Below are 67,526 nucleotides of genomic sequence, written 5' to 3'. Positions count from 1 at the left end.
TGGCTTATTTCCATTTTACAAAAAAATCTGTATGTTTTGATAGCAGGTTCTTTCTCCTATAAATAACTAAGGTTATTTGCATAGCAAAAGCATCACTCTATAGTGTGTTTTAAACAAGACAAGACAAGACAAGACTTTATTTACACTCGGGCCGTTACACAACGGCATAGGAGGAATATATACATAAACATTTTGTTATATACACGTGACAAGATGGTTGACAGTAAATACATTAATAACAATACATACACAAACACATATACAAACATATACAATCACGCACATCAATATATTATGTAATAATACAGATATTTAATACAAATATACGGGTATCCAAGTACTTATAAACGAATAGATTGTTAAACTTATATATGGTGCAGTGGATAATGATAGTATTTTGTTAATTATGTTTGGTTTTGATGGTGTTTGTAGTCATGGGCGTTTGAATTCATTAGTTATTATATTTATGAAATATGATAATTTCTTTAGGGTACTAATTCGTTTATTCTCCATTAGTTCTCTAAATTTATAAGTACTTGGTCGCGTATAATAATATGGGTGTAGCAACTGGACTCTTGAATTATGGAAAAAATGGCAAATAAAAAGATAATGGAACTCGTCGCCAATGTCTAGCACATTACATAATGTGCAAATTCTATCTTCTATGAGTATATTATTCCAACGTCCAATTTCATCGGGTAGGTAATGATTAGACTTTCTAAATTTTAAGAGTGTTGTCCACAGTTTTTCTGGTATTTTATTGATATAGCTTTCGAAAAATAGTTGTTCTTTGTATAATCGGTAAGTGTTGCCTCTCGATGACAGTGATATGTTATTTTTCCATGTTTGTAAATACTGATCGCATTGTCTTTGTTTAATTTGTTGTGAGAGACACTTTACTGATGTGAAAGATTGTCTTATCCAGATATCACCCATTCCCAAGTTATTCAGTGTGTTTTTAACAGTATTAATCCAGTTATAGTTAGTTCCGTTAGTAAGGTGGTCATTTAACATAATTTTGTATATAAGAGTAGACAATTTTGATTGTTTTCCTGATATCAGTCGCGCCCAGTAACAGTAACTTCATGGGCTACTCTTTTCGATTAGCAGCAAGGGATCTTTTATATGCACCATCCCACAGATAGGCCTTTGTTACACCAGCTGTGGAGCACTGGCTGGAACCAGAAATAGCCCAATGGGGATCGATGGTAGATCGACCGCGCATCAAGCGAACGCTTTACCACTAGGCTACGTTCCCCAACCCCCTCCTCCGGCTCTGAATGGAGTTTGAATCAAAGTTAGCATTGAGAAAAAGTTTGTTTTGGCCTATAATTCATACTGTAAAGATTTCAATAATTTCTTTTTACATGGTATTTGACTTGCCATATACAACTGCTCTTAAATATATTATACATAGGCAACCTGAACTAAGATTTTAATAGGAATTTATTTTTATATTAAAAATAGCATGTGCCAATAGTGGGTTAATGTCTTTAGTTTCCATTAACATAGTTAATTGTTCATGTATGAAATTCTGAAAACTCAAATTTGTAAAGAACTTGATTTTTATTGTCATTTTGACATAATTATAAGGTGCTAAGTTATATTTTAGACAAATTTGTAGTTTTATGCAAAATTTTAAGTAAGTTTGAAGAAAAACTTTACCAAAGACATAATTAAATTTGTTGTCAAATATGTAAGTATCTCTGAAACAAATAAAGTCAACAACTTTAATTACCTTTAATTAGCTTTGGCTTTTTAGCTTGTGGTGTTGGTGTTTGCACGATCTTAATAATAGAGGCAATTACAAAGTTAGTTTGTTTTTTGTTTAACGACACCACTAGAGCTCATTGATGTATTCATTAATCAGCTATTGGATGTCAATTGTGATGCACAATCTTCAGAGTAAATCTGCTACATTTGTTTATTAGCAGAAAGGGATCTTTTTTATGCATCTTTTCACTTACAGGACAACACATACCTCGGCCTTTGATATAAATAGAAAAAACACAACCAGTCGTGGGGAACTGGTTGGAACGGGAGGAACAAAACAATTACAGAAGCGATTACATATAGCATGGGTGTTTTTGTAAACTGTTTTGTGTTAAATATGGTAAAGAATGGTACTAAAGCAATTAACTGACAATAGGGACTCTATATCTATTGAAAGCAAAAACATACTAATTTGATTTTTGTTTTTTAAATCTTTTTTAAAAAAATATTTTGTGTTGGGTTAAGATTTGTTTTGTTTTTAACAACAAAACTATAGCACACTGGGATAGGATGAAGAAGGTATACTGCAGCTTTGATTAAATATGGGACAATATTACAGGTGGAGCAGGGGTCGGGGGGGGGGGGCTCTAGCCCCCTCAATTATTATGAATTAAAAATATTATTGGTAGTAAATCTTAAGGCAGAGATGAATTTTACTTGTAGAGACCGGCCTCGGTGGCGTCGTGGTTAGGCAATCGGTCTACAGGCTGGTAGGTACCGGGTTCGGATCCCAGTCGAGGCATGGGATTTTTAATCCACATACCGGCTCCAAACCCTGAGTGAGTGCTCCGCAAGGCTCAATGGGTAGGTATAAACCACTTGCACCGACCAGTGATCCATAACTGATTCAACAAAAAATCAATGTGCTCTAGTGACCTCGTTAAATAAAACAATCTACTTGCAGAATGTAGGAAATTGCATTTCAGACATCAAGTTATCAACATCTTACGGGGGAGCATGCCACTGAACTTCCTATAAACTTTGCTTTGCGCCCTCGATCTTAGTCAGCCGCCCCCCCCCCCTCCCCCCACACACACACACAATGTCTATTTGTTTCCTCCGTGCCTGTATTAAATCATTCCATACAGTTATCTAAATACTTTGATACTTTTATTTTTAATAACATTGGGCAATATTAAAATAATCAATTAATTATTTCATATATTATGTACTTAAATACTTTAACAATATTAATATATATATAAATTTATTAAACTTTACACCTGCATAGATACTTTGCCACCACGGCTGGTGTATCAAAGGCCGTGATATGTGCTGTCCTGTCTGTGGGATAGTGCATATAAAAGATCCCTCGCTGTTAATGATATATATATATATATATATATATATATATATATATATATATATATATATATATATATATATATATATATATATATATATATACACACACACATATATATCGCTTCAGATCGAGAGATCGAAGTTTTCGAGAGATAGAAGGTGGGGTGATCGAAGTTTGACTGTATATATATATATACATATATATGTATATATATATATATATATATATATATATATATATATATATATATATATATATATATATATATATATACATACATACATACATACATACATACATACATACATACATACATACATACATACATACATACATAGTTTAATATGTATATAGCGGGCGTCCTCTAAGACTATATGTCAGAATTATCAAATGTTTTACACCCAATAAACATTTCCCAATGGTAACGTTAAACAAAACCAAACCCTTTTAAATACATTGCTACAATAAGTACTCGTCTGTATTACTTATTTATCAAGAACCGAAGCACGTATTGTATCTAAAAACAAACAATGACAACAGTGTATACATAGAACGCCATGTGTGATATTGTTGAAATAAATTATGCAGAGAAAATTGCTATTGATCTATGTGTTGTCGTGGTTTCGATTATTCTACTTGGTGGTCGCCTATCTTTATTTCAGTTAGGATTCAGCAAAACATCAACTGTGGTACTGTAATATAGAATGCCAGGTTCACCAAGTGCTACTAGTTAGTGTTTAGTCCATGATGCACTCCATTTTATAATCAGGCTGTCAGATCTTGATCGGTAATATATTGCCGAAATTAACACAAAATGTTCATTCATTCATTCATTCATTCATTCATTCATTCATTCATTTTCATTTTTATTTATTTGTTGCACATATCCATTTCAGGTTCAAGCACGCCGTCATGTACAAACACAGCACTATCGGTTGTCTTGTCTAGGGTACATATAGTTAAAATCTGTTTTATTTAACGATTCTACTAGAGCACATTGATTTATTAATAATCGACTTTTGAATGTTAAACATTCGGTACTTCCGACAAATAGTCTTAGCGAGGAAACCCGCTACATTTTTCTATTAGTAGCAAGGTATTTTTATATGCACCATATCATAGACAGGATAGCACATACCACGGCCTTTGATATACCAGTTGTGGTGCACTGGCTGGAACGAGAAATAGCCAAATGGGTCCACCGACGAGGATCGATCCCAGACCGACCGCGCATCAGGCGGGCGCTTTACCACTGGGCTACGTTCCGTCCCCTTGTATGATGAATGAAAATTTAAAGTTTGTTTTGTTTAACGACTCCGCTAGAGTACATTGATTTATTTACCATCGGCTATTGGATGTCAAATATATGGTAAATTCGACATATAGTCTTAGAAGAAAGCAAACCCGCTACATATTTTCATTAGCAGCAAGGGATCTTTTATATGCACCACCACACAGACAGGATAGCACATACCACGGCCTTTGATATACCAGTTGTGGTGCACTGGCTGGAACGAGATATAGCCCAATTGTTTATGCTGAATGAAGGCAGTTAACAATAAGTAATATAGTAATAAAACACAAGTTTATTAAAATTGTAGTTGTGTTTTTGGTGTTTTTGTTTGTGGTCTTTGTTTGTTTGGGGGGGATTTTGTTGTTGTTGTTGTTGCTTTTATGGGTGGGGTGTTGGGTTTTTGTTTGTTGTTGGGGTTTTGGGGGACGAGAGATAATAAATGATGTTATAATATGGTGATATTATGAATCTAATTAAAATTAGCTCCACTATTACATGTGGATCTAACAGTAGCCCGTTGGAGCTCATGTCCAGTTGACCTTTCATTCGACCAATCAAAACCTTACTTGCAAAATCATGCCAGTGATTTGAAAAGAATTTGAAAACATTAGGGATTATGCCGAGGGTATACGAAATGATTCGGGTGAATTTCGAAGTATGCCAGAAACTATATTCAATATAGAATTTTATATAAAATTCGTTTCAAGATAAAAAAAAAAACGTGATGGTATAGCCATAAAATCTGTTTATACTAGTATACAATCCATAGTTTATTACTGCACTCCCCACCCACCCCTGGGTTTTTTCAATGTTGAAATAGACCAACAAGTTCGCCCATTGCATAAATAGTCTCGCCCGATATTTTTAGAATTTGTATGCTTCCGAATAACGCTATAAAAGGCGAAATGTAATTGGTCGATATTTAAATTGTTATTTATAGATGAAATGTCTTCTGGACATGGGAGTCCACGCAATGCTGTTAGATATACTGGTAGACCAGTAGAGCTAATTTTAATCAGATTGTGATGTTATAAGACCATAAAAATTGTGTTTCCGGGAACCCGACCCTTCCTAGAATATTTTATTTTTCAATTTATTTTTATTAATATGTACGTGAAAGGATGACATACAATACATTTTGTCTAGACTCGTAGGGGTGTATGTAGCAAAATAAATTAATTTAAAAGCCGACCTACTATATCTTCTTCTGTTTTTTCAAATATGGTGAAGAGAGAATGCAGCTTTAATTTGCACCAGACTGTGTATTTGCAAATCGTGATATTGTCCAATGAGCCGCGAGTCTGTAATCTTCATAAAATTAATAGCCAATCCGAAATCCCTAAGAATTCCGAACGATTCACCGAATGTTTAACAGAAACCTTTATGTAGAACAAATCATTGCCGCTTGCATAATGAGTTGTTTTCAATTAAAACAAAATTACAATAAAGTCTTTGTTTCGGAAAGCCGTGTGAGCTGGGGGTATTTAGTGACGCTAAATTCACGACTAACATTTAATGGCGGATTTAGATTTTAATCGCACACACGGTATGAACTTTTCAGTTTTTAGATTAAAAATTTCATATAATTTTTATTTTTTTAGTATTATAAAATGAAAAATGTAAGTGGGATTATGAATTGACAGCATCAGCGTTATTTTCCCGGGGTTCAAAATTGCAAGGTCAAGGTTAATTATTTATCGTATTAAGCAGTTGATCTGACTGCTGTTAAAAGAAAATGTCCCTCTGTTATTTTATTATATTTAAAAAATATTGTTATTAGGCTGTATACTTAGTAACTTGCCATCAAATATAGATGTGTTTTAATCATATTAAATATAATGCCATGGTTGGTTCACTCACACAGATACACACACACACACACGCGCGCGCGCGCGCGCACACACATACACACACACACACAAACACACTCACACGCGCGCACACACACACATACAAACACACACACACAGAGAGACACAAACAAACACACACACACGCACGCACACAGTCTCTCACGCACGCACGCATACACACATACATATACACACATACACATACACACACACAAACATACACACACATACACATACACACACACAAACATACACACACATACACACACATATATACACACACATATACACACATATACACACATACATATACACACACACACACACACACACACACACACACATACACACACACACACACACACACATACATACACACACACACATACACACACACACACACATACACACACACACACACACACACACACACACACACACACACCTAGTAAGTTGGCAAACTTGTGCCCAGCATTTTGTTGTTTATAGAATAAAAAGTGTTTTCAATCAGTCATAATTTCCCCTATAATCTTGCGTTGAACGAATGTATAAATTAGATGTTGTACTGATTGTTGTTGCTGCTGCTGTTGTTTTTTGTTGTTGTTTTGCTGTTGTTTTGTTGTTGTTTTGTTGTTGTTTTGCTGTTGTTTTGTTGTTGTTGTTTTTGGGGGATGTTGGTGGGGTTGGGTTTTTTGTGACAGGTTAGTACGGTGGATACCTGCCCCGGTGGTGTGGTGGTTAAGCCGTCGAACGTAAGTCTGATAGGTACTGGGTAGCATCTCGGTACCGGCTCCCACCAAAAGTTAGTATAATGATTCAGTGGGTAGGTGTAAGGCCATTACACCATCTTCTCTCTAACTAACCACTAACATCTAACAACTGTCCTGCACAGATTGTCCAGATTGCTGAGTGTGTGTGTGTGTGTGTGTGTGTGTGTGTGTGTGTGTTTGCCCAGGACAGCGTGCTTCAACCTCAATTGGATATTAGCACGAAAATAAGTATAAACAAACAAACAACAGTACGAAGGATGTAATATCTTCAAGGGGTCCAACCTAAACCGTATGACATGTACTTGAACTTCGTATACCACTACCAAAATGGCGGATAAAGCTCGCTTCGATATACGACGGTGAGTACATTTTGTCTTACAGCTGCATGCTATATGTCTTTCTGGTTAAAATAATATTGCGATACGGCTCTAGAATGAATGCTCTATCCATCTGTTTACGTAATTCTCGATTTTGTTCAACCAAAAAAAAAGCTATTGAAGAAAAAACTCGTTGTTTTGACGGTCAAAACAAACATGATCAAAATATTTGGTGTTATTTTAATGAAATAAGTTATATTTATATACTTTGAACTAAATTATGCAAATATATTTTGGAAAGTCATTTTATAATTGTTCATCCCAAACATTTCTTATAGTTTAGGCACATCTTCGTCTGCTCCCCCTGGTTTAAGCCAAGATTTCGTTTACTTCAAAAAATTATATTTGAATATGTACCCCAAAAATATCGTGATTATATTTCAATGTTTTGTTTCTCAGTAATGGGGAGATACAAAAAGAGGCCAGTTAAGTCTTTATCAATAACGAAAGAGGAAAGTTGTTTCCCGTCTTGACACCTAGAAGACCCAGTTCTGGCAAAAGGCTGTGTAATCGTCGTACCTCAGACTTTACAAATTGCACAAATAAATGTTTCCTCAATCCATTTAAGAAAGCATCTTCCATATCAACACCTATAGATGTAAATCCTACATCCAACAAGGTATTTCCAACACCACCACAGCAGAAAGGAGAAAAGCGATTTAGGAAGAGGTTGTCATTCGCATCTCAGAGTGTAAATGACAGTGATGATAATCATACATTTCAAGTGTTAGATGAACTGTCCCTTGATGCAGACATGTATACTGATGATATAACAGAAACATTGTCACTCTTCAGAAGCAGTGTTCAAAATGGCTTTTTTTTTCAAAAGAAAACCCCAAACAAAACATTTCCTATGTATTATTTAAAGATACGCTAAAATGGCACTATCACGGTAATTCATCCTGCATGAGGTATTCTGACGCCAACAAGGACTTGTTTTGGACAGGAATCTTTTTTTGGAGGTCAGTTTATCAGATTCATGAGAGGGTTTTCTCACCGGGATATATCCTGGACCACCTCAAGGAGTTCAAACTGCACGTGCCAACTACAAGGTGGATGAAGGAAAGATACTTCCTTCATTATAACTTGGAATCAAGGACAAATGCTCATGTGTTCAGATGTTACATGCAATTAAATTATACACATAAACTAAATTTCAACTATTCAAATGCGTTCTTATTTCTAAAAAAAAACACCTAAAAAAACACCTAAAAAAAACACCCAAGTATTGTTCGAGACCTGTGAATGCATATATATAATTGGTTTATGATTTGATTACATGTACATTTATATTCAAAGGCAGCCTGAATAGTCCATTTATCCTGAAACTGCTCGTGTTACATCACTGACACTATGTGATACCACTGGCAGCAGTAATGAAACATTTAGGTTATCACACTCCAGATGACAAACATCTCAGAGGCTTTAGATTGGATAAAAACGAATTGTGATGCAGTATTTTTAATGTGACGTCACAATTGTAATTCCTAATTTTTCTCTGTTCAGCTTGAAAAAAATAAAAACAAAATTTAGTAGATATGGCAACAGAAATGTAATGCAAATCCCCTCATTTATGAAATAAGTTTCTCAATTCGTGAAGGTTGACCATCTTACATATGTCACTCACGTTAGTTAATTTTCAAAACGTCACCTAAGACTAAAGCCCATGTCTTAACTAACGTGAGTGAAATAAATACAATAATCAACTGTCACTCGTTGTGGCACTTTCAATTACACAATATAACTTACGTCATATTATCATTAAATTTTGTCTAAACACATCTGAAAACCCCCATATGTAGGTCAAGGGTCAGTCAAAGTCACAGTAACCTATTTGAGATACACGGCATGCATCCATATACTAGGATTGCTGTTTTAGGTGTCCAGTGGGGGACTAACAACAAACTAATACTACATTGCATTATAATGTCGATCTATTAAACAATATATAAAAATTAGATCATTCATTCCAATGAATCTGGAAACGCGGTGTCCTTGGAGATGACTCTGTAGTTAACAACACTGGTGCCCGCCGGGTCCTTCCAGAATATAGTTGGCCGCAGTCTTTACAAACTGTTCTGAAAACCAAAATTTGGAACATAAGATTAGATGTCCTAAACCCGGGGGAGCAGACGAAGATATGCCTAAACTATAAGAAAATTCTTGGATGGATAATTATATAATGACTTTCCAAAACGTATTTGCATAATTTAGCTTCCAGGGTATACAAACTTTCATCAAGACACTTTTTAAGTGTATAAATATACTCGTTTCCTTAAAATAACACCTAAAACGTTGATCAGGTTTGTTTTGGCCGTCAAAACAACGAGGTTTTTCTTCAATAGCTTTTTTGTGGTTGAACAAAATCGGGAATTAAGTAAACAAATGAATAGAATATTCATTCTAGAGCCGTATTGCAATATTATTTTAATCAGAAAGGCATCCAGCATGTAGCTGTAAGACAGAATGTACTCACCGTCGTGTAGCGAAGCGAGCTTTATCCGCCATTTTGGTAGTGGTATACGAAGTTCAAGCATGTGTCATATGGTTTAGGTTGGACCCCTTGATCTTGGTCTGCTAGGTGTTTCAGGCGAACACTGCCATGTATAATTAATTAATATTACTGTTAGTGCATATCTACTCTAGACAAAAGAAAATACTAATAAAAGTTAAGAGAGAAAAAACACACACAAAGCACCACTCAATAGTCGCCACTGTACATATTAGAGCGGTTTCGCATGTGCGCGAATTCTGGCGCTGTGCGGGCGCGGAAAACATAAAAATTTGATTTTTTGGTTGTCAAAAGCAGTGTTTCCAGACAGTGCTCGCCACGTCAAAAACCGTGCACATAGCCCTTATATAAACTATGTATCTCGAAAACTAGATCTAGAGTCAGTAAGTTTAGGCAGAAGTGTGTTTTGTTTAACGACACCACTATAACACATTGATTAATTAATCATCGGCTATTGCTTGTGAAACATTTGATAATTCTGACAAGTATTCAGAGGAAACCCGCTACAATTTCTTTAACGCAGCAAGGGATCTTTTCCCAATGCAGCAAGGGATCTTTTCCCAATGCAGCAATGGATCTTTTCCCAATGCAGCAAGGGATCTTTTCCCAGTGCAGCAAGGGATCTTTTCCCAGTGCAGCAAGGGATATTTTCCCAATGCAGCAAGGGATCTTTTCCCAATGCAGCAAGGGATCTTTTCCAATGCAGCAAGGGATCTTTTCCCAGTGCAGCAAGGGATCTTTTCCCAGTGCAGCAAGGGATCTTTTTCCAATGCAGCAAGGGATCTTTTCCCACAGACAGGAAAGGATATACCAAGGCCTTTGACCAGTTGTGGTGCACTGGTTGGAACGAGAAAAAAACAATCAGCTGAATGGGTCCACCATGGTGGTTCGATCCTGCGACGATATTTAATAATAAGGGGCGGGATTTAGGTGCAGTCGGTAGAACACTTGCCTGAAGTGTTTTGGTCGCAGGATCGAACCTCCTCGGTGGACCCTTTCTCTGTTTTTTCCCGTCCCAGCTAGTGACCCACAATTGGTAAATCAAGGGTCGTGGTATGTGCTGCTTTGTCTGTGGCAAACTGCATATAAAAGATCCCTTGCTGCTAATAAAAAAACTTGTAGCGGGTTTCTTCTGATGATTACGAGTCAAAATTACCTAATGGCCGATCGTTGATTCAATACAAATACGCGTGCGCACGCACACGCACACACACCGTACACGTACACACACACCGCAGAGACATACACACTCACACACACACACACACACACATATATATATATATGTACACAGACACACGTATACAGACACACAAACACAAACGCACACACACACACACACACACACACACATACACACACACACACTTTAGTGGTTTAGAGTTGTCGTTAAACCAAACAAACTATTTTAATTTAATAATAGATCTCTAACAATTAAAAGGATTTTTGTATTTTAGAATTGGGGAAAGGTATGATCAACTTCAACGTACTGACATCTAAGCACTGGATTTACAAGTCTTTTTCACGGCCATATTGGAATAAGTCTCATGTAATCTCAATTAAATCATCTAATCACCGACGATAAAAACACATAAAGGTATTTTGCCGTCGCCATTATCTTAATGTTTTTATTTACCGTAATGTCTCCATACAAAAAGACCCGAATTTCCTTCCAATAACACTGATCAAATGTAATTTCCACTTCCATTATTGCCGTGGCATTCATTCTGGGATCCAGACGTCCACCAAAATGTCGAAGGGTAATTTGCATTTCAATTAACTGCCGCTACATTGCCCAATGTCAATTTTCAAAATTCTATGATAAATTTGTATAAATGGAGCGATGTTTATCTTTCTGCCTGCGAAAAGACACCCAAGGAGGCATATTAGTGTTGGACCTTTATTAAGAATCAATGGCCCTTGGTCTCAAGTCATTAAGGTTGTTAGACCCTCGCTCCGCTAATGTGTTCTGCGATATTGGTCTGACGGGGAAGTCAAAAAGGTGATTCAAAACGCAAATATTTGTATAATCCCCGATTTCTATAAAATCAATGAAATTAATAGGACGTTAGAAACAAATTCTTCCTCCTCGCGGCCCGACAGAAAAGAGCAGGAAAACTTTAATATTGGCAACATGTACTTATCAATCTAAATGCGATTATCGTTCTTTGATCGGACACATTTTAAAGCGTCTGGCTGGTCTTCTGCGTGGCATTAATTGCAACTGTTTTTTAAAGGCGGAATTGTTCGGGTCCGCTGCAAATTTTAAAGTAGCGAATCCAAGCCAACTACGATCTTTACCCTTGCAAGACCGGAGACCAGTGAATTAGTGCCTTGGAAAATAACAAACAACCAATCAATGATTCCTTTCACCTTTGGTGATTATAACTGTTAATATTCCTACAACTGATGGATAGCACTAATGGAACTCTCTGGTATTTCCGCCAGGCAACTTCCGGTTCTGGCCTTTCAGGCGCGAGTTCTCGCGTGACCCAGAATTCCGTTTGTCAATGGCGGGCAAAGGCACAATGAGTAACGATCGCGTGCCGATGTTAGTTTCTTCCTGTCTGCTAATATTTGCCTTGCATGACAGCAATAATATGTAATTGAGACCAAGAATACTTCCCAAAGTGATTATTCCTTAGGTTTTCCTTCTTAATCTGGTTTGTATGTTTCGATTTGCAAGTAAAATCGCCAGTATTGCGTACACCGGGTGAAAAGACTCTATCAAAGGATTTCCAGTAATCTGTGATATAGGATTCACGCATTCATAGATTGTTTCAGATCTTTCAGCTTTCTGAGTTCCTCGGAACATTGGATAAATCCATGAACACAAAGGTAACAGTGGGAATAGTCTCCAGCCATTGTGCTCTCGACATTAAACATATTGTTTTATAAGCAAATATGTCGTGTTACGTTATCGGCAAATTGACAAAGCAAACAAAGAGAGATTATGTAGTTAAAGGATAATGATGTATCCGAATGTGACTCTATACTATATCCCATCTATATTTGGTATTTGAATCCATCAGTCGGAAGTATTGATAATGTATTACGTTCTTTATAATCTGCATAAATTAACTAACAATCAATGATATAATCATTGTACGTCATTACTGTCCTAGTGAGAGTGGACCCATTGTGGGTTTTTTATATAATCTAACTAGTGTTGGGGGGTTTTAAATATCAAATGTGGTAGCATATATTTTCTTATCTGTGGAAAAGTACATATAAAAGGTATTTTGCTGCTAAGCAAATGTCTTTCACTACTTGGTAGAAGACCACAATTATTTGTGAGATTTATGCAGAGATTTATGCATGCCAGCCCTTGGCATCAGTGCCGGATTTATAGTGGGGCAATTGCCCCGAACCCCCACCTGAAGGGGGCAATTGCCCCGAACCCCACAACCTGAAGTGACCTGGGCCCCTGCCCCGGGCCTACAAAGGTCTAAATCCGGCCCTGCTTGGCATCCTAAATACTCACCTGTGGTTTCAAAATAAAGAAAGATACAGGTATTTGTAGGAAATTACTAATAGGGTCATAATTATAAACAGGACACATTTTAAATAGTTTTACTTAAATCGTGTTACGTTCCAAAATGCATGATTTTGGGTGCATTTTTGACAATGTTCACACCCATGCAAACCCTCCCAAGCGAGAGATATGTATGGAAACTTTGCTCATCAAACCTTACAAACATATCATTTGAATAAAGATTTAGCTGTTCAATTTATTCACAAAATCAGCTTGTTTGAAATTACCCAAACTGGTCGCGCCCTACTTTTATCAAAAGTGAAACCCGGTGCAAGAATACCGAGCCTCATTACAGCAAAATAGTTGCACTCCTGGTGAAAAAAAACAACGTGTTTTTGTTTTAAATAACTCCTTCGCTATCATCTAGTTTAAGAATGTACTTCATATTAGCCTACAAATAATTAGCCTTCAAACACGGATCTATGCAAAAATAACAAGCGAACTATTCTTGCATACTGTAGTAGTTAAGTGTGGTAGTTCCGATTTATTGGGTACCCAGTAGTAACATTCCTTTCTTTGATTAGTGCTATGTACATGCAACCAGCTATTAGTATACATTTATTATTATACACAATCATGTACCAAACGGTGAGATGCAATCAAACAAGACGAAAATTCAATTGGTCCGTAAGTCGCGTACGTATACGTAGTCCGTAAAGCGTCATCTGTAACAACTACTTTCATTTCTCAACACACCCGTTGGTCAGAATACCATGTGTTACTTTTGGTAACACATGAGTTGTTAACACATGGTGTTCTGACCAACGGGTGTGTTGAGAAATGAAAGTAATTGTTACAGATGACGCTTTACGGACTACGTAAATAACTGTTATTTTAAAAATATGTTAAAATTAGCTTAAAACCTGGTTTTTGAGGATATGTAAGAAATAGAATAATACATTCGTGTCCGTTAGATACGATTTATCTTACAACTCGTTGTTTAAAAACGTATCAAACTCGCTTTCGCTCGTCAGATTCATTTTGGTAAATGGTATCTAACGGCCACTCATGTATTATTCTCTATATACGTAGTCCGTTATGCGTAATCTGTAACAATTACTCCCATATATATGTGTCTTCGTACGCATGTGCGTATGTGTCTGTGTATCCTGCCATACTATGCCTTATGGACTACGCATACGCATAACATATGGATACGGGCAAATGGAATTTGCGCCTTATTTCTTACAACGAATAGAGGTATGATAAAATCAATTCAATTCAATTCAATTCGTTTATTGTTTTAAGCTACAAGCTTATCAGCACAACATACTTACACAGCATATATAAACACACAGGATAGTTAAATTATTATATACAATGAATCAAATGCTTTTGATCTAACATATTAAGTAGCAATACGTTAAAATATATAAACCAAAAGATATTAAGTAAGTACAAGCATGGAAGTAATACATTCAAAGTTATAACATATGCGTCTCAAAAGTAATAACTTTTATAATATTAGACAACAGATGAGTGCCGTAACTTGTATGCCAAGCAAATATATTTACCAATATTAATTAAATCTTTAGTGTTTTGTATTTGCATCAGCTGTATATATTTAAAGACAGAAGGATTTCGTCTGTAGTATAACTTGATATATCGTTCTTTTAAGTTTTGGAATAATGGGCAAACAAGCAATCAAATAATTCGTTACAGTTTCAGTCGACAGTATTATGAATATTAATGACAACAAGCATTTCATTTTGATGTGGGAATCGGTTAGTAAGAGTAATCGATTTATTCCAAATCATTCCGTATGAAACGACATAGGTTATGAGAGGTAGACCGGCCTCGGTGGCGTTGTGGTTAGGCCATCGGTCTACAGGCTGGTAGGTACTGGGTTCGGATCCCAGTCGAGGCATGGGATTTTTAATCCAGATACCGACCCCAAAACCTGAGTGAGTGCTCCGCAAGGCTCAATGGGTAGGTGTAAACCACTTGCACCGACCAGTGATCCATAACTGGTTCAACAAAGGCCATGTTTTGTTCTATCCTGCCTGTGGGAGGCGCAAAAAAAAAAATCCCTTGCTGCCTGTCGTAAAAGAGTAGCCTATGTGGCGACAGTGGGTTTCCTCTAAAAAACAGTGTCAGAATGACCATATGTTTGACGTCCAATAGCTGATAATAAGATAAAAAAATCAATGTGCTCTAGTGGCGTCGTTAAATAAAACAAACTTTACTTTTTCTTCTAAGACTATATGTCGAATTTTTCATATATTTGACATCCAATAGCCTGTGGGAAGCGCAAATAAAAGATCCCTTGCTGCCTGTCGTAGAAGAGTAGCCTATTTGGCGACAGCAGGTTTCCTCTAAAAACAGTGTCAGAATGACCATATATTTGACGTCCAATAGCCGATGATAAGATACAAAAATCAATGTGCTATAGCGGCGTCGTTAAATAAAACAAACTTTACTTTATAAGAGGTATGTTGAGGACGGCGAGCGATCGAGATCGAGATCGTTTGCTAGACTGGTTTTTGCTTCTAATGTTGGATGAATATGCTATGATAGTAGACGACAGTACCAATCAAATTGTCAGCAAGCGCTCGGCTTCCTGAACATGCCTGAAAATGTTTAATATACACAATTGTTTGATGATGAATGCCTGGTGTACCAGTCTATGGAACATCATTCTAGTAAGTAATGACGCTCTTCGCCAAAGGCTTTGTGTTCGAATCCACGGGGCGGGACGTAGCCCAGTGGTAAAGCGCTTGCTCGATGCGCGGTTGGTCTGGGATCGATCCCCGTCGGTGGACCCATTGGGCTATTTCTCGTTCCAGCCAGTGCATCACGACTGGTATATCAAAGGCCGTGGTATGTACTACCCTCTCTGTGGGATGGTGCATATAAAAGATCCCTTGCTGCTAATCGAAAAAAGTAGTCCATGAAGTGGCGACAGCGGGTTTCCTCTCTCAATATCTGTGTTGTCCTTAACCATATGTTTGACGCCATATAACCGTAAATAAAATGTGTTGAGTGCGTCGTTAAATAAAACATTTCTTTCTTCTTCTTTTTTTTGTGTTCGAATCCCGACTTAGACGTTATTTCGTGGTGTTTTAAAATGAATTTGTGTTTTTAAATATTATATTCACTAGGTCGACGTTTCTGCTGGTGGACTATTAGTCCCCGAGTACGTTGTTACTGCAGATCGCTGTCGCTCTACTCCCTTGGCAATTTAAACATTGCTGTGTATTAATACAAACGGTTACATCGGTTTTGAACCGACCGTCTGCCGGCACGCTTTTTTAATTACGGTTAATTGGGCTTTCATTTTTGTGATTAATCATCGGCTATTGGATGTCAAACATTTAGTAATTCTGAATCGTAGTCATCAGAGAAAACCCACTACATTTTTCCATTAGTAGCAAGGGATTTTTTATAAGCACTTCCTCACAGACAGGACAGCACATACCATGCTCTTTGACCAGTTGTGGTGCACATGGTAACGGGCTGTCAAGAAAGAAAGAAAGAATTGTTTTATTTAACGACGCACTCAACACATTTTATTTACGGTTATATGGCGTCAGACATATGGTTAAGGACCATACAGATATTAAGAGAGGGAACCCGCTGTCGCCACTTCAAGGAAATCTGCTGTCGCCACTTCATGGGCTGCTCTTTTCGATTAGCAGCAAGGGATCTTTTATATGCACCATCCCAGAGACAGGGTAGTACATACCACGGTCTTTGGTATACCAGTCGTGGTGCACTGACTGGAACGAGAAATAGCGCAATGGGGCCACCGACAGGAATCGATCTCACACCGACTGCGCATCGAGCAAGCGCTGTACCACTGAGGTACGTCCCGCTCTCCTTCACGGGCTGTCAAATGCCATGCGAACCGGTGCAGTAGGATCGAATCCTGCCAGTCGACAATAGTGTATGTGGACCACATTCATCTTCAAGTTCAAGTTCAAGTTCTTTATTGCGTTAAGTTTCCCAACTTATCAGCATTATAACAATGAAGGACCGGCCTCGGTGGCGTCGTGGCAGGCCATCGGTCTACAGGCTGGTAGGTACTGGGTTCGGATCCCAGTCGAGTCATGGGATTTTTAATCCAGATACCGACTCCAAACCCTGAGTGAGTGCTCCGCAAGGCTTAATGGGTAGGTGTAAACCACTTGCACCGACCAGTGATCCATAACTGGTTCAACAAAGGCCATGGTTTGTGCTATCCTGCCTGTGGGAAGCGCAAATAAAAGACCCCTTGCTGCCTGTCGTAAAAAGAGTAGCCTATGTGGCGACAGCGGGTTTCCTCTAAAAACAGTGTTAGAATGACCATATGTTTGACGTCCAATAGCCGATGATAAGATAAAAAATCAATGTGCTCTAGCGGCGTCGTTAAATAAAACAAACTTTACTTTATAACAATGAAATACAATATTATGTACAATAGTGCGGAACAATGGTGGAGAATGACTTACATAAATACATACACATATACCGATAAAACAATCCATCTATATCTATATATAAACAATCGGCAATATGGGTTACACAAATATAGATATATTAAGTTGTTTGTAGTAATAGCATATCCCTCATTTTGTTCGCCTGTATTAAGTACTTGCCAAGGTTATTTATCTCCTTATTGTTTGTAGTTGACAATAGCTGTATTAGTTTAAAAACACTGGGGTTCTTGGAGTAGTATTTCTTAATAAATCTATTTCTTAAAGTTTCGTATCGTGGACACTGAAGAATAAAATGAAACTCATCCTCAATCTCATTAATGTTACATAACGTACATACTCTTTGTGTTCTCTCGATATTTTTGTACCTACCAGCTTCAATATTTAGCCTGTGTGCACAAATTCTCATTTTCGTTATTTCTTTTATATTACGTGAATCAATTGGCTGCGTCAGATATGTTTGTAATTGATATTCCTTTATTAAGTGTTTATATAGTGATCCTTTTTGGCGACGCTGTTATTAAACTGTAGGATTTTTGTTTAAATAGATCAAATATTCCATCTTTAATTATGTAATAAAACCTGATATGGGTATGGGTCGGTTTCTACATATAACTTAGCCCAAGCGTATCTAATTCCTGCTTAATATTCGTTAGCCAAATATCTCCATACTCATACATTTCCTCGTACACAGCTTTTAGAATGCAATTACTGGCACTACCAAGGTTTATCCAATATTTAAAAATTCTCAGCTTTCTTATAATAGCTAGTGGAAATCGTCCCAATTCTCTATAAACAAAGTAATTACAAGTTCTATTATGTACACCCAATGAACGTTTACAAAATTGTATATGCACTTTCTCAATGTCGTGTGCTGAGTGAAAACCCCAGACTTCCGATCCATAATTAAGAACACTATTTACATAGGTATCAAATACCGCTAACTTCGTTTCAATATTAAAATAGTTCTTATTACAAATATTCATGATCCAGTATTGTGCTTTACGTCCTTGTTCTGCCAGTCTTTTCTGTGCCCGATTAAATTTACCATTATAACTTAGTAACAGTCCAAGATAGTTAAATTCGTCTACTACCTCCAACTGGTGACCCTCATAATCCCATTTTTTGTTATCTTTAAGTTTACCGCCATTTCTAAAGACTACTATTTTCGTTTTATTTGTATTAACGGTTAGATCTCATTTTGTGGTGTAATATTCAAGGGTATTTAACATAGACTGTAACCCTTCTGGCGTCTCGGAAAGAAGTACCATGTCATCAGCATACATTAGTAGAAATATGTTTAACATTTGTATTTCAATATATGGACAATCTAAACATGCCTGAACATGCCTCTTATACATTTTGGAGTTTTTTAAAATACGAAAATTCATTGCTGATTGGATCCAACAATTCGGTGCGTGAATGGCCTCTTAAACGTCCGACAAGTTGACCTTGGTTTCCTAATTGACTATTCTACCTTGATATATGCTTCACATGCTACAGCTACATCTATTTTAATATTTTAAAATTCATTTCCAGAGTAAATAGACTTGCTGATGGAATGTGTGATGAGAAGACTCACCATCGTGATTGCTTCAGACTAGCAAAACACAAGATATATAATATGTATGTTTATTTACTAGGTCGACGTTTCTGTTGGTGGACTATTAGTCCCCGAGTGTGTTATTACTGCAGATAGCTGTCGCTCTACTCCCTTGGCAATTTAAACATTGCTGTGTATTAATACAAACTGTTACATGGCCATATATATATATATATATATATATATATATATATATATATATATATATATATATGTGTGTGTGTGTGTGTGTGTGTGTGTGTGTGTGTGTGTGTGTGTGTGTGTGTGTGTGTGTGTGACGGAGCATGCTCTTAATTTTGTGTGCAGTTCTCAATACACACCCAGCCTAGTTGCGGAGGCCATGTGGCCAGTAGTTACGTAATACCTCCGCGCGATCATGGAATCTCTAGCGAACTGGCGACAGTAAGTCTGACCATCTAAGAAAAATATGCCGGCGTGGTCGCTGTGGAAATATCACTTGATAGGGGGAGGACCGCGATGTATCCCCAGGCGATATTCGGTTTTATGATAAATAGCTAGGGTTATCAGGGAGAAACATATTGGAAGGCTTCCAGGGAACGTTCGTCCGTTTGGACTTGGTAAATATCATTTCTCCTTTGTTGTATAACCTTGATGTGATTGATGTGACTTTAAATATTTTAATACTGTATTATACCAATATTATTTAGACGGTGCTACCGGTCATCTGACGCAGTATACTGTAGGCTCACTGTTCTAAATCATTATTAAGGCTTAGCCAGTCATCCTAGAGGACCTAGGTAAACTGTAGGTTATTGTCTTTATTGTGATAGGTACCAGTATTAAGTCTGTATTGCAAGGTTATTGAATGAGTAGTTAGGGTTAATTAAAAATTAACCAGTTAGGAATAGAGTTGTAATTCCTTTATTAATTAAGTTCCTCTGGAAGCGTTTCTCAATTTTCACACGTTACTGAATGAGTAGTAAGGGTTAATTAAAAATTAACCAACAATTAACCAGTTAGGAATAGAGTTGTAATTCCTTTATTAATTAAGTTCCCCTGGCAGCGTTTCTCAATTATCACACGTGTGGGTGTTGTGTCACGGTGAAGTGATTAGCATATTGTGTAAACTAGACACCTAGAGATTAACTAATTAAGTGATCAGTTCTGGGTTGTTATTATTTGTTGTTGTTAATTAACTACTGCGGCAGTACATTTGTCAGCGTAGGTTAATACAGATTCCAAAGTGTATTGTGTTTTTGTTGTGTTTTCTAGTGAACTAAACGTGTTATAATAATATATACCTTATATAAGATCTTATCTCTGATCATACCTAGACGAGCCACACGCGGGTATAACTGCCTGTTACAGAAAGATCTAATAGATATACAGTTAGGAGAGAGATTTTGATAATCGTGTTTCATTCAGTTACGGGTATTATAGGATCCCCGTGACAATATATATATATATATATATATATATATATATATATATATATATATATATATTTACAATATTCCTTCTGGTGTGGCTGGTATAGTGCTCTACCTCTTGGGGATCCAGTATAAATATGTATACCGTTACACCTTTTGTTACAACTTAAAGTTTCACGCTATGAGCGATCATCAGGTAACGTGTAACTGCCCTGCCGTTACGTTGTGGAGCAGTGACGTCACAGACATTTTCGTGCTTATATTCAATTAAGGTTCAAGCACGCTGTCCTGGACACACACACACCATCTCAGCTATCTGTTCAGGACAGTTGTTAATTGTTAGTGGTTATTGAAAGAAAAGAGGGTGTAGTGACCTTACACCTACCCACTGAGTCGTTAAAACTCGCTCTGGGTGGGTGCTAGATACGATAACGTAGCGCTGACATCGACACGGTCTTCTGTTTAGAGACGTAGTAGTGACCGAGACGTAAAGTAAAGTAAAGTTTGTTTTATTTAACGACGCCACTAGAGCACATTGATTTTTAATCTTATCATCGGCTATTGGACGTCAAACATATGGTCATTCTGACACTGTTTTTAGAGGAAACCCGCTGTCGCCACATAGGCTACTCTTTTTTACGACAGGCAGCAAGGGATCTTTTATTTGCGCTTCCCACAGGCAGGATAGCACAAACCATGGCCTTTGTTGAACCAGTTATGGATCACTGGTCGGTGCAAGTGGTTTACACCTACCCATTGAGCCTTGCGGAGCACTCACTCAGGGTTTGGAGTCGGTATCTGGATTAAAAATCCCATGCCTCGACTGGGATCCGAACCCAGTACCTACCAGCCTGTAGACCGATGGCCTGCCACGACGCCACCGAGGCCGGTCTGACCGAGACGTAGTCGAAAGTTTCCGTTACAATACCGTAACTAGGTGGGAGCCGGTACCGGGCTGCGGACCCTGTACCTACCAGCCGTATATTCGATGGCTTAACCACGACGCCACCGAGGCCGGTACGAAGCGATATAGGCGCTAAGATCACCTTAACTACATAAGGTAGTTGTACACATATGGTCATCTTGGGGCGGGACATAGAACACAGTATTTTTGCATAATGACATTTTTTAAATTTTAATGTAAAGAAATAATTGTCATACCTTTATTTGTCAACCAATAACCGATTTATATTTGTATTGTGTCGTTAATTAACTCAGGGGCGGGACGTAGCCCAGTTGTAAAGCGCTCGCTTGATGCGCGGTCGGATTAGGATCGATCCCCGTCGGTGGGGCCATTGGGCTATTTGTAGTTCCAGCCAGTGCATCGCGACTGGTATATCAAAGGCCGTGATATGTTCTGTCCTGTCTGTGGGATAGTGCATATGAAAGATCCCTTGCTACTACTAGAAAAAATCTAGCGGGTTTTCTATCTAAGACTATGTCAGAATTACTGATCTGTTTGACATCCAATAGTCGATGATTAATAAATCGATGTGCTCTAGAGGAGTCGTTAAACAAAAAAGACAAACCATAATAAAACAAGCCCTAAATTTCTATCTTGCAGTGCTGATACATGGTAAAAAAGAAGATTTTCCAAATGTTTGATTTATTAATCATTAGCTATTGGATATCAATGTGCTCTAATTGTGTCGTGATTCAAAACAATATTTAACTTTTTAAAGTCATCTTAGCGCTAAGATCGTTTCGTGGAACGAGGCCCTGGTTGTGCCAAGCATGTTTGCACTGTAAGGCCAAACAAAATATATTTCTGGTCTCTGGTCAGTGTGTGCGTTGATTTTGACCGTTGTGCGTCAAAAACAAAAATTGTTTTAATTTCCCGCGGTAGACGTCGATTTTTGTTGGAGTAGACCTAACCTGTAAGTTGTACAGAAAGCCGTGCTACTTTTATGAAAATATTTAAGGTACCAAGGCAAAGTAGGTGGCACTGTGGACATTGAGGATGGACCATGGCAGACGATGAGGACATAAAAAGAAACTAAATATACCCACCTTTTCTGTGCAATCCATGTTTTAAAAAACACACATATAAAAGTTGCATCGCTGCATCAATTCTGGAACTTTGGTCTGATCAGAAAGAACGAAATGTTTTATTTAACGACGCACTCAACACATTTTATTTACGGTTATATGGCGTCAGATATATGGTTAAGGGCCACACAGATTTTGAGAGGAAACCCGCTGTCACCACTACATGGGCTACTCTTTCCGATTAGCAGCAAGGGATCTTTTATTTGTGCTTCCCACAGGCAGGATAGCACAAACCATGGCCTTTGGTTGAACCAGTTATGGATCACTGGTCGGTGCAAGTGGTTTACAGCTACCCATTGAGCCTTGCGGAGCACTCACTCAGGGTTTGGAGTCGGTATCTGGATTAAAAATCCCATGCCTCGACTGGGATCCGAACCCAGTACCTACCAGCCTGTAGACCGATGGCCTAACCACGACGCCACCGAGGCCGGTTGGTCTGATCAGAGACCGACTTACTTTCTTCTTTTTTTCTTCTTTTTTTGCGGAACGTGTAATATAAAGCGCTGGCTGTGAAAATACATAAATGTGGAATTAATTTTAATTGAATAGCTCTGTAAAGTATGATCGATAACATATCAAAGGTATTAAGTTATGACAAAAATGATATTAGTATTATTATTTTATTGAATAATTTATGGTCCTACAGCAAATTCCAGTTAATTGTAAGGCAAAAAAACACACACAAAAAACCCGGGTTTGGTGAGTATGGTACCAGTCGAAAATGAAACGCACTGTATCAAATGTGACAAAACACAGGTCGCGTCTGTGCTGGCGCGAATTACAAATCTGGTAACAGACGACATAGAACGCGCGTTAAATATCATCACACTGCCAGACTGGCAGCTGTAGCCTGTGCGAGCCACATTTTAATTTTTGTCTTAATAAATAACAGAAAAGATGTATATCAATCAAAGTAGAATACTTATAATTATTGTTGGTGTTTATAGAACAAAATATATCTAAAGATATCAATGCAGTTAATATATACATGTATTGAAAACATATTGTCATCCATCCATCCTAATTAACGTAACAGTAGTTCGATATCTTAAAACAATGTTGCCTTTTTTTTCTTGTTTTGGTCTCTCTCTCTCTCTCTCTCTCTCTCTCTCTCTCTCTCTCTCTCTCTCTCTCTCTCTCTCTCTCTCTCTCTCTCTCTCTCTCTCTCTCTCTCTGTATGTGTGCGTGTGTGTGTGTTTATCTGTGTGTCTCTCTCTCTCTCTCTAGCTCTCTCTAGCTCTGTCTCGCTCTCCATCCATCTCTCTCCCCCCCTCTCTCTCTCTCTCTCTCTCTCTCTCTCTCTCTCTCTCTCTCTCTCTCTCTCTCTCTCTCTCTCTCTCTCTCTCTCTCTCTCTCTCTCTCTCTATATATATATATATATATATATATATAAAGTTCTCGATCAAGTGTTGAAATAACTATTTAGACACCAAATGTTTGTATTGCAAAATATGCTGAGATAACGTTAACAAGTATTCTTTCTTTAGCATGCAGTGGAATCGATAAACCTGTAGTACTGGTCAAAGACGTGTTTTATAAATTATACACGTTAAACTCCCGTTTTTTATTAGCATTATCATAATTTAAAAAAAAAAAAAAAAATCTATTAATACTTTAAATATTGTCGGGTTTTTTCAAAACGTATGCCACTTAAATTGCAGAAAAATATCTAATGGAAATCTAAGAATGGCACATAATGAAATTTAAAAAAAAAAAAAAAAAAAAAAAAAAAAAAAATTTTTGTGTTCAATAAGTAATTTAAAATATACCGGAGGTTGCAGCTTTATCTCCCACAGTACATTACTGCGAGAGGGCTTCTAAAAATAGTCAAAATAAACAAATGAAATAAGAAAAAGAAAAAAAAAGAAGAAAAAAACATTTGTTTATACACAAGTGCCGATTCGGGGGAGACACAAGGGGTGCGCTTCACGTTTTATTCGCCAACGTTAAAATAATAATATAAGCCCCCCAACCCCACCCCACCCCTTCCCACACACATACACTCTCCTGAATCTACGCCTAATTCATGCATGTGTTTGTAGTCAAAAAAATAAATTCATTAGATCCTACTTGATTCAGCCTTCTAATAAAGTTCAGAAAGTAACTTCATTGTAAGCGGGAGTTTAATTTTTCTGCGTCACGATGTGTGATAGGGGCCAGGATCGATCCTACTCAGTGAACCCTTTGCAGGTACCGATACAAAGAGGATGCTGAAGGTGTCCATTCCTTCCTTGAATTATTAAACGCCCCCCCCCCCCCAAAAAAAAAAAAAAAAAAAACAAAAAAAAACAACAACCAAACATCCAGTGTTTAACGAGCATTTAATCAATTTGGAATATTGCAGAAGGGAAAAGTTTTTTAACGACGCACTCAACACATTTTATTTACGGTTATATGGCGCTAAACATATGGCCATGGACCACAGAGATATTGGGGGAGGAAACCCGCTGTCGCCACTTCATTGGTTACTCTTTTTCGGATAGCAGCAAGGGATCTTTTATATGCACCATCCCACAGACAGGATAGCACATACCACGGTTTTTTATGTACCAGTCGTGGTGCACTGGCTGGGGCGAGAAATAGCCCAATGGGCCCACTGACGGGGATTGATCCCAAACCGACAGCGCATCAAGCGATCGCTTTACCACTGGATACATCTCGCCCCTCCGGAGTATTACAGACACTCCATCTTAAAGTTTGACCTCATCCCTAGAAAACCCTGCAACCTCCCCTGAAACCGCCCTTGCATTGTGGTATTTCCTGTTACAACCAGTGCTCAACTGCTACGTGTTCAGGCGACTGCGCAATTTGACTGGTACTATCGAGCGATAGTTCGCCTTTCAGAACATACTTCTACTTCTGCTTATAAGTATTTGACGTGCCTAAGGGGTGAGACGTAGCCCAGTGGTAAAGCGTTCGCTTGATGCGCGGTCGGTCTAGGATCGATCCCCGTCAGTGGACCCATTAGGCTATTTCTCGTTCCAGCCAGTGCTCCACAACTGGTGTAACAAAGGCCGTGGTATGTGCTATCCTGTCTGTGGGATGGTGCATATAAAAGCTCCCTTGCTGTTAATCGAAACGAGTAGCCCATGAAGTGGCGACAGCGGGTTTCCTCTCTCAATATCTGTGTGGTCCTTAACCATATGTCTGACGCCATATAACCGTAAATAAAATGTGTTGAGTGCGTCGTTAAATAAAACAGTTCCTTCCTTCCTTGACGTGCCTATATCCAGTTAAGGTTCAAGCACGCTTGGCTGTCCTGGGGACACAGTCCAGCAGCCTCGACTGCCTCTCTAGGAGAGAAAAGGGGTTGGAGAAAAGGTGCTACATGGATTTGGTTAATTAGTGATCTATACTCGATAAATTAGTGGGTGTACTTTTAATGGTCGTTGTTCTAAAGTTTTAAATAATTTGGATGACGAATTTGACGGTTGAAAATTTTAAATGAAAATGGAAGCAGACATGTAGACCAATTTTGATGTCACGACCTAAAGAGAAATAATGACATGCTCATCGGTGGACCTATTCAGAACATACTTCAGATTAGAATATATAGATTTTTCATACATGATTAAATCTAGTTTGGAAACATTGCTTACTTTATTTTCTTTAATTAAACCAACAGAACTATAAAAAAAAAAATAATAATAATAATAATAAAGAAAAAAGAAGAAGAATAAAATATAAAACAAAATTTCAGTTTTCAACAGTCACATTTTTTAATCAAAATATTTATTTTTACATAGTCATTGTATGCAAATGGCAGAACAAGCAATCGGGGGAAAATACGTGGCTGAGAATTATGGTTAATTGTACTCTATGGGAGACAACTTTAGGAAACATCAACAGATTGAACTTTTGAACAAAATCGATGGTTGTCTACGTGCGACAACTCCATTATGTCCAACCCTAGATTACAAACGAAATTATCTTTCCTTATCGGTGCAAATGAAAGATGGCGATGTATATAGAGTGGACAATAAATTTATACCATTTATCTTGCAACGAATTGTTTTAAAACGTATTTTACAAGTGTAAGCGAGTTGGATATGTTTTTAAAGAACGAGTTGGTAGCTAACGGACACGAATGTAGACTAGTATTCTAGTTTTCACAAATACTAAAAAGAAAAAAAAACCCACCAGTTTCAAAATAAAGTCAATTTCATATTAATTTGTACGTCACAGCATGATCAATTCAACCGTGCTTTTTTATTGGATGTATGGCACTGGTGAGCTGGGCCCATATTTTCGAAGCTATCTTAGCCTACGAAATCGTGAAATCATCGTAAGCTATGACGTCACTATGGCGTGCGCTGTAGTGACGTCACAACCTACGACGGTTTTACGATTTCGTAGCGCTAAGATGGCTTCGAAAATAGGGCCCCTGGTCATCGCCTAGGAGCAGCCAGTCGTAGGCCTGTCTTTATGACAGTATGTGTTATCAAAAATAACGAGTAATGTTCTCACCAACGGGTGTATAAAACAATCTAGATAATGACGTAACAAAATCGAACACACTACACTGTATTTCTTCCTACAGGTAGGCTACGCCTGTTTATAATTAATAACAAGGTGTATTTTTATATGTACTTTCTACAATCAGGATACCACGTCGTTTGATATAACAGTCGTGTAGCACTGGTAGACATTGCAGCAGACAAATGTTTAATGGACGTTAAAATTAGTTTTGTTTAACGACATCAAAGGAGCACATTGATTTATTAATCATAACCTACTGGATGTCAAACATTTGGTAATTTTGACATATATTCTTAAAGAGAAAATCTGCTACATTTTCACATTAGTAACAGTGTATTTTTTATATGCACCATCCTACAGACAGGATAGCACATACCAGTCGTGGTTCAATTTCTAGAGCAAGAAATAGCCCAATGATTCCATTGGCGGGGATGATCCTAGACCGACCGCGCGATGGGCTACATCCCCCCTCCCCCCCCCCCCCCATGTTTAATGACAACATAAAACAAACTTGTATACAGCGATAAAGTTTCTGACACAAATACAATGTAGCTCGTTGTTGTAATAATATAAAACAAACAATTGTATGTCAGCGATGTGTCCTTGGCACATACGTGGTATATGTACCTCGATGGTGTAATAATATGAACCTAATAGCATAAATATTTCGTTTTTATAACTTGGTTATCAAGAAGCATTTGTAAATCCAACGAAGTTGATAGGTTGTCCGTCTAATCACAACATTCATATCAGCATCAATCACTTGTGGGTTGCCTCGATAGCGCACTTGTGGTTGTGGTCCATCTCGAAATCTGAAAGGTAATTCCACACAACCAGTTAAAGGTTGTTGTTGATGGTGATTGTTGTTGTTGTAGTTGTTGTTGATGATAATAATGATGGTTGTGGTGGTGATGGTGGTGGTGGTGGTGGTGGTGGTGGTGGTGGTGATGATGGTGATGATGATGATGATGATAATGATGATAATGATGATGATGATGATGCTGAATGATGATGATGATGAGTGATGATGATAATAATTTTTGCTGGTGATTGAAAAGAAACAAAAAAAAATTATGATGATGATGATGATGATGAAGAACATGATATGAACATGATGATGATGATGATGATGATGATAAAAATTGAAAAAAAAGATGGTGATGATGATGACCAACTGATGATGATGATGATGTATATTTTTGAAGGAGCGGAAAAGGAAAAAGGGAAAAAAAATTTTATATAAAACAAAAGCAATTTTTTTTAGCTAAATTATTTTTTTGCTGCTATCTTTTAAGAGACCACAACACGATATTGAGAAAAAACCCGAAACCAAGGGTATAAAATACAGAGGACACAAGATTACATTACAACATGATATATCAATTACCGATAATTTTCCATTAAAAAAAAACAATTGAAAACTCGTAACATGGAGTGTAAATATGTTATAAATAACTATATCAGTAAAATGCATCAGTATATGGTTCTATAAGTATTTTACTATTGAAACAATAATATATTGTTTATTCCTTTTTTCACATGAAATATAAATTGAAGAAAAACCAAATCAAAAAACCCCCACCAATTTGGGTAGATTTTACAATCCATCGCCGTAAGTAGTAGTAGTAGTAGTAGTAGTAGTAGTAGTAAGTAGTAGTAGCAAGCAGTCAGTATAAGTCAGTAGTAAGCAGTAGTAGTAGTAGTAGTAGTTAATAGTAGTAGTAGTGTAGTAGTAGATAGTAGTTAGTACTCGTAGTAGTGAAGAAGTAGTAGTACTTGTAGCAGTAGTATAATGTAGTAGTACCAGTAGTAGTAGTAGTAGTAGTTAGTAGTAGTAGTAGTAGTAGGATAGTATAGTGGTACTAGGTAGTAGTAGTAGTGGTAGTAGTAGTACTATAGTAGTAGTAGTAGTAGTAGTATAATAGTATAGTAGTAGTGTAGCAGTAGTAGTAGTAGTATAAAAGTGGTGGTACTGGTAATTAGTTTAGTATTAGTAGTAGTAGTAGTAGTAGTAGTAAGATAGTAGTAGTAGTAGTTAGTAGTAGTAGTAGTAGTAGTAGCAGTAGTAGTAGTAGTAGTAGGGCCTAGTAGTAGTAGTAGTAGGTAGTAGGATAGTTGTAGTAGTAGTAGTAAGTAGTAGTAGTAGATGTAATAGTAGTAGTATAGCAAGTGAGTAGTACTAGTATGTAGTAGCTGAAGAGTAGTAGTATATTTGAATAATAGTAGTAGTGCCATTAGTAGTGGTTAGTAGTAGTAGTGGTAGTAATAATAGAAGTAGTAGTATAGCAGCAGCAGTAGTATAGCAGCAGCAAACAATTGTGTAGTTAGTTGTTGTGTTAGTTATTAGTAGTTGTTATTAGTAGTAGTAGTAGTTATTAATGTTATTGTAGTGTTATTATTGTGTTGTAGTTTTGTTGTTGTGGTGTTGTATTAATAGAAGTAGCAGCAGCAGAAAGCAACAGCAGCAGTTGTTTGTTATTGTAGGAGTAGTTGTTGAATTGCAGAAGAAGCCGAAGCTCGTATAACTGCAGTAGTAATATAACAGTTAATGTTGTTGTAGTTTCAGCGCCAGCACCGAGTTCCACACCACAGACAACTACGTAGTGAGACCTTCGTTAACGTGTCCATTGCCCTTGTTCAGACTGATTTCTTCCTTGACCTCTTCCGTGACGACGTACACTTTCGGCCAGTGGGACCCCACCAGGATCTGGTAGATTATTGCGCCGACCACGGCGCCGACGTGCGGACCGACAATAGGCACCCAAAACCAGTTGTAGTTTCGAAAACTGGTTTTAAAATAAAAACAAAATTATATAAATAAAAAAAATGTGTTTTGTTTAACGACACCACTAGAACACATTGATATATTAATCATCGGCTATTGGATGTCAAACATTTGGTAATTTTGACATATAGTCTTAGAAAGGAAACCAGCGTTCATGTTTTGATTAGTAGCAAGGGATCTTGTATATGCACCATCCCATAGACAGGATAGCACATACCACGACCTTTGATATAGCAGCCGTGGTGCACTGGCTGGAAAAAAATTATATAGACAGGTTAATATGTTTTATGATTTCAATGTCTAATTATTTTTTCACAAGTAACTTTTACATTATATTTACAGTTATGATTTGCATTGATTAAGTCCTTGCCTTTCAAATATTCAGTTAACATCTGGTTAAGACAACTGACGTTTGAAAAATTGGCTCCTTGAATATTTTGCTTTTATATTTTTCGGATATTCAATTCAATTCAATTCTTTATTAAAGGCATACTGTCACAGATTTAAGGACCTTATTTCAAAAAAAAAAATTATAATAAATTTCTCTACATATTTTTAGAAAACCAAATCTGATAATTACATTAACTGAACCATGATGGTGGAAACCAAACCCTCTAGCTATATTTTGAATTATTGGGGGGACCATCACCATATTACTTTTAACCATGATATGGAGATGGTGAATAAAGTCCATGTCAAATAACATATTCTTGGGTAATACAACCATATTAGTTTTCGAATTATGGACCATTGCCACAAGGGGGATCTAGGGGGGGGGGGGGGGGGGGGCAATAATTTTTTGACAAAATGCTCTACCAATTGTCATGACAGGCTTGCTAGTTTGTGCGCTCTTACGACTCGATTCTCGTCGTATACAACTCCTACAACCGATTAGTTGTTAATATGAGCGAATCAGTCTTTAAGTCGGGAGTGGTGGAAATTACAACGCAACCGTCGAGTTGGTCAACTCCGTCGTGACAGTTGGTAGTCTGACACTGGCGTAATATTACAGTACTATACACAAAAGCACAGTATTACTCACCTAAACGGATGAGCTCCCCACCCAGCCAAGAAGGTGAAGAATCTGGGAGCCAAATCACGAGCTGGGTTGATGGCGTAACCACAGTTGTAACCAAAGGTCATGCCGATGGCAACCACGGAAAGTCCCACACTTATTGGCACCAGACCGGACGGTGTTTCGGCGTTACGCTTGTCCGTCACGGCCAGCACACAGATTAGCAATATAGCAGTACCGAACACCTATCAATATAAATGAACAAAATATAAACAGTGCATCTTTGATTATTGCTAAAATCTAGCAGTATTTTTAATTATAAAAGTAAAATACCGTGTTAACAACAAACATAATTAGTGTAGGATTTTATTAGTTATAATATGTGGTAGGTCTTTTTTTCATTCAAACTTACTTTCGTGCTTATATCCATTTAAGGTTCAAGCACGCTGTCTTGGGCACACATCTTAGCTATTTGGACTGTCTACCCCTGGCAATTGGTTTAGTTGTTTGTGATTAGTGAGAGAGAAGTCGGTGTAGTGGTCTTACACCTACCCACTGAGTCGTTAAAACTTGCTCTGGGTGGGAGCCGGTACCGGGCTGCGAACCCAGTACGTACATACCAGCATTATGTCCGATAGCTTAACCACGACACCACCGATGCCGTGGTAGGTATAGCCGCTGCCCATGTACCGAAGACCAGCAAATTATATAAACTAATAGAAAATAAATAACGTCTCTTTGATTGAGTTTTTACCCGTCTCAACCAGTGCCCCATAACTGGTATATTAAAAAATGTACATATAAAACATCCTTTGTTGCTAAGCCCATTGCGCTATTTCTGACTGATTAAAGGCCGTGGTATGTGCTATCCTGTCTATGGGATGATACAGCTAAAAGATGACTTGCTGCTAATCGAAAAGAGTAGCCCAAGAAGTGGCGACAGCGGGTTTCCTTCCTCAATATCTGTGTGGTCTTTAACCATATATCCGACGCCATATAACCGTAAATACAATGTGTTGAGTGCGTCGTTAAATAAAATATTTCTTTCTTTTTTTCTTAATAATAAAGAGGTAGGTATTGCGACCCTACACGTCTCTCACTGATCCGTTAAACTTCACTCTGAGTGAGAGTCGGTACTGGGATGCGAACCCAGTACTTACCAGCACTGCCAGACAAAGGAGAATCCACCTAACGGGATCGACCCGGGTTGTATTGTGTGAACGTCTGATTGCCGTGTCCCGTCTCACCCTGAATAGACTGGCTATTTACATTTGTCGGGCATTAATCTCACAAATTATCACCAATAGCTATCGCCGACGCCGACCATATATCCGACGCCATATAACCGTAAATAAAATTTGTTGAGTGCGTCGTTAAATAAAACATTCCCTTCCTTCCCTTGTTGCTAATGGAACAATGTTAGGGATTTCCTCAAGACCATATGTCAGAATTATCAACTGTTTGATCCCCAAAAGCGAATGATTTATTAATCAAGTGCTCTAGTGACGGTGTCATTATACAAAACAAACTTTAGCTTCTACTATTGCTAGAAATAAGCTGTCATGCATTTTCAATAATTATAAAAAGGAAAATAGATACAGTATCTTACATCTTAAGGGAAACCACCATTAGTTTTGGATTAGCTGTATGTGGTAGCCGCTACACGGGTAATTATATCTAGTAGCACCGTGGACTACCGACTTTGAAAATATGGTAGCCCGAGTCAGATCTCAGTAGATAAAAATGCTCCTGGCAATAGCAAGGTCGAATCTTGATACTGTGGATCACATCTACACTCCAGGGACCGTGCTTACAAAACTTTTAAGAGGCCAGACTCAATCTCTAATGACGTCACACGCATACAATTTGTATGGCGTTGACATGACGTTACTGTCTCAGATTCTATTAGAGGCTCGAGTCTAGGTTTTATAAGCACCAGGCCAGGCCTGATCGTCATATATGTTAGTGAAATATTTGGAACTGGCTTTAATAAGACTGACATTCAACTGTCGTGAACACTTCCATTTTCTGTTTGGCGCAAAATGTATTTTGAGTTACTACAAAAAACTGGACCACCAAAAACACCATGGAATTGCCAGAATTGATGCTTTAAGCCCAATGAATTTAAGTCCAAGGGCGGATTCAGGATTTTGTAAAAGGGGCTATAAAATTCCAAAAAGTACAATTTAAATTTGTCGAAGGAAAATGAGCCTTGCTCCCAAAGAGGAAGATATCTGTAGGGGTGTTCGAGGGAATACTTCTAAATAAAATTCTGAAATAAAAAAAATTCAGACATGCGTTTTCCGGGCAATTTAGTGGTGTGTAGGCCTATTATGGATGATGAATTTTTTTAAAAAGTAAAAAAACCCAAACCTTCAAACCTTGTACGTAAAGTGTAATTTAACAGTAAAACAGCTGCAACAGCTGAATATATTTTATATTGTTTAATAAGTTATAACTAGGGTTAATACCGTCAACATCATATCCTGAAATTTGCCATCACACTGATTACCTACCTGGTCGCCCAGTCCATTCCACGTCGACACGTGAGGTTGAGGGTATGTCGACCAGATCCCCGCTGTAGCATTAACACCCTCCACAGATCTATTACCTCCATCGAAGTTGTGAAGAGAATCTGAGGTTGCAATATATAATTGAGAAACAACATGTAAAAATTATAATTATGTTGTAACATTGCATTTTTTATTTTTTTATTTACCGAATTGCAATTGCAACATCAAGGATTTAGTCTGTAGATCTGATCCCTTTTTGTACTACCAACCCCCCCCCCCCCCCCCCTCCCCTCTCTCTCTCTCTCTCTCTCTCTCTCTCTCTCTCTCTCTCTCTCTCTCTTTCTCTCTCTCTCTCTCTCTCTCTCTCTCTCTCTCTCTCTCGCTCTCGCTCTATCTCGCTCGCCCTCTCGCTCTCTCTCTCTCGCTCTCTCTCTCTCTTTCTTTCTCTCTCTCTCTCTCTCTCTCTCTCTCTCTCTCTCTCTCTCTCTCTCTCTCTCTCTCTCTCTCTCTCTCTCTCCTCCTCTCCCCACCCGCTCTCTTTCCTTCCCCCTCTCCCCCTTCATCCCCCTCTGCCTCCATATGTGTGTCTATCTATTTTGATCGCGGGAGGAAGGTATGCAACAATTGCGTTTACAAAAGACAGAAAGAAAGCAAAGAAGTTATAATTACCAGAACTTATAGTTACCAGTATAAACGAAGAAAACGATGACTGATGCCACGAAACTGCCGCAGTATTGCGCCAAAACGTACACCGGAACTTTGCGCCAAGGAAATCGTCCAATACAGGCCTGCGCTATAGTCACAGAGGGGTTGATGTGGCCACCTTGCAACAACACAAGAAGAAATATCAGCATCTCAATCCAGCAAACAAAAATTATGAGGAATAAATCATTGAAAATCTGGCATGCTACACTTTCGTTTTTTCTTTCTTTTATTTCATTTCACCCAGACAGCACTTTCTGTTTTGTAATACAATTTGCTGTCCAGGTCCACATCCCAATACTTGTCTATTCAATTGTGATAAATGCTTCTCTTTTTAAAAGTTTGTGGCTATTAATATATCTGTTCCATTCCCATTAATATATTTTTCTACTGTTTTAGTCTGAACTACGAATATTAGCTTTTACGCTGATGATGACGGTGATGATGACGGTGATGATGGTGTTGGTTAGGCGGAGGAGGAGGAAGATGGTGATATAGCTTACTTGTGTGCTTATGTCATGGAGACGTATAGGAGTACATTTGTATACAGAAGAATCGATCGGCCTCGGTGGCGCCGTGGTTAGGCCATCGGTCTACAGGCTGGTAGGTACTGGGTTCGGATCCCAGTCGAGGCATGGGATTTTTAATCCAGATAACGACTCCAAACCCCGAGTGAGTGTTCCGCAAGGCTCAGTGGGTATATGTAAACCACTTGCACCGACCAGTGATCCATAACTGGTTCAACAAAGGCCATGGTTTGTGCTATCCTGCCTGTGGGAAGCGCAAATAAAAGATCCATTGCTGCCTGTCGTAAAAGAGTAGCCTATGTGGCGATAGCGGGTTTCCTCTAAAAAATAGTGTCATAATGACCATATGTTTGACGTCCATTAGCCGATGATAAGATAAAAAAATCAATGTGCTCTAGTGGCGTCGTTAAATAAAGCAAATTTTACTTTACTTTACAGAAGAATCGCGCATGCGTCAAGTGGGCCTTTCTTGTATACTTTCTAATACACAAGGAAAGGAATGATAAAATGCTTGGCACATTTTGAATCTGTGGCTGTTTGGCATCTAACATGATTATTATGACCTTTGGTCTGGTACAACAAGTGACCTTAATGCTACGTTCAATAGTAAATATAGTCAGAGGGTCCAAACAATTTTAGATTGCTAAGACACACGGCATCCCGAGCATTTAGCTTAATCTTCTTGTGACCACGGGTCGTACGCTAATGACCAGTGACATCAAAGACAACGTGGTTCTTTCAACTAAACTCCAAATTATAACCAATCAAAATGCCATCTTCGTCTTGATTTTGATATCTCATAGAAAGAAAGAAAGAAAGAAAGAAAGAAAGAAAGAAAGTAAGAAAGAAATGGTTTATTAAACGACGCACTCAACACATCTTATTTACGGTTATATGGCGTCGGACATATGGTTAAGGACCACACGGATATTGAGGGAGGAAACCCGCTGTCGCTACTTCATGGGTTACTCTTTTCAATTAGCAGCAAGTGATCTTTTATATGCACCATCCCATAGACAGGATAGCACATACCACGGCTTTTGATATACCAGTCGTGGTCCACTGGCTGGAGTAAGAAATAGCCTAATGGGCCCACTGGCAGGGATCGATCTTAAACCGACCGCGCATCAAGCGATCGCATTTACCACTGAGCTATCTCATAGTTACTAATAACTGCTTCGGTCAGTTCAGTATACGTTTTAATAATATTTTTACATGAATACATATTTAATATTACCGTTTTTTTGTTCAGTCACAGTCCCAACCCAATTATGTTTACAAAAATGCGCACTTTTTACTTTAAAGGCATATTGTCACAGACCAGTGACCTATTTAATGGTCTAACAAATAATTACCTGAACAAAAATAATTTGATTTATCTCTAAATGTACTTTATTCAACCATCTTCATAACCACCATACTCCATTTATTAATGACATTTTGTAAAAAATAATTGAATTATGGCAATGGTCCATAATTCAAAAACTATCTGCACTGTCCTCCAAAGCAGGCGCAGATCTGAGGAGAGGGTGCTGGGTTTGTTCACCTATTCCATCGATATTAAGTTTTAGTTGGGGGCATATAAGATCTTGGTCAACTTGGCATCTCTGTGGAATAGTACCATAATAAGTACTTTAGGTGTCATATTTAAACGTCGCATTCCCTCCCTAAATACTGGAGGTGCTCTTATTAAACTCCCCCCCCCCCCCCCCGAAAAATTCTACATCCGCCCCTGCCCAGATATATAAGACTATGTACGATCCTGCACCCTCGTTTATCTACTTAATTCGACAAATGTTTAAAGGGAACAGAGCATATTTTTTAAGCACTATGGCATGATTAAGCACTATTAGAGCCATTTATGATCACTGAAATCAAACATTACTTATATTTTATTGTTTAAATTATCCATTTTCGTATAACCGAAGTGTTTCTGGTCATCCTGGTGTTTCTGATACCACAAAATGCATTTATCATATTCTTAAAAACGCACGTGCGTCTGAGAAGTAACGGTTATGGAGTCGCGTTGCAGTCTATTTTTAAGGGTATTTCAACGTCACAGACTCTTGTTTCACTCTGTTGTATCCAAATTTACTTCAGGTTTGTAAATTAACCAAACTTAGTGTCCATTTTTACGGGTTGAAACCAGGGTCTAAGTGAAAAATATGCCTTAGTTTTTACTCTTGGTGAAAAATATGCCTTAGTGTTTAAAAACTAGGGCCTGTCCCTTTAAACATTCATTGTTGTACTCGTTAAAGACAATTAAGTGAAGAGAGCTCTGAAGAGCCCTCTAACAAGACAGTTATATGTGATACTTATACGATTTATAGACTTTCTGAGATGCCGCTTCACTTCAGAGATAACGCCTTAATAAACAGAATGATGAGAAAAATAGGAGCGAGTAATACGGGCCAGGCCAAGGTAGCAAAAATATGCTCAACATATTCTGGAACGATATCGTAACTAATTTAGAATTAATCTTTAGCTTTTGTTTTCTTCCCGTACCGCGTTATTTTCCCGCAAACTAAAGGCTCATATAGACTGGATGCGGTGCGTGCGTGCGGTCCCACTGTTGCGCCTGATGCGTCTGCGTCTTGCGTTTTGGGCATATACATCATATACAATTATTTCATTGTGGCTGGCCGCACGCGTTTAACAGACGCACGCATCGCACGCATCCAGTTTAGACCCTCTCATTGAAATCAACATATTTCGATTTTATTTTTTTTAGCTAGACCGCACGCATGCGCCGCGTCCAGTCTATATGAGCCTTAAGTCAGGCGCATGTGCACGAACTTGTGCATGGGGGAATCAAGATTGTGGCAAGCGAATTTCTAGGGTGGTTGGATCATGCACCCCCTGAAAATATATTGCAAAAAAGAATATCGCCTGGAGCAGGGGTTTAGATACCAAACCCCCTACCCCCATGCACACGCGCCAAGATCCTCTATATTAATATACATAACGTCTAAATTGGTAATATATACAGGTATATATATGTGAGTTGGGTGGCACTTTACGTGAGGTAGTTAAACATAGTTCATTAACCGTTCAATATAGATATTTAAATGGGTACGTCCGATGATTAAATAATCAATGTGCTCTTACCGGCCTCGGTGGCATTGTGGCAGGCCATCGGTCTACAGGCTGGTAGGTACTGGGTTCGGATCCCAGTCGAGGCATGGGATTTTTAATCCAGATACCGACTCTAAACCCTGAGTGAGTGCTCCGCAAGGCTCAATGGGTAGGTGTAAACCACTTGCACCGACCAGTGATCCATAACTGGCTCAACAAAGGCCATGGTTTGTGCTATCCTGCCTGTGGGAAGCGCAAAAAAAAGATCCCTTGCTGCTAATCGGAAGAGTAGCCCATGTAGTGGCGACAGCGGGTTTCCTCTCAAAATCTGTGTGGTCCTTAACCATATGTCTGACGCCATATGACCGTAAATAAAATGTGTTGAGTGCGTCGTTAAATAAAACACTTCTTTCTTTCAATGTGCTCTTGTGGTGTTAAAGAAAACAAATAAACAAATAGATCTTGGAAAGTCACAGAATTACTTGAAGAGCCAGGCCCTCGGTAAAACTATTGGGGGGGGGGGGGGGTCGTGCCCTCGGCCCACCCCAACTTTCGCCGCCTTTGGAAGGGGAGGCAAGGTTGCAGCTGTAAGCTACAAAGCCTGACGTTGCTAACAACAAACAGAAAGTTTGTACGTACTTGACTGTTATTGGGGTGGTAGGTCTAAATTACTTTTTATAATATGCCTAAAGGTGACATATAGACACGTAAAACAAACTTGGCGTAGACTTGTAGAGAGATAACACAAAGCAGCTACCTGACACTCCTCCCGCAACGTACACACCAAACATGACCCCGAAACCCCAGGCCCAGTTTATTGACAGCGCCGAACCGGTTTCTCCTCTACTCAAAACGGCTTGGGCAACAGAGCCGATCCCGAAGATCTGTGATGTAAACACAAGAAGAAACACAGTGAAAATAAAAGTAGGCCTAATTAAAAATAAAAGTGAAAACAAGTATGACGGACGTTTTCTCACAATATTGGAATGGATGGTTGCATAAAATGGATAGATAAGATGGATGGACGGACGGATGGATGGATGGATGGTTGGGTGAGTGGATGGATGAATGGATGGATGGGTGGGTAGGGGGTGTTGGTGGGTGGGTTTTGGATGGATGGATGGATGGATGGATGGATGGATGATGGATGATGGATGATGGATGATGGATGGATGGATGGATGGATGGATGGATGGATGGATGGGTGGGTGGGTGGGTGGGTGGATAGGTGGGTGGATGAATGGATGGATGGATGGATGGATGGATGGATGGGTCGATTTATCGATAGCTGCATGGATGGATGGATGGATGGATGGATGGACGGATGGATGGATGGGAGGACGTATAGATGGATGAGTGGATGGATGAATGGATGGATGGATGGATGGGAGGACGTATGGATGGATGAGTGGATGGATGGGAGGACGTATGGATGGATGAGTGGATGGATGAGTGGATCGATGGATCGATGGATGGATGGAGATTAAATGTATATATGATCAAGTACAGTATCCAGATCTATCTCATATTAATAAGAAGTAAAATAACACAGATGGCCTTCATTTCGTTCTTCGGACGTTCCCTTCTTCAATCTTATTTCTTATGTCTGATGTTTACACGGAATATCTTTTGTTGTACCAGGTGTATAATAACCATATCACATTCACCTAAAGCACACACCAAATAAGTATGTTTCGCTTCCACTAGCACATTTCCATTATAAAGAGGTAGATGCACTGACATGTACTTACTTCAGGGTTAGTCTAGAAATTATCACAGGGGAAGGGTGGGGAGAAGGGACGGCTAGTCTAGAAATTATCACAGGGGAAGGGGTGGGGAGAAGGGACGGCTAGTCTAGAAATTATCACAGGGGAAGGGGTGGGGAGAAGGGACGGCTAGTCTAGAAATTATCACAGGGGAAGGGGTGGGGCGAAGGGACGGCTAGTCTAGAAATTATCACAGGGGAGGAACGGCTAGTCTAGAAATTATCACAGGGGAAGGGTGAGGAGAAGGGACGGCTAGTCTAAAAATTATCACCTGGGAAGGGTGGGGCGAGACGATTAGTCTAGAAATTATTACAGGGGAAGGGTGGGACGAAGGGACGGCTAGTCTAGAAATTATTACAGGGAAAGGGTGGGGCCAAGGGACGGCTAGTCTAGAAATTATAACAGGGGAAGGGTGGGGAAAGGGACGGCTAGTCTAGAAATTATCACAGGGGAAGGGTGGGACGAAGGGACGGCTAGTCTAGAAATTATCACAGGGGAAGGGTGGGACGAAGGGACGGCTAGTCTAGAAATTATCACAGGGGAAGGGTGGGGAGAAGGGACGGCTAGTCTAGAAATTATCACAGGGGAAGGGTGGGGCGAACGGACGGCTAGTCTAGAAATTATCACAGGGGAAGGGTGGGGCCAAGGGACGGCTAGTCTAGAAATTATAACAGGGAAAGGGTGGGGCCAAGGGACGGCTAGTCTAGAAATTATCACAGGGAAAGGGTGGGGCCAAGGGACGGCTAGTCTAGAAATTATAACAGGGGAAGGGTGGGACGAAGGGACGGCTAGTCTAGAAATTATTACAGGGGAAGGGTGGGACGAAGGGACGGCTAGTCTAGAAATTATAACAGGGGAAGGGTGGGACGAAGGGACGGCTAGTCTAGAAATTATAACAGGGGAAGGGTGGGACGAACGGACGGCTAGTCTAGAAATTATCACAGGGGAAGGGTGGGGCCAAGGGACGGCTAGTCTAGAAATTATAACAGGGAAAGGGTGGGGCCAAGGGACGGCTAGTCTAGAAATTATAACAGGGAAAGGGTGGGGCGAACGGACGGCTAGTCTAGAAATTATCACAGGGAAAGGGGTAGGATGAAGGGACGGCTAGTCTAGAAATTATCACAGGGAAAGGGTGGGGCGAACGGACGGCTAGTCTAGAAATTATCACAGGGAAAGGGTGGGGCGAACGGACGGCTAGTCTAGAAATTATCACAGGGAAAGGGTGGGGCGAACGGACGGCTAGTCTAGAAATTATCACAGGGAAAGGGGTAGGATGAAGGGACGGCTAGTCTAGAAATAATAACAGTTTGATGCAGTCTGATGATTTTTTTAAAATTATTATTATTATTAACCATGGCATAAACGGAACATGGAAAATTAGAATTAAAATTAAAGGTAGCCGTATTTTCAAACATGAAGAATGTCTTTCAAACTAACAATTATAAATTCAAAATATGTTTGTATGTTTGTTCTTGCAATGCAATGTTAGTCCAGTTACATCCAGTGCCCTACGAATTGTATATCAAACCATGGTATGTGCTGCCCTGTCTGTGGGAAAGTGCACATAAAAGATCCCTTGCTGCTAATGAAAAAATGTAGCGGATTTACTCTGAACACTAAGAGTCAAAATTACAAAATATTTCACATTCAATAGCCAATGATTAATAAAATAGTGTGCTCTAGTTGTGTCGTTAAACAATTTTGGTTTTGTTTTAAAACTCTGATCACAGTAGTGGCCTGGGTTGTTGATTCTCAGAGTGAATGAAAGAAAAAGCCATCGGAGGTTGTGTTTGTCTTTGCTTAAATACTGGCAAATGTTGCTTTGATATATAGCCTCTATTAGAAACATATTTATTGCCCTCGATTTGCAAGTGCGCTAAGCGGCCCGAACATCCACTAAATTACTTCCGGCGCGTTTACGCTCCAGCCGCTTGCAACAAAAAAGAAAGAAAGAAATGTTTTATTTAACGACGCACTCAACACATTTTATTTACGGTTATGGCGTCGGACATATGGTTAAGGACCACACAGATATTGAGAGAGGAAACCCGCTGTCGCCACTTCATGGCCTACTCTTTTCGATTAGCAGCAAGGAATTTTTTTTATGCACCATTCCACGGACAGGGTAGTACATACCACGGCCTTTGATATACCAGTCGTGATGCACTGGCTGGAATGAGAAATAGCCCAATGGGCCCACCGACGGGGATCGATCCTAGACCGACCGCGCATCAAGCGAACGCTTTACCACTGGGCTACACCCCCATCAAATCCCCCCATCCCCGCTTGCAACAAAGGCCCTTTGTTACAACTGAATCGTGGACTAATCGTCGACTTGTTCTTTTGTTTTTTGACGTTAATAAAGTTTGGATATTTTGCTTGGTGCTGAAGAAGGAAGGAAGGAAAGCTTTACGACACACTTAACACATTTTTTATTTAACGGTTATATGGCGTTAGACATATGGTTAAGGACTACACAGATATTGAGAGAGGAAACCCGCTGTCGCCACTTCATGGGCTACTCTTTTCGATTAGCAGCAAAGGATCTTTTATATGCACTATGCCACAGACAGGATAACACATACCACGGCCTTTGATATATCAGTCGTGGTGCACTGGCTGGAACGAGAAATAGCCCAATGGGCCCACCGACGGGGATCGATCCCAGACCGACCGCGCATCGAGCGGGCGTTTTACCACTGGGCTACGTCCCGCCCCTGTTGTTGAAGGCACGCACAAGATCCTCACTTCCTCGATTAAAGACCTATTAATAGGATCGATCAGAAAGGAACAGTCCATTCTAAAATGAACAAGAGACATGTAAATTTATTGTAATCCAAAAATATTAAAATGGTCATGTCGGCAGTTTAATACTTTGACGTTTTGCTCATATGAAAATACGACAATAAAATACAAATACAAAAAAATAAAATAATAATAATAATAATAATAATAATAATAATAATTAAAAAATATATAATAAAAATAACACAAATACGACAAACGGCACATCAAAACACCGTGATTTTGAATTAGTCAAATGCACGATAAACTGCCTTTTGAATAGTATGTGCAATGTTCATACAGATATTTCAATGGGTTATAACAATACATTGAATACAGCCGTGACACACTTTAATTTGAGGGCCCACGGGGCTATTTCTTGTTCTAGCCTGGCATATCAAAGGACGTGGTATGTGCTATCTTGTCTGTGGTGTGGTGCATATAAAAGAAAAAATGTAGAGGGTCGAAATTACTAAATGTTTGACATCCAATAGCCGATGATTAATAAATCAATGTGCTCTAGGTTTCATTATATACAAAATAAACTTTAACGTCATGTCATAATCCAGGGAAATTAGAAGGGTCTGACGTCATTAATTCTTTATAGTAGAGCTGCAAGCTGGCGGCAGTTGGGGTTTGTGAAATTGACATCATGGGTGTACCTTTCACATTGTGTAACTTGCATTGAGTAAAACTGATTCATTTCATTTCAACTTATTTCAATCTAATTAAAATTAGCTCCACTATTACATGTGGATCTAACAGCAGCCAGTTGGAGCTCATGTCCACCAATCAAAACCATTACTTGCAGAATCATGCCAGTGATTTGAAAATAATTTGAAAATATTCCGAATTATCCTGAGGGTATACGATATGTTTCGTGTGAATTACGAATGCCTTATTTAGACCAGTAGAACTAATTTTAATCAGATTGCTAACAACACTGCGTAGTCTCCAATGTCCAGGTAACATTTCGTCTGAAAATAGTAATTTAAATACTGATCAATCACACTTCGCCTTTTATAACGTTATTTGGGAGTATACAAATTCTAAAAATATCGGGCGAGTCTATTTTAGTGGCCGCAGTACAGCGAACCATACCAATACGTACGGGATGGGTTATCAGTCTTCAATTTTACATTAAAAATTATTTATTTATTTATAAAAAACAAACAAAAAATAACTAAATCAGTCTTCAGTTTTACATTACAAATTATTTATTTTATAAAATAAAATACGTTTTAAGGCATTCGTAATTCATACGAAACATGTCGTATATCCTCAGGATAATTCGGAATATTTTCAAATTATTTTCAAATCACTGGCATGATTCTGCAAGTAAGGTTTTGATTGGTGGACATGAGCTACAACTGGCTGCTGTTAGATCCACATGTAATAGTGGAGCTAATTTTAATTAGATTGAACTTATTTTTGGTGTTTATATAAAATTAAGATTCGAGCACGCTGTCCTGGGCACACACACCTCAACTATCTGGGATGTCAGTCCAAGACAGTGGGTTAGTTGTTAGTGAGAGAGAAGAGAGTGTAGTGGTTTTACACTATCCCATTAAATAGTTAAAACTCTCTCTGGATGGGAGTCGGTATCGGGCTGCGAACCCAGTGCATATCAGCCTTACGTCCGATGGCTTAACCACGACACCACCGAGACCGGTGATTGAGTAACAAAAACATAAAATTTATATTGAATAACGGAAACATAAAATTTAAATTGAGTAACGGAAACATAAAATTTAAATTTAGTAATGGAAACAAAATTTAAATTTAGTAACGTAAACATAAAATTTAAATTGAGTGAGTGAATAAATAAGTAACTGTTAGCTGGATTTAAGTTATTTTATTCTTATATATAAATTAGAACTAGTCACTTCGTGTGTAATGCAGCTTCTTATGTTAACTGATATCATTAAACGTTATTAATATCGATTTTTTTTCTTTCTTTTAAGCGATTACAATCATAATTAACGTTTGAAACAAACTATATATATAACTTATCACATTAAGGAACTCGTTTGGAAATTGTTATATACTTCTCGCTCGGGGAACATAATCATTTCTAAACTCGTTAATAAATTTCGTATCGCACTCCCGCTTATACAATAATCTATAGATAGTATCTAGTTTAATTCACTGCAGATATATTTTTGCTTTGTGTTTATGTCAAAGTGCATATCAAGTAATGCTGTTATCGCAGTCACAGTTTGACGACAGCAACATTTCAACATGGCGTCTGTTATTACGAGATCCAGGTGTATTCATCATCAAAATGATCGGGGCGGGATGTAGCTCAGTTGTAAAGCGTTTGCTTGATGCGCGGTCGGTCTAGGATCGATCCCCGTCGGTGGACCTATTGGGCTATTTCTCGTTCAAGCCAGTGTTCCATAACTGGTGTAACAAAGGCTGTGGTATGTACTATTCTGTCTGTGGGATGATGCATATAAAAGATCCTTTGCTGCTAATCGAACAGAGTAGCCCACGAAGTGGCGACAGCGGGTTTCTTCCCTTAATATCTGTGTGGTCTTTAATATATGTCCGATGTCATATAACTGTAAAAAAAAGTGTGCTGAGTGCGTCGTTAACTAAACCATTTCCTTCATCATCAAAATACCTCTCTTTTAAACGACAATCTCATATTTGAAAATGTTTCAAATTCTTCCACTCTCAGGTATCCTAACGGATTAAACCGTAACCTTGACCTTAACCCTAATCCTGAACCTAATTCTAACCCTAATCCTGAACTTAATCCAAATCCTGATATTGTATAGAACTGGGGACAATTAGGAACTTTTGCCCTTATATATATGATATGCATAATACAGCACACACGTAACTTCAAACATCTCACCATCAACATGAACGTTCCCAGAAATTCGGCGAAGAATTCCCTCAAGAATTGGTACCGACGAATTCCACACAATTTGCATGATCTCTCCATTTCGCAGTTGGATGTCCTGGGGTGATGACGCCGTGGACAAAATTCGCACAGGTCTATTTATACAACAGATACTCGTCTCCAAATAAAATTCGGTTCGGGTATCAATATCGTTCTTACTCCAGTAGCCCGACCCATGATTAGTTGTATATCACCGAGTGACTGCCGTGTTTACCATGTGTCTACGGTTTTGTATCTGGAGGTTTTAGATAGCAGCACAGGCGTGCGAGGTACGGTTGATAAACGGATCAGGTCAGTCGGTTAAGAGGGTGGCTAGTTGGGAGGTGAAGAGAGACTTTTTATGAAGGGGGGGGGGGAGGGGGGAGAGAGGTGAATAGAAACTGTTTATGAAGGGGACGGTGGAGAGGGTGGGTTTTTTAGATAGGTGAAGAGAAACTGTTTATGAAGGTGAGGGTGGGACAAAGGTGAAAAGAAACTGTTTATGAAGGGGAGGGGGAGGGGGTGAGGGTGGGAGAGAGGTGAAGAGAAACTGTTTATGAAGGGGACGGTGGATATTCTAAACAAGGAAGAAAATGGTTTATTTAACGACGCACTCAACACATTTTATTTACGGTTATATGGCGTCGGACATAAGGTTAGGACCACACAGATAATGAGAGAGGAAACCGGCTGTCGCCACTTCACAGGCTACTCTTTTCGATTAGCAGCAAGGGATCTTTTATATGCACCATCGCACAGATAGGATAGTACATACCACGGCTTTTGTTACACAAGTTGTGGAGCACTGGCTGGAACGAGAAATAGTCCAATGGGCCCACCGACGGGAATCGATCCTAGATCGATCGAGCTATGTCCCGCCCGATATTTTAAATAAAAACAAATGTATTTATTAATACGCAATTGTAGTTGCCTAAAAGACTTTGTTAGTCGGGTACCGGCCTCGGTGGCGTCGTGGTTAGGCCATCGGTATACAGGCTGGTAGGTACTGGGTTCGGATCCCAGTCGAGGCATGGGACTTTTAATCCAGATACCGACTCCAAACCCCGAGTGAGTGCTCCGCAAGGCTCAATGGGTAGGTGTAAACCACTTGCACCGACCAGTGATCCATAACTGGTTCAACAAAGGCCATGGTTTGTGCTATCCTGCCTGTGGGAAGCGCAAATAAAAGATCCCATGCTGCTAATCGGAAAGAGTAGCCCATATAGTGGCGACAGTGGGTTTTCTCTCAAACTCTGTGTGGTCCTTAACCATATGTCTGACGCCATATAACCGTAAATAAAATGTGTTGAGTGCGTCGTTAAATAAAACATTTCTTTCTTTGTTAGTCGGAAACATCTTACAGTGGCTACAAACTAAACTCAGGACAGAGCCTTTAAAACGAAAGGCTGCATACTACTTGTATTAAATCCTCCAACGCCGCATCCCTACCCCCACCTCCACCCTCGGATGATTTATGACTCATTGACACTAAGAGGCTGGGAATGAGCAGCGAGACTATTAGTAATATTCATAATGCAGTGTCATGCACGACTTATTTACACACATAATAACGCTCCACAGAGATATTTATCCGTGCATATTTGATTGAGAAGTGTCACTTGAAAACATGTGGTGATGGTGGTGGAGCAGTTTAGCAGACGTGAGATGATAAAAAATTGGCCGATCAAGTTCGGCGGATCAAGCTTCGGGATCTGGCTCAGTCGGTAGAGCGCTCACCTGAGGTGCTTGGGTCCAAGGACAGAATTCGAATCTTCTCGGCGGACTAATTGGGATTTTCTCCCGCCCCAACCAGTGTCATATCTAAAGCCAATGTATTTGCCGTCTTGTCCTTTGCGGGGGGGGGCTGGAGAAAGAAGTGATGCTGGGGGCATGCCTCCCTCTATATATCGCTAGGCGGATTTAAGGACCCATGTTGCTAACAGAATTTTTTTTATCGGGTTTTCTCTGAAGACTTCGTCTTTTGTGCTTTCATGCCATATTTTTATCTCCTTAACAAATGTTTTTTAAGTGTCCCCAACAGTGAGCGTAGTTATAAAAGGAAATGGTTTATTTAACGACGCACTCAGCACATTTTATTTACGGTTAAATGGCGTCGGACATAAGGTTACGGACCACACAGATACTGAGAGGAAACCCGCTGTCGCCACTTCATGAGCTACTCTTTTCGATTAGCAGCAAGGGATCTTTTATATGCACCATCTCTTTTTCTTTTCTTTTTTTCTTTTGTTTTAAATATTTATTATCCCCAGATCAAGCAAACAATGTTAAGGTTGGGGAGCCTTGAATCACTGCTGTACAGTGATGATACATGTTCAATCATTATATGCACCAGCTTACAGGCAGGATAGTAGATACCACGGTCTTTGCTACACCAGTTGTGAAGCACTGGCTGGAACGAGGAATAGTCCAATGGGCCCACCGATGGGAATCGATCCTATATCGATTGCCCATCAGGCGAACGCTCCTCTGCGTGGTTATGATGCACATATTAAAAAAGGCACTTAACGGTATACTACCGGCAGGACTCGCAGTATATTAAATTGGGGGGGGGGGGGGGGGAGACACTGTCGGTGCGATGGCAATTTGAGAGTCCGAACTTGTTAGGGGGGATTCGGAGCCAACATAGGAATAATTATTAATACTATGAATGCACCTCACTTAGAAGCCTAGACATTAAATTTTATGTTTTAGTATAATAGTGTGGCGGCCATCTTGAATTTGCAAAGATAATTAATAGAAATATCAGCTTGTAATTTATTTTTTTAAATCGGCCTCCTCAAATTATGCACAAAATGCCCTGGGAAGTATGTTTTTCAAAAATATGGACATCTAATATTAATGACGTCAGTGCTCACACTACCCTAACTTTAAAGACAAATTATTACCTGTTCCGCTAATTATAGTTTTCTACATGTTTATTATATTATTCCTGACTAAATTCTGAACTGTTTAATTTAATTACGTTTGCAATTTGTGATGGGTACACCATATATTTTGGCATAGATTGCCTAACTACAAGCTTCCCCGAGAATTTTTTTTTTTCTTCAGATGTTCAAATATTTCTAACATTTCATTTCATTTCAAACAGTTAAATGTGCTGGCGGGTCACTCGTCCCGCGGCCAATGACCCGTAGCGGCAAGCTTCTCTGCCCGTTAGATACGGTTTTGACAACAATGTTCCAACTGACTCGATTTAATGTAAAAAGCTGTTTGTTTGTTTTGTTGTTTAAGTAGAAGACCCTATTTCCGTGTTACCTTTATGTTGTTCTCAGCAGGAACATTTTATCTATTATAAAAGCTGTAATAGTTAACCGTTTTAAATACATTCGAGGTTGTCCCTTTAACTGTTGCTCTATATCTTCTTATATGAAACAAAAACAAATGGCTCCTTGTAAAATACTATTTGTTTTTGGTCTGCCTGATTTTTAAATAACAAAATAAACTATATTTCAGAACTTTATTTTAGCTGTAACACAGGACGGGTGGGTGAAGACAATCTAATATAGAAAGAAATGTTTTATTTAACGACGCACTCAACACATTTTATTTACGACTATATGGCGTCAGACATATGGTTAAGGACCACACAGACAATCTAATATAGAGTCAAGGAATTCTGTACAAAAATTCGCCATTGTCATCATATACTACACGATCATTTTCCAAACTATCGTTGCTTTCATGTTCCTTCGTCAAACGGGTCTTTGAATATTTCCCATCACGTGTCGCCATTGATCTATTATGAGCAACATCTCGATGATACCTCGATTCTGAATTTCCCTCAACCTCGCCGTATTTTGGAGTAAGAGAGCGATTCCAGTTTATTTTATGAACAGCATTTGTATCTGCTGCAGCACGAGACATAGCTACATCAGTTCGTTTAAATCTTGCTTTTGTATCTTCTTCTGAAGACGCTTCATTCTGCCGCCATCTTTGTGAAATCAAACGTTTATCGTCTGCTGCCATGGATCTACTAGTTTTTCCACTTGTCCGATCACTGCCAAAAGACAATTTCGTGTTTTGGTGGATATTTCTTTCATGATTACCTTTATTTTTCTTTGAAAAGCTGTTATTCTCTAGTCCTTTGACAGATTGTCCATATTTCACAGGAATGTCCTTCACTATTGCTTCAAACATGCCAATCTTGTCCACCTGTACTAGAGAACGTTCAGACTGTTTGCCAGCATCATTCAATAACGAACCTGCTTCCATCTTCATCTTACTCATCACGTGATCATGAAATGCTATTTGTTCATCATCAAGAGCAGATTTGAAGGCAAGAAAATGATTCCGAGCACGCTGGTCGTGTTTGGCTATTTCAGCATCAGTCGTGGGTCGGTAAGTCGATTTGAGGATTCGTATAATGCTGTCTCTGGATACAGGGAAGCTGTCGGCCAGTCTATCCACGGTCCATTCGTCTGGATCTTTTCTGTTCAGCAGACGGATCTGCTCTTTTGTATTCCAAGACAGGATGTTAGGTTCTGCTGGTTGTTTGAAGAACTTCTTTTCTAATATCTTTTGTTTGATGAACATCTTTTTCGCCAGTGTTTTCCTACAAAATAATAATAATAATAATAAATAAAGTGTGTTATTAGTTTGGGGCATTTTTAGTTTCGTAATTATGTATACACGTGTCTGTATGTGTATGCGTGTGTGCGCACACACAAAATTAACTCATTGGCCGATTCGTGTATGCATATCTGAATTGATTTCTATCGAAACAAGACCAGACTACAGATTTTTAGTCAACATTTGTTTTGTATCTTTAATTACGTCTCAAGGTCGGGGCAATTAATAGCACACGTATCAGCAGTTTCATAAATCTAGCGGCCCCAAAGATAGGACCACCATCAATCGCCTCTTCCCAAGAATATTTCAGTCATTCAAGTCCTGACTCCCATCCACATAAAATCCTGGAACCAACCATGTCCGTCCCTCCCTCCGTCCGTCCCTCCCTCCCTCCGTCTCTCTCTCTCTCTCTCTCTCTCTCTCTCTCTCTCTCTCTCTCTCTCTCTCTCAATCCCTAATCCTGTCTGCTGGAAAAGTGTATATAAAAAAACACTTTTCTGACAAAGTGTGTCGGCCCCTCTCTCTTGTCTGTCTGTCTGTCTCTCTCTCTCTCTCTCTCTCTCTCTCTCTCTCTCTCTCTCTCTCTCTCTCTCTCTCTCTCTCTCTCTCTCTCTCTCTCTCTCTCTCTCTCTCTCAATCCCTAATCCTGTCTGCTGGAAAAGTGTATATAAAAAAACACTTTTCTGACAAAGTGTGTCGGCCCCTCTCTCTTGTCTGTCTGTCTGTCTGTCTCTCTCTCTCTCTCTCTCTCTCTCTCTCTCTCTCTCTCTCTCTCTCTCTCTCTCTCTCTCTCTCTCTCTCTCTCTCTCTCTCTCAATCCCTAATTCGATGTACCTTCTCTTCTGCTCAAAGTCTTCTTCGTCGTAATAATTTACTCCCGTTTCAATTCGTTCCATAACCCCATCATGATGATAATCAATCTCCGTTTCGTCCAACACGTCACGCGGTCGTCGACGTCGTGGGGTGTCCAGCTGCTCGGCTATCACTGGCAGAAGACGTCTACGTCGTGCCCTGACATTCCGCACAGAAACACAGCACCCTAGGACGGAACATTTCGTCACATCCACATTAAAAGCCCCACGTAACACTACTAAAGAACGAATGTTCCCCACACTGGCAAGAGTCCTGATCATTTTAAAGGGTGTGTGGGTTCAAAGTCTATCTAATAGTCCCGGTTCACTTAGAATGAATAAAAGAAAAAGCCAAAGATTTCAGGCAAATTGGTTTATTCCAATGCCAAACCCAAAAACATTGATACACATGTGGTGGTCTGGCCTCGAAGGTAATAATATTTTTATTTCCTGTCAGTGTTAAAAATATAGAGAGGCCTAAACTCCAACCACTGAAGCATTTGCGTACTTATGCAGCAAACGAACTAATTATAAGCTTCAATATATTTGATAGACATGGCCTGGTGCTTATAAAACTTTTAGAGTCTAGACTCAAGACTCTAATAGAGTCTGAGACAATAATGCCATGATAACGCCATACAAATTGTATACGTGTGACGTCATTAAAGACTGAGTTTAGACACGGGCCCCTTATACTGTCCCGGGAATTATTACACGATTTGAAATCAAACTTTATCCAACATAACATGTAATTAAATAGGTAGACATCATTGGTAATGAAGTTATTTACTACACTATTTTACTGTAGGATTCATATTTCGTTTGTGTTTGCACACCAAGGAAACAAAATATCGCAAGGTAGTATGCTAAATATGGGTGTGATAGAATTATTGCTTATATTTTGTATTCACAGGAAGGAAAGGAAGGACATGTTTTATTTAACAACGCACCGGCCTCGGTGGCGTCGTGGTTAGGCCATCGGTCTACAGGCTGGTAGGTATTGGGTTCGGATCCCAGTCGAGGCATGGGATTTTTAATCCAGATATAGACTCCAAACCTTGAGTGAGTGCTCCGCAAGGCTCAATGGGTAGGTGTAAACCACTTGCACCGACCAGTGATCCATAACTGGTTCAACAAAGGCCATGGTTTGTGCTATCCTGCCTGTAAGTGCAAATAAAAGATCCCTTTCTGCCTGTTGTAAAAGAGTAGCCTATGTGGCGACAGCGGGTTTCCTCTAAAAAAAAACAGTGTCAGAATGAGCATATGTTTGACATCCAATAGCCGATGATAAGATAAAAAATCAATATGCTCTAGTGGTGTCGTTAAATAAAACAAACTTTACTTTAATTTATTTAACGATGCACTCAACACATTTTATTTATGTTTATATGGCGTTAGACATATTATGGTTAAGGACCACACAAATATTGAGAGAGGAAACCCGCTGTCGCCACTTCATGGGATACTCTTTTCGATTAGCAGCAAGGGATCTTTTATATGCACCATCCCACAGACCTGGTAGTACATACCACGATCTTTGATATACCAGCCGTGGTGCACTGGCTGGAACGAGAAATAGCCCAATGGCCCACCGACGGGGATCGATCCCAGACCGACCGCGCATCGAGCGAGTGAACAGCGTTAGATAATTTATATATGGTTTTGGGGGTTTTTTTTACTGAAATGTTGGGGGGGTGGGGTTTTGCGGGATTGGGGGGGGGGGTCTCTCTCTCTTATAAAAGTTCTATGTGATGGCAACAACGTGTAATGGAGCTACCGGTAGACGTATATATATATATATATATATATATATATATATATATATATAGAACTTATATCTATATATATATATATATATATATATATATATATATATATATATATACGTCTACCGGTAGATTATAAATCAAGCTGAAATGCGTATCCAGACTTTACCTGATCATAAAACATCACTTCACAATAAATGGTGTCTGACATTGTCATCATATTTGGAACCACCTGGGTGCCATGGATCCATTCAACTGATTTTGTGGTGTTTTTCTTTCTTTCTAACCAGTGCACCACAACTGGTCAAAGGCCGTGGTATGTGCTATCCTGTCTGTGGGAAAGTGCATATAAAAGATCCTTTACTGCAAATGGAAAAATGTAGTGGGTTTCCTCTGATGACTACATGTCAGAATTACCAAATGTATGACATCCAATAGCCAATGATTAATTAATTATTGTGCTCTAGTGGTGTCCTTAAATAAAACAAACTGTTTGTCATCATATTATTATATCCACCATGTATATATGTGCATTGTTTGTCACTTGATTTGTTTATGAAGAGGGTTAGAGTGTCACCCAATTTTAAGTAATATTTTGCGGGTGTATGGTTTAACATTACGAAACATAACGGGGGGGGGGGGGGGGGTAAGAGTCTAATTTTGACAAAGCTAATTTTATGTGATATTTGAATGGCCCTTACTAACAACACTGTATGCATTAACCATTATGCTGGATAAGCAACCCCGATATATAGCTTAGTGGGTACCCATGAACATTTGCTTGAACATTAATTTGATGTATTTAAGTATAGTTAGTGAGAGAAGTCAATATATTGGCTTTACGAATCCAGATTAAACAGTACAAAAAAAAACCCCCACCTCCTTCATGCTTGAAGCTAATACTGGGATCATCTGTGAACCTTACTTACTATATTTAATAATGTAGCGCTGATTTCGACACAATCTTGTGTAAGTCTGTAATGTAGCGCTGAGTTCGACACAATCTTGTGTAAGTCTGTAACTTGGCGCTCTTTAGTCTTATGGACGAGGTTTTTATTTCGAGCTAATATTTGTTACATCCAAGTGAGTGTTTCAGCACGGAAAAACAAGCTTTGTATTTATTATCAATACTTCGTTTTGCTTTGTTTCCGGTTCCGGTTCCGGTGGCGAAAAATAAAAGTGTTTTATTAAAATTATTTTAATGTGTTTGTCATCTTCATTACTCTATATTTCATTATTATAGGTATGGATTATGTTATTCCAAAGTATGTTTTGGATGACTTATGCAGGTAAGTAAAGTAGTTTGTTTATAGTTCACGATATTCGTCGATATCATCATTCTCGTAGACTGCAGTCACAGTAAGTGACAGTCACAGTGAGGCGAGTGACTGTCACAGAGTCAGGGTTTAAAGGTCCACAATTATGGCACATTATTAATACACAGTATATAAAAAAAAAAACCATAAAGATTACATTATTAGCCATAAAAAACAAAAATACCACCCCAATTATTAATAAAGCGACTTTTTTTAAAACGCTCGGGGGTTGGAGAGGGGGGGGGGGGGACACTGATGCAGTCGATTTGACCTGCATCTGACCTGTGATGTAGCATCAGGTAAATTCCACTCATTCATTAGTAGGTTAGCATGGCGACAGCATGTAATGATTCTTCGGAAAATAGCTCATTCTTATCCAGACCTGTCAACCTTTAGTCAAGAGAAAGCAGGAGGTGTATTGTGTATTTCTTTTTTAAAAATATTTTTCCTACATTTGTTTTTTTAACATATATAAATACATCGTATTGAGGCGTATCTTTGTGCCAAATATGAACAATGTACACCTCCGCATTAACATTCAGGCTTTGTTTTTGTCTCCGGGCGACATTCGGGCTCCGGGCTGCAAATAGGCTGAACAGGGGGGATACAGGCTTGGAACAGACAAGTTCTTTAACAAAAGGTTTGGGGCCATTCCCATTGACCATCTTAGATAATTGTCGTAATCCCCAGGTGGGAAGTGGTCACTGCAAATCAAATCCCATCTTGACAGTCCTTTCCAATACGCACATGTTTGGTTTAAGAACTGCTTTTATGCAAACAATGTCAGTTTGTCTTTCAGAAAAATAAGCAAACTTCTTTTGCCTTTAACTGCAGCTTTTGTACATCCATACACCGAGCAATGGTTCACCATGTTTCACATTTGAAAGATATCTTCAAAATAATATTCCAAACATACAATTCAATTCAATAGAATAAAATTTTCGCGTTTTAAAAATACACATGTTCTACTTCCATGTAAAATGACCGAAAGGCTGCGAATCACACGTTCATGTTATGCCGGTTAGCCTGTCACGGGGTCACGTGACTTGACTCTTAGAGTTCAGAGGCTTTTTAGCAAGCGTTGGGGGGAAAAACGCAACTTTTTATTGCGAATATATTAAAAACAGGTAAAAAAAATTAAATTTATTTTATTGATACTTCATATATATTGTAAAAAGTATACGTAGATACCAAACAATAGTGAATTATGTTTTTGTAAATGTAGACCTTTAAAGTTATTTAGCAGTAAAAAGCCGACTGCACACGAGAGCTAACACTGTAACAGCTGAGCAAAATGTTACTTGATACTTTTTGCTTAGCTGTTCGCTCTGCCTCATAACAATTTATTTCACACGAGGGCCAGTGGTAAACTGCCTGTCTGATCATGATGCGAGGTTCAAGTTGGTCTAGGATCGAGGTTCAAGTTGGTCTAGGATCGATCTCCATCGATTGGCCCATTGAGCTATTTCTTGTTCGCCATTGGCGAATTTCAAAAACAATTGGTGAATTTTATTTTAATTTGGCAAATTAATTGAATGTAATAATTGATATTTTGTTACAAAATAACAGGTTTTGCAATTTTTGAAGTTTAATGCATAATTTGGCAAAATTTTCTGCTAACACAGAGCTAGCTCTGTTACTGTTGATATATACATCATATTTATTGTGCAGAAAGCCAAAACAATTGTGCAAAAAGTGACTTTCATCGACTATAGACCTTACACTAGTGTGCATCAAGATTTATATAAATCTTGAAAACATGAAGCATCAAGGATTATCATTTCAAGGCAAAAAAATTTATATTCTGATCAAAACAAGTCATCGTGATGAAACTCCAGTCAGTTACAACTGTATTTAACAAAAGCCATTGATTTGTTTTGCACCCCGTTTCATTGTAAAAGTTTGTATTCATGTTGAGTGATTTTCTCACTTTTTTTCCATCTTTTGATTTTTTATTTATAGTCGATTCATTATCAACATTCCAGAAGAAGAGCGCCAAGACTTGATCCGTATATTTTTCCAAATTGAGTTGGCACATTGGTTCTATCTAGATTTCTACTGTGCTGAAGATGTGGAGCTCCGTACAGTCAGCTTAAGAGATTTCTCCGTCCAGAGTATCCTTTTCTTATGTTATGTGTTTATAATATCTTGTATTTTTTAATTGTCTGAGTATACATGATTCAATGTACAGGTATTATGGTGGGTGGGACGTAGCCCAGTGGTAAAGCACATGCTTGATGTGCAATCAGTCTAGGCTCGATCCCCATCAGTAGGCCCATTGGGCTATTTCACGTTCCAGCCAATGCATCATGACTGGTAATGTGGTATATCAAAAGCCGGTAGGTGCTATCCTGTCTGTGGGATGGTGCATATAAAAGATCAATTGCTACTAATGGAAAAATATAGCGAGTTTTCCCTTTTAAGACTATATGTAAAAATTACCAAATGTTTGACATCCAAATAGGCAAAGATTAATAAATCAATGTGCTCTAGTGGTGTCATTAAACAAAACATACATTAATGTTTTATGGTATCGTGCGGTTTGGGTTTTGGAGCTTTATCTTTAAATAATAATTGTGCGTCATCAAAAAAAAGCTGAGACATCATATGTAGAACTTTTGTTCAGAGAAGTGTATTTCTGGTTTCCTTAGCTTGGTTAGTCTTTCATCACATTCCGTTTTTGACGGAATATGTGGGTGAAGTAGAGAAACGGTTTGAAGAGTGGCGAGCATACAAGATGAGTGTTCCAACATACGGTGCAATTATTCTCGACCCAGAGATGAAATATGTACGTACATGTATACACGGTTTTACCTTTAGAAATTAATTTACATACAGGAAAATAATTTCAATTATTCTCGACCCAGAGATGAACTACATGTGTATGTATGTACATGTATACAAGGTTTTACATCTATAAATAATTTCCAAACAAGAAAATATTTTGCATGCAAGAAAATAATTTACATACAATAAAACAATTTATTAATACTAATAGCCATATTAAACAAACGTTACAGCTTGATATTTTTATAAAGTGACTATCATAATATTTTTACCACTAACTTATTTATTACTATTAGCTACAATGAACCCCAGTTTTTGGTCGGGTAAGAGAAATCGATTTATTCTTCTTTTCTACTTGTACCTGTAATTTATGTACATACATTTGTACATGCACATGTCAGTCCTTGGTTTTTAAAAGTTATAGGCGAGTGGAAAATCGCACACCTCAATATCCTACAGTGAGTGAAAAATCACTCCAAAATAATTAAAATAGGCAGTGTAGCTCCTATTGGATTTTGACTGGTAGTAGTGGTACGTCTACAAAAATGTCTATTAAACCAGTATTTCCCGATTTGTTCAACAAAGAGAAATACCAGTTTAACGACTGCATGGAAGTCACTGCCATGTTTTTAATTTTTATTGTTTTAATAAAAGGACCTTCCTATCAGCTAAATGAGCTATGAAAACTGAAGATTTTTGTAAACAGTGAAAATAAATATACCCATCTATTTTACGTGCACTGTTTTTCACACTCATCAGATTAAAATTATGTGTGCTGTACGAGTGCAATCGCACCCGTGCATCTTAAAAAGCAAGGTCTGACATGTTACGTTCTTCTGTTTATAGTATTCTCTCTTTACCTATATATGCAAGTACCACTGATTTTTTTTTCCCCCTCAGAGTCAGGTATCATCCATAACTGGAGATTCATGATTATTTTACCAAATTCTTTTACTTGCAAAGGATACACGTGTATATGACACAGTTATGTAATGCAGGGTTTAAGCTGAAAACAAGATATTGTTAGCAATATGCCAAATTAAAAACAAATTGTTTACCAAATTCTGTTCATCTTTGCCAAATAAAACACATCGTATTAGAGGCTCGTCATATGCTAATTCTCAAATTAATCTTTTAGCAAATTTATTATTAATATTAAAGATACTCATCACTTGCAGATAATTCAGATTTCATGCCTGAATGTACATTGTACACGTGTACCTGAATGTGTTACATTATTTATAGCAGCCTCGGTGGCATCATGGTTAGGCTATCGGTCTACAGGTTGGTAGGTACTGGGTTCAGATCCCAGTCGAGGCATGGGATTTTTAATCCAGATATACGAACCCTGAGTGAGTGCAAGGCTCAGTGGGTAGGTGTAAACCACTTGCACTGACCAGTGATCCATAACTGGTTCAACAAAGGCCATGGTTTGTGCTATTCTGCCTGTGGGAAGTGCAAATAAAAGATCCCTTGCTGCCTGTCATAAAAGAGTAGTCTATGTGGCAACAGCGGGTTTCCTCTAAAATCAGTGTCAGAATGACCATGTGTTTAACATCCAATAGCCTATGATAAGATAAAAAATCAATGTGCTCTAGTTGCGTCATTAAATAAAACAAACTTTACTTTTTTTTACTTTGTGTTACATTATTTTGCATTAATTCTTTTGCTAGTGCTTGTTGGCCCAAGGCTTTTGGACAAAGTCGAGTTGGGGATTTCCAAAGGGCAAGGTCAATGCAGAAGAGACTCCACTTTGCTGTGCCATTCGGGAGGTATGTTGTATAGATTTACAATTATATTATTTTGCTTAAAAATTTATTACGAATTTACCTATACCTATGTTTTTGATATCCCACTAGGCTATATCTTGTTCCAGCCAGTCCTCCACAACTTGTGTTTACAACAAAGGCTGTGGTACATATATACATGTACTATTCTATCTGTGCGAAGGAAGGAAGGAAATATTTTATTTAACGACACACTCAACACATTTTATTTACGGCTTTATGGCATCGGACATGTGGTTAAGGACCACACAGATATTGAGAGAGGAAACCCGTTTCCACCACTTCATGGGCTACTCTTTCCGATTAGCAGCAAAGTATTTTTTATATGCACCATTCCACAGACTTCTTAGTACATACCACAGCCTTTGATATACCAGTCGTGATGCACTGGCTAGAGCAAGAAATGAATATAGGTGAAAACGCATTTACAACGAAACCTGTCTAAACCAGAACATGTCAGGGACATAATATTTATCTGATTTAGACAGGATCCGGTGTTTAGAGGTTCACGTTTTAGAATTTAGAAAATGCTGGACCATGAAACTCGGCCGTTTGTGGCAGGTTTCCATGTTTGGTTTAGACAGGTGTCACTGTACATGTGGTATATTTTGCTGTCATACAGTGTGTGTAATCCTGCAGGTGTTGGAGGAGACAGGTTTCCAGGTTTGGTTTAGACAGGTGTCACTGTACATGTGGTATATTTTGCTGTCATACGGTGTGTGTATTCCTGCAGGTGTTGGAGCAGACGGGGCTGGATGTGACAGGTTTGGTTTAGACAGGTGTCACTGTACATGTGGTATATTTTGCTGTTATATGGTGTGTGTATTCCTGCAGGTGTTGGAGGAGACAGGGCTGGATGTGACAGGTTTCCATGTTTGGTTTAGACAGGTTTCCATGTTTGGTTTAGACAGGTGTCACTGTACATGCGGTATATTTTGCTGTTATACGATGTGTGTATTCCTGCAGGTGTTGGAGGAGACAGGGCTGGATGTGACCGGTTTCCATGTTTGGTTTAGACAGGTTTCCATGTTTGGTTTAGACAGGTGTCACTGTACATGTGGTATATTTTGCTGTTATATTTTGTGTGTATTCCTGCAGGTGTTGGAGGAGACAGGGCTGGATGTGACAGGTTTCCATGTTTGGTATAGACAGGTTTCCATGTTTGGTTTAGACAGGTTTCCATGTTTGGTTTAGACAGGTGTCACTGTACATGCGGTATAGTTTGCTGTTATATGGTGTGTGTATTCCTGCAGGTGTTGGAGGAGACAGGGCTGGATGTGACAGGTTTCCATGTTTGGTTTAGACAGGTTTCCATGTTTGGTTTAGACAGGTGTCACTGTACATGTGGTATATTTTGCTGTTATACGATGTGTGTATTCCTGCAGGTGTTGGAGGAGACGGGGCTGGATGTGACAGGTTTCCAGGTTTGGTTTAGACAGGTGTCACTGTACATGTGGTATATTTTGCTGTTATACAGTGTGTGTATTCCCACAGGTGTTGAGGAGACGGGCTGGATGTGACAGGTTTCCAGGTTTGGTTTAGACAGGTGTCACTGTACATGTGGTATATTTTGCTGTTATATGGTGTGTGTATTCCTGCAGGTGTCGGAGGAGACGGGGCTGGATGTGACAGGTTTCCAGGTTTGGTTTAGACAGGTGTCAATGTACATGTGGTATATTTTGCTGTTATACGGTGTGTGTATTCCTGCAGGTGTTGGAGGAGACAGGGCTGGATGTGGCCAGCTTGATCAACAAGAGCGACTTCATTGAGAATCAGCTCAACGACCAGCTCACTCGACTGTACATCATTCCCGGTGTCACACTAGACACACACTTCCAGCCACAGACTCGCAAAGAAATCAAGGTTTGGGGGCCGTACTATTTTTTAAAAACTTTTGGAGGGTTTTGTTTAAGGTTTTGCAGGGGGGGGGGGGGGGGGTGGTACTATTTTCAAAAAGCTTTATTTGTTTCACAGCTTCAGTTACAAACACAGCCCATAAGTAAAGGTATTTTGTTGGTCACTTTAAACGCTGTCATTTACCAATCAGAATATATATATCATAATAAACTCGCGTACAAAAATATTTTCATTAACATGTTAAATGTTTAGTTTTAATGAGTCTATATTTGGCTGAATTTGTCTCGCTAATGGAGGATTCACCATTATCAATAGTGGAGAGGGAGGTGTTAAAATGCTAGCATATGTTTTTAAATTGCCATTGATCTGGGTTTGGTGCTGTCTCTCAGAGTCAGGAGCAGGGCGTCACTCGTTTGAGGTACACTGTGTCATAGGATCAATTCCTCTCAGTGGACTTATTTTACTTACCTTCATTCCAATTTAGTGCTCCACAGCTGGTATATGAAGACCATAGTGTATTTATCATGTCTGGAAATGTGCTTATATGAAAGACCAATTGTTAATAGGGGCGGAATTTAGCTCAGTCGGTCGAGTGCTCTGTTCAGTTGCTTGCGTCGCAGATCGAACCACCTAGGTGGATCCATTCCACTGATTGGCTTTTTCTCATTCCAACCAGTGCACCATAACTGGTCAAAGGCCATGGTATGTGTTTTCCTGTCTGTGGTAATGTGTATATAAAAGATCCCTTGCTGAATTAGGAAAAATGTAGCGGGTTTCCTCTGATGACTACATATTACCAAATGTTTGACATTAGCCGATACAAACAAAACAAACTTTGTTATATATAGGCACGCACTCAGTTATATGGCGTCAGACCACACAGATATTGAGAGGAAACCCGCTGTCGCCACTTCATGAGCTACTCTTTTCAATTAGCAGCAAGGGATCTTTTATATGCATCATCCCATAGACAGGGTAGTACATACCACGGCCTTTGATATACCAGTCGTGGTGCACTGGCTGGAACGAGAAATAGCCCAATGGGCCCACCGACGGGGATCGATCCTAGACCGACTGCGCATCGAGCGAGCGCTGTACCACTGGGCTACGTCCCGGACCCTGATAGGTATAGGAGTAAACTGTATGGTGGCAGCAGGTTTCTCCTCTCACTTTCTACACCAGGTGTCACAATTACCATTTGTTAGACACCTAATACAGAGTAATAGCCAGAGTTTAACATGTGTTGAGGTGTTGTTAAACAAACATTTGTTTACTTGTCTTTCAGGGCCTGCAGTGGTTTCCAATAAATGCCTTGCCAGTGCACAAGAGAGACCAGACATCAAAGACATTGCTTGGCATGAATCCTAACAACTTCTTCATGGTCATCCCGTTCGTCAAGTAAGAGCTGTGCAAAAAAATATATATATTGCTTTATAAGATACATCATTTGAAAGAAAGTTTTTGTTTTGTTTTTTTGGTGGGGGGTGGTTTGAGAGGGGGGGAGTGGGTATATTTTTCAATTTACTTACTTTTTTATTTGGTATCTAGAGTTTTTAAGTTTTGACTGCTTTATAAAAAGCTTCTAAGCATGTTGCAGCTTATGGCCCTTACTTGAAAAGCGTGCACTGAGAACTAAAACTTTGTCACAAACGAAGTAAGAAGTTGTAACCGATACCAGACCTGTCCGGTGACTTACAACTTATTTTGAGAGCTGTAATACATATAGAATACTAAATGAGCTAGCCTGTCATACCATTTTTATAAAACGAAGGATTAGTTTTGGTATCTGATGAGCGAAAGCGAGTGTTGTTCACAAGTTTCATAAAAACAGGCATGTTAGTTTAATATTTTATTTATTGCAATAGTCCTTGGCTTTTGAAAATTATAGGCGAGTGGAAAATCGCACACCTCAATATGCTAAGGCGAGTGAAAAATCACTCTCCAAAATAAATAAAATAGGCAATGTAGCTCCGATTGTATTTTGACTGGTACGTCTACAAAATTGTCTATTATACCAGTATTTCCTGATTTGTTCAACAAAGAGAAATACCAGTTTAATGACTGCATGGAAGCCACTGCCATGTATTTAATTTTTATTGTTTTAATAAAATGAGCTGTGAAAACTGTAGATTTTTGTAAACAGTGGAAATAAATATACCCATCTATTTTATGTGCACCGTTTGTTGAGTGTAACGTTGGCTGTTTTTCACACTCATCAGATTGAAATTACGAGCGCGATCGCACCCGCGCACCTTAAAAAGCAAGGTCTGTTGCAAACTAACTGCAAACAAGCCGTAACGCAGAAGTAAGCAAATGTCAGCACGTGATCTACGTCACACTTAAACTTAAATGACGTCACAATGAGCAACGAGATGTCAGCAATGTACAGTTTGCATTAATTGTCAGTTAATGAGGTGTTGAAATTCACAATAATAACTGAATTGTTGATCTGACCAGCAAAGATTAAGCTGAGTAAATGGGATGGACTAAATGTGACGCTGACATTTTGTACATATGGTCATAAAAAAGAGAAGCAGGTCGATGATAGACACTTGCCGCGACATCGTTTTGGCTTCGTACACAATAGGCCCAAATATAACAGCCTATCTTATTGCAATTTCAGTTCATGGCCATATTTCGTAATGGTACACTTTTAAATTACACTATTTGGTACAAACACAGTTAGATACGTTAACAGCAATTTTGTACTTCATGTTTTCTAGCATTCTGAAAAGGGACGTGTCATGCTCCCAGTTTATTTTGTTACAGGGAGATGCAAAGTGACGTCATTTGAAAAACGTCATTCAAATTAAAAAACCACGCCAGTCTGCTCATGCCAATATAACGCTAGTTAGATATTGAGTAATTGTTAAGTCATGAGCAATATCTTACACTGGTGTGTAATCAAATCAAATATCATTATCTCAATGTTGAAGGGACCAAACCAAATGGCTTGAGATAACGGTGGGTTGAGGTAAACATCATAGGGTTTTTTTTTGTGAAAATTATTTCATCAGACCGTTTTTCCACCTTGAGCCTGAGCTAATGATAAAGCAAAAGTTGAGATTCTCATGTTTGTATGTGCAGGGAACATTTTGTTCAATATCGCTTCACAATTAGCTATGCAAGTTTAAAAAGAAAGAAAGAAAGAAATGTTTTATTTAACGAACGCACTCAACACATTTTATTTACATGGCGTCAGACATATGGTTAAGGACCACACAGATTTTGAGAGGAAACCCGCTGTCACCACTACATGGGCTACTCTTCCGATTGGCAGCAAGGGATCTTTTATTTGCACTTCCCACAGGCAGGATAGCACAAACCATGGCCTTTGATGAACCAGTTATGGATCACTGGTCGGTGCAAGTGGTTTACACCTACCCATTGAGCCTTGCGGAGCACTCACTCAGGGTTTGGAGTCGGTATCCGGATTAAAAATCCCATGCCTCGACTGGGATCCGAACCCAGTACCTACCAGCGTGTAGACCGATGGCCTAACCACGATGCCACCGAGGCCGGTCTATGCAAGTTTAAGACGTTATAACTAATTGCTAATCAGTTTTTAATTGACTAGAAAACTTGCTGATCAAAATGTTGAAAATTACATGTTCCCTGATATATATATATATATATATATATATTTTAAAATTGTGTTTTGCTTCTTCTTTCTTTTTTAAGAAATCTTCGAAAATGGCTTTCTAGAAAACAAGGAGAAGAAAATGGAAGCGGAGATGGCAAAAATGCTTCATCTTCTTTCCGAACGAAAATCTGGGAAAACAGCGAGAGAAAGCAGGATTCGCAGCGACAGAAGAAACACTCACAGCAGCAGCAGAACTTCATCAAACAGAACCAGAATGAGATGCAGGACCTGCTACAGCTGCAGGAGGAGAGACAGAAGATGAAGAACTTGGGAGACTTGTCGGAGAAAAAAACAAACTCCAAATCGGGGCATCGGCAGCACACAAGCAGCTCACCGAGACAGACCAGCAAGCCGCAGTTACAAATTATGGTATGTGTTTTTAGTAAGCACAATATTAAATAGATTCTAGGTTTTCATAAGTAGATCTATTAGACATTACTGTTTATACGCCCGTCTATGATGGGTCGTATTATGGTATGGCATTGTACGTCCATACATCTATCTGTTAACTTTTCTGTCAAGATTATATCTTCCATACAGATGCATACAGGACCATCAAACCTCACATATAGGAACAACTTAGGATGGGCATGTGTGTCGCGTACTATTAGTAGGTCACTGTGACCTACTTTTCACAGTCTACTGTACATAACAGTAAATCCTTGTACAGACAATATCTTGCATACAGATGCATACAGGACCATCAAACCTCACATCTAGGAACAACTTAGGATGACAGTGTGTCACATACTATTACTAGGTCACCGTGACCTACTTTTCATGGTCTACTGCACATAACAGTAAATCCTTGTCCGGATCATATCTTGCATACGAGGTGCGACCAAAAAGTTCCGAGACTGTTCCTGTTGTGAACAAATGGAGCACCACATGGCCATGCACATGCAGCAAGAGTGAGCAGTGACTTTCGTTATCCAGTATGCCACGTGACATCGCGCATTCACATCGGGATCTGTGTTACGCACATTTTTGTGACCGCATGTACTTGCTTATTTGCGATTTCACTATGGACCTGAAACTTGAGCAGAGAGCAAACATCAAATTCTGTGTCAAACTTGGGAAATCAGCAATGGAGACACTGGAAATGCTTAAGCAAGCCTTCGGCAACGAAGCAATGAGCCTGGCACAGTATTTTGACTGGCATTCTCGCTTTAAGAGGGGCAGAACATCACTGGAGGATGCCGAGAGGTCGGGGCGACCTTCCACGATCACAACCCTCAAAAATGTTGAAGAAATTGGACGAATTGTGCGTCAGGATCGTTGGATCACCATCAAGGAAGTTGCTGAGGCATCTGAGGGAGAGGACATTTGGCGCAAGCGACCTCAACTGTGGTGCGTCGGCAATTGGGTGCTCCATCATGACAACGCGCCCCCAAACAGAGCGTTGAAAACGGCAGTTTGTTTTAAAACGGAATTCACACACACCCAAAAATGGGATACGTAGATCCTACATGTCAGTTGTTTTTGGGGTGTGTATAAAGAACTCCATTTTAAAACAAACTCCATAGCTACTGTACATGTACATCTAGCATATCGCCTATCTGTTTTTATCTCCATAAGTAGATCTAATGGTATAAATGTTATGTTTTTTTGTTTCTACAATTTTAATTATCCTGTTAAATTTTACTTGTTGTCTGTTCTAGGGTCGTGATGGAAACATCACTGGCAATACTCGTCGAAATCTAGCGGATCAGTTTGACAAACCAAGTGAGACTTTAGTTAATACTTAATCCTTACTAGCTATATTTTAAAATTGTATTAAAGGCATATTGTCACAGACCACTGACTTATTTAATGGTCTAACAAAGTATAACCTGAACAAAAATAATTTGATTTGTCCCTAAATGTACTTTATCCAACCATCTTCATAACCACCATACTCCATTTATTAATTATATATATATATTTTTTTTTAATTGAATTATGGCAATGGTCCATAATTCAAAAACTGAAATTGCCGAGAGGGTTGACATGGATTTCACTCCATCATGATTCAGTTACGGTGATGCAATAACTAGATTTGGTTTCCAACAATTAATGTAATTTTTATTTATTTTTATCCATTGTTAGAGAAATAAGGTCCTTAAATCTGTGACAGTATGCCTTTACAGATTATTCTCACTGGATGAGTGATATTTTTCCATATCACAAAATATATTGTAAATATAAATAATCATACTTGAGTTTTATCATGGTATATGGTAAGCAGGAAATCTCCTGTATCAAATGTTAAATACGTGTGCTATTTTTTAAATACAACTTCCTTTTTATTTTCATGAAAATCAAAGTCTTACTTGAAATTATTCAGTGGCATAGGAAGGTGCCAAAAAGTGTGGGGGGGGGGGGGGCACACTTTTATATTTACAGACTTTTACAATATTATAAAGCAAATTATCTAAAAAGTGGGGGGGGCACCTGCCCCTCCCCCCCACACACACACACACACACTTCCTACACCAGTGTTATTTATCTATAATCGAGATCTAAGTACATCAAATAATACAGGGTGGAATGCAGCTCTGTGGTAGAGAGCTAGCCCAGTGGTAAAGTGCTTGCCTGCTACACAAAAGTTCCAGGATCGATCCCCATCAGTGGGCCCAGTGGGCTATTTCTTGTTCCAGCCAGTGTACCCCAGCTGGTGTAACAAAGGCCGTGATTATGTACTATCCTTTCTATGGGATGCTGCATATAAAAAATCCTTGCTGATAATTGGAATGAGTAGCCCATGGTGTGATGACAGCAGGTTTTCTCTCTCAATATCAGTGTGGTTCTTAACCATATGTCCGATGCCATATAACCATAATTAAAATGTGATGAGTGCATCATTAAATAAAAATGTTCCTTCCTAAGTTAAACATGTGCTGAGGTGTCATTAAACAAACATTCCTGTCCTTTTCTTTCTAGATCGGCCCGCTGCAGGTTCTGCATCATCTGATCGACCGGCAAGGCCTCATTCTAGCAATAGGGAGAAGAAATCACGAAAGAAAGATATTTTCAAAGAAGAGTTTCACTCAAAGACATGGCTGAACTTCAAGTTTGACGTTGATGCAATCATGGCATGTATACCATGATACTAATATTCAAAGGAGAGTTTTACTCAAACATGGCTAAACTTGACGTTGATGCAGACATTGCATGCATACCATGAAACTTGACTAATATTCAAAGGAGAGTTTTACTCAAACATGGCTAAACTTGACGTTTGACATTGATGCAATCATGTTAATATCAAAGGAGAGTTTTACTGCATACCATGACACATGATGAAACTTGACTATTTCAAAGGAGAGTTTTACTCAAACATGGCTAAACTTGACCAGTTGCATGCATACCATGAAACTCTTATTCAAAGGAAGTTTTATCCGTGAAACTTGACATTCGCCAGCATGCAACCATGAAACTGTATTCTCAAACATGCTCTTCAAGTTTGACGTGATGCAATCATGGCTGCATACAGGACACATGATGATTAATTAGTAGGTATGCCCAGTTCTGCA

At 38.9% G+C, this 67,526-nt stretch overlaps 3 protein-coding genes across 4 annotated transcripts; 1 reads left to right on the top strand and 2 right to left on the bottom strand.

Moving 5' to 3' along the window:
• Positions 1 to 27,852: 27,852 nt before the first annotated feature.
• On the bottom strand, positions 27,853 to 45,631 carry LOC121377272 (aquaporin-10-like). Of its 2 annotated transcripts, XM_041505205.1 has the most exons (7): positions 45,388 to 45,631; positions 38,732 to 38,858; positions 34,356 to 34,493; positions 33,674 to 33,792; positions 31,185 to 31,402; positions 29,968 to 30,143; positions 27,853 to 28,169 (listed from the first exon to the last, which is right to left on the bottom strand). In XM_041505205.1, the coding sequence occupies exons 1-7, from the start codon at positions 45,475 to 45,477 to the stop codon at positions 28,117 to 28,119; spliced, it is 921 nt and encodes a 306-aa protein (XP_041361139.1). In that variant the 5' UTR covers positions 45,478 to 45,631; the 3' UTR covers positions 27,853 to 28,116. The 2 variants fall into 2 exon arrangements, with proteins under 2 accessions (XP_041361139.1, XP_041361147.1); XM_041505213.1 differs by lacking the exon at positions 38,732 to 38,858.
• Positions 45,632 to 48,878: 3,247 nt separating this feature from the next.
• LOC121377263 lies at positions 48,879 to 51,285 on the bottom strand. Its single transcript, XM_041505193.1, has 2 exons — positions 50,839 to 51,285; positions 48,879 to 49,987 (listed from the first exon to the last, which is right to left on the bottom strand). Exons 1-2 carry the CDS (start codon positions 51,135 to 51,137, stop codon positions 49,042 to 49,044), a joined length of 1,245 nt encoding a protein of 414 aa, XP_041361127.1. The 5' UTR covers positions 51,138 to 51,285; the 3' UTR covers positions 48,879 to 49,041.
• A 2,495-nt stretch (positions 51,286 to 53,780) lies between these two features.
• On the top strand, positions 53,781 to 67,246 carry LOC121377256 (m7GpppN-mRNA hydrolase-like). The gene is made up of 9 exons (XM_041505180.1): positions 53,781 to 53,910; positions 55,900 to 56,051; positions 56,598 to 56,725; positions 58,398 to 58,496; positions 60,222 to 60,374; positions 61,654 to 61,766; positions 64,050 to 64,380; positions 65,673 to 65,736; positions 66,934 to 67,246. The coding sequence occupies exons 1-9, from the start codon at positions 53,867 to 53,869 to the stop codon at positions 67,098 to 67,100; spliced, it is 1,251 nt and encodes a 416-aa protein (XP_041361114.1). The 5' UTR covers positions 53,781 to 53,866; the 3' UTR covers positions 67,101 to 67,246.
• Positions 67,247 to 67,526: the final 280 nt, after the last annotated feature.

The sequence above is a fragment of the Gigantopelta aegis genome, chromosome 2 (genome assembly GCF_016097555.1).
Source record: "Gigantopelta aegis isolate Gae_Host chromosome 2, Gae_host_genome, whole genome shotgun sequence".
Lineage (NCBI taxonomy): Eukaryota > Metazoa > Mollusca > Gastropoda > Neomphalida > Peltospiridae > Gigantopelta > Gigantopelta aegis.
This window is presented reverse-complemented; position numbering and strand designations above follow the sequence as displayed.

Coding starts and splice junctions, on each gene's coding strand:
- LOC121377272 (XM_041505205.1), bottom strand. CDS start 45,477: ATGGAGAGATCATGCAAATTGTGTGGAATTCGTCGGTACCAATTCTTG. Junction 34,494..38,731: donor CGTTGCGGGAGGAGTGTCAG/GTAGCTGCTTTG, acceptor TGTTGTTGCAAG/GTGGCCACATCAACCCCTCT. Junction 28,170..29,967: donor CAATGGACACGTTAACGAAG/GTCTCACTACGT, acceptor ATTACCTTTCAG/ATTTCGAGATGGACCACAAC.
- LOC121377263 (XM_041505193.1), bottom strand. CDS start 51,137: ATGATCAGGACTCTTGCCAGTGTGGGGAACATTCGTTCTTTAGTAGTG. Junction 49,988..50,838: donor GACTTTGAGCAGAAGAGAAG/GTACATCGAATT, acceptor ATTATTTTGTAG/GAAAACACTGGCGAAAAAGA.
- LOC121377256 (XM_041505180.1), top strand. CDS start 53,867: ATGGATTATGTTATTCCAAAGTATGTTTTGGATGACTTATGCAG. Junction 58,497..60,221: donor TTTGCTGTGCCATTCGGGAG/GTATGTTGTATA, acceptor GTATTCCTGCAG/GTGTTGGAGGAGACAGGGCT. Junction 61,767..64,049: donor ATGGTCATCCCGTTCGTCAA/GTAAGAGCTGTG, acceptor TTCTTTTTTAAG/AAATCTTCGAAAATGGCTTT.